The sequence below is a fragment of the Nicotiana tomentosiformis genome, chromosome 2, assembly GCF_000390325.3.
Source record: "Nicotiana tomentosiformis chromosome 2, ASM39032v3, whole genome shotgun sequence".
NCBI classification, from domain to species: Eukaryota; Viridiplantae; Streptophyta; class Magnoliopsida; order Solanales; family Solanaceae; genus Nicotiana; species Nicotiana tomentosiformis.
The window spans coordinates 190,961,329-191,033,417 of NC_090813.1; the positions used below are offsets into that span (position 1 = coordinate 190,961,329).

At 39.1% G+C, this 72,089-nt stretch overlaps 4 protein-coding genes across 4 annotated transcripts; all 4 read left to right on the forward strand.

Moving 5' to 3' along the window:
- Nucleotides 1-22,561: 22,561 nt before the first annotated feature.
- On the forward strand, nucleotides 22,562-23,575 carry LOC138906290 (uncharacterized). The gene has a single exon (XM_070194824.1). The coding sequence runs from the start codon at nucleotides 22,562-22,564 to the stop codon at nucleotides 23,573-23,575; it is 1,014 nt and encodes a 337-aa protein (XP_070050925.1).
- Nucleotides 23,576-36,894: 13,319 nt separating this feature from the next.
- LOC104101791 (protein FANTASTIC FOUR 3) lies at nucleotides 36,895-38,258 on the forward strand. Its single transcript, XM_009609309.4, has 2 exons — nucleotides 36,895-37,519; nucleotides 38,104-38,258. The coding sequence occupies exons 1-2, from the start codon at nucleotides 36,895-36,897 to the stop codon at nucleotides 38,256-38,258; spliced, it is 780 nt and encodes a 259-aa protein (XP_009607604.2).
- A 2,546-nt stretch (nucleotides 38,259-40,804) lies between these two features.
- On the forward strand, nucleotides 40,805-41,572 carry LOC104101796 (uncharacterized). Its single transcript, XM_009609313.1, has one exon. It carries the CDS (start codon nucleotides 40,805-40,807, stop codon nucleotides 41,570-41,572), a length of 768 nt encoding a protein of 255 aa, XP_009607608.1.
- A 25,788-nt stretch (nucleotides 41,573-67,360) lies between these two features.
- Nucleotides 67,361-67,750, forward strand: LOC138906291 (uncharacterized). Its single transcript, XM_070194825.1, has one exon. The coding sequence runs from the start codon at nucleotides 67,361-67,363 to the stop codon at nucleotides 67,748-67,750; it is 390 nt and encodes a 129-aa protein (XP_070050926.1).
- The last annotated feature ends 4,339 nt before the right edge of the window (nucleotides 67,751-72,089 follow it).

Below are 72,089 nucleotides of genomic sequence, written 5' to 3' on the forward strand. Positions count from 1 at the left end.
ATTTTGTTTGATACCCATTTGGACTTGAGAAAGTCAAATTGGACAAAATTACTCTCTGACCGAGAGGTATTGAGTAGGTAACATAGAGTTGAGAGCTATAATACACCCTAATCAACAAAATAAGTGTTAACATTTTCATCCCATTAGGCAAACACCTAGGTTATGTTCACAGCCTTAAGCCTTTAAACTATTTGGAAAAACATCAAAAACATTAATCTCTAGTTTATTTACCTTAGCTTACAATCATTAGAGTTATAGTAGAAGTAGAACTCAAAACTCTGTTATGGAAGTACAATTTAGGTAGTCCATTCACTTGCTTCAAATATATACTCCTGACACCCCTTATAACTCCCAATGGATTCGAACCCGACTCATAGTTGGGTAATTATTATTGCATAAGACCATATCATATCTCTTATTGAGGTGTATTGTGGATGTCACCAATTTTCGACGCCATTGCCGGGGAGTTAAAATGGTGTTAGCTATATATTTGGGTGTATTTTTGGAATATATTCTTTTCCTTCCATGTTACTAACTTGTGTGAGATATCATAGGTACAACCATGCCGAACAATGAGCTTGAAAATTTGCCTTTGGGGGATGTGGACGTCGAGGATGAGCAAGTTGATGAGGTTCCTCTTAAACCTCAAGCCAATAGAAGAGGCTGAGTGCCTCATGACGATGTCCCCGCTCCACCCCCACCTCCACCACGAGCGGCTCCACACTTGATATTACCCAATGAAGGATATGCAAGTGCAATAGTCCCTCCCCGTATTAGGACGAGCAACTTTCAAATCACCAATGTGATGCTCACTTTGATTGAGCAACGGGGTTTCTTCACTGGTGCTCCAATTCAAAATGTGTACAAACATTTGAAGGGGTTTGTGGATACTTGTTGGGGGAGAAAACAAACAAATGTCTCCGAGGATGCATTGAGGCTAAGGCTTTTTCCCTTCTCTCTACGGGGGAAAGCTTTAGATTGGTTGGAATGTTTGCCGAACCATTCTATTCATACTTGGGATGAGTTAGTGGAAAAGTTTATTTCTACGTTCTTCTCTCTGGGGCACATGGCTACACTTAGAGATGAGATTTTGGCATTCAAGCAAGAGCCGAATGAACCACTACACGAGATATGGGAACGTTATACAACAATAGTTAAGGAATGTCCCAATAATGATATGACGGAGAACATGATTCAACAAACTTTCTGTCGTGGGATTAACACAACCAACCAATGTGTAGTGAATTAACTTGCCGGTGGGAACTTCATGACTATGCCTTATGCGGAGGTGTGTAAGATTCTGGATAAGATGGCGGAAACATCATCGTCTTGGAAATTCCGGGCATATGTTCCACATGGTGACCCAAACATGATCCACCTTCACAAATAGTTGCAAGACCATGTGCAAGCCATTGCCGAGTTGACAACCACCATGACACAACTAGCAAAGGCCCAACTAAATCAAGTGCAAAATCCCAAGAAAGTCAATGTCATGGAGGGAGTGAACATGATGGTGAACAAGAGGAGGACCAAGGGTCCACAAGTGATAAATCGAGTGGAGAATTATATGCTAGAAGATAGTGGTTTTGAGCAAGATGATTCCTATAATGAATAAGAGGAGGAAGTGCAATATGTGCACAACTTTCAAGGGCAAAGAAACAACTTCCAAGGCCTAAACCAACAATAATGGTGACCTCAAAACAATCAAGGCAATAGGAATTCTAACAGTCAAGGCAATTGGAGCAGAAACAACAATCAAGGGAATTGGCATAACAACAACAATCAAGGGAATTGGCATAAAAACAACAATCAAGGGAATTGGAGTGGATATAATCAAGGAATTTGGGGGGAGGGGAGGTAACAATCAAGGAAGATGGAACAACAATCAAGGCAGCCGGGGATCGGGTTTTCAAAGGCCCCCGATGTATCAACAACTGAGCAACCCGCCTCCTTATCCTTCCCATGGTTTAAGTTCTTCAAACAACAAGATGGGGCGTATTGAAAATATGTTCACTCAAATGATGGAAAAGAATGCCGATTTGGATGCCCAACTTGCCTCACACAACACATCAATTCGCAAACTAGAAGTTCAATTGGGAAAAATCTCTCAAGCTCTAAATTCTCATCCGAAAGGAGCACTACCAAGTGACACGGTAGTAAACCCAAAGGGCGGAAACAACACAGGGCATGCCATGGCCGTTACTACAAGAAGTGGAAGATGTGGGAATACACCCACCTCAAATCAAAGGCAACTTGTGGATGATGAGCAAGTGGTACAAGAAGAAAAGATCTCGAACAATGTGATGCAACCTAATGATGAAGTTTGGATTGATATTGATGATAGCGTGGAAGAGACTCAACCTGTCTAGGGATCATATTATTGACATACCGGAGCCAATAGTACAAAAGTGTAAGGCACCATTGCCTAAGCCTCCACCTCCATACCCCCAAAGACTTTCCAAGCAAAATGGTGAGAATCAATTCAAGAAGTTTATTCAAATGATGAAGAGTCTCTCAATCAATGTGCCATTAGTTGAAGCTTTGGAACAAATAATCGGTTATGCCACGTTTATGAAGGATCTCGTGACAAAGAAGTAGTTAATGAATTTTGAAACTATCAAAGTCACTCATCAAGTGAGTGCAATTTTGCATTCTATGGCTTCTAAATTAGAGGATCACGGTGTTTTCACGATTCCTTGTACAATTGAAAGTCCCGCGTTTACTAAATCTCTTTGTGATCTTGGGGTAAGTATCAATTTGATGCCCTATTCAATTTTCAAAACTTTGGGGATTGGAAAACCAAGACCCACCTCTATGAGATTGCAAATGGCCGATCGTACTATGAAGAGGCCTTTGGGAGTGATTGAAGATGTCTTGGTTTGTGTTAATAAATTCATTCTTCCGGCGGATTTTGTCATTCTAGATTGTGAGGTTGATTATGAATTGCCGATTATTTTTGGGAGACCTTTACTTGCTACGGGGAAGACTCTTTGTGATGTTGAAGCTGGAGAGCTTACTTTCTGGGTTGGTGATTAAAAAGTGGTATTCCATGTGTGCACCCATGCGGCAACCAAATAGCAATGAGGTGTGTTCGTTTGTGGACTTGGTGACCGATGTTATTATTGATGATACAAGTGCTACAATCAATGTTGGTGATATATTGGAGGCTGTCTTGCTCAACTTTGATGATGACGAGATGGATGGCTTCATGGAATGTGTGAACTTTTTGGAAGGAATGGGGTCGTACAACTATGCACCTCGGAAATTATCTTTGGATCTTGAAAATATGACAACTACTCCTACAAAGCATTCTATTGACGAGCCTCCAACCTTGGAGTTAAAGCCATTGCTTCCACATCTTCGGTATGAATTTCTTGGCCCTTGTTCTATTTTACCGGTTATTCTTTCCTCTTGTTTGACTAACGAACAGGTAGATTCCACATTGGCGGTGATACAAAAGAGGAAGAAGTCTATTCGGGCTACAACCAAATTATTATTGCTCCATAAGATCAAGAGAAAACAACCTTTACATGTCCCTATAGTACTTTTGCCTTTAAGTGGATGTCATTTGATTTGTGCAATACACCGATGACTTTTCAAGGTGTATGATGGCTATATTCACGGACATGGTGGACTACCTTGAAGTTTTCATGGATGACTTCTTGGTGGTTGGGGATTCTTTTGATGATTGTCTTGCAAATTTGGATAAAGTGTTGGCTAGATGTGAAGAAACAAATTTGATGCTTAATTGGGAGAAATGCCAATTCATGATCGAGGAAGGCATTGTCCTTGGCCACAAAATCTCAAAGCATGGAATTGAAGTTGACAAGGCAAAAATTGAGGTGATTTCTAAACTTCCACCTCCAACTTCGGTGAAGGCTGTGCGGAGTTTCTTAGGCCACGCGGGGTTTTATTGGCATTTCATCAAAGATTTCTCTAAGATGGTGAACCCGTTGTGCAAGCTTCTTGAGAAGGATGCTAAGTTCAACTTTAATGATGATTGCATGAGGGCTTTTGAATTGTTGAAGTTCAAGTTGACAACTACTCCCATCATCATCGCTCCAAATTAGAGTGTACCTTTTGAACTCACGTGTGATGCAAGTGGCGTAGCGTTTGGGGTTGTTTTGGAGCAATGCATCAACAAAATTTTTCATCCGGTCGACTATGCTAGTAAGACCATGAATAGTTCTCAAGTCAACTATACCGTTACGGAGAAAGAGCTCCTTGCCGTTGTGTTTGCAATTGAGAAGTTCTGCCCGTACTTGATGGGTGCAAAAGTCATTGTCCACACGGATCATGCAATGCTTCGGTATCTTATGAGCAAGAAGAAGTCTAAAGCTTGGTTGATGAGATGGGTGCTTTTGTTGCAAGAGTTTGATATTGATATCCAAGATAGAAAAGGGAGTGAAAACTAACTAGCGGACCACTTGTCTCGTTTTTAGTAGGAGGGGAGGCATCATGATGGCCTTGAAATCAATGACTCCTTCCTCGATAAGCAACTCTTAGCTATTTCAATGAAAGAGATGCCATGGTTCGCGGATCTAGCAAATTTTCTTGTGTGTGGGATCATTATGGATGATTTCTCTTCAAACCAAAGGAAGAAGCTCAAACGGGATTGTCAAGATTATTATTGGGATGAACCATACCTTTTCCGGATTTGTACGAATGGGGTAATTAGAAGATGTGTAGCGGAAAAAGAGCAAGGTGAAATTATTGGAGCTTGTAATTCTTCACCATATGGTGGTCATCATGGTGGAGTAAGAACGGTGGCCAAAGTGATTAGTTACGGCTTCTATTAGACCACTCTTTACAAGTATGCAGGTGAGCTAGTGAAAAGATGTGATGAATATCAACGGGCCGGTGTAATCTCAAAGAAGAATGAAATGCCTCTCACAACCATTTTGGATATTGATATTTTCGATGTGTGAGATATTGGCTTCATGGGCCCTTTTGTGAGTTCTTGTGGAAACACTTATATCTTGGTCGCGGTTGATTATGTGTCCAAATGGGTTGAAGCCGTTGCTTTATCCAACAATGAGGCGAGAAGCGTGGTGATATTCTTGAAGAAGAATATTTTCACAAGGTTTGGTACTCCACATGATAATATAAGCGATGGGGAGTCACATTTTTGCAACAAGGCTTTCGACACTTTACTTAGCAAGTATGGTGTTACTCACAAAGTCATGACTCCTCATCACCCACAAGCTAGTGGGCAAGTGGAAGTCTCCAATCGGGAGATAAAGAGTATCTTGTCCAAAACAGTGAATGCTAATCGGACGGATTGGTCCAAGAAGCTTGATGATGCATTATGGGCTTATCGGACGGCTTACAAAACACCTATCAAAATGTCGCCATACCGGTTGGTGTTCGGAAAAGCTTGTCATCTTCTGGTAGAACTAGATCATAAGGCCATGTGGGCTCTAAAGAAGTTGAATCTTGATTGGGATGTAACCGCTAACTTGAGAGTTGCACATTTAAATGAATTGGATGAGTTCTGGTACCATGCTTTTGAAGTTCGTCCTTGTACAAAGAAAAGATGAAATATTTTCATGACAAATACATTTGGAACAAAGAGTTCAAGGTGGGCGATCTTGTATTGTTGTTTAACTCAAGGTTGAGGATGTTTCCCGGGAAGCTAAAGTCTAAATAGAGTGGACCTTTTGAAATTGTGGGTGTGACACCTTTTGGTGCATTAGACTTGAAGAATAAAAATAATAAAGTATTCCGAGTCAATGGTCACCGGGTGAAGCACTATTTAGGAAAGGTTGGAGATAGCCACGTCGTGGCAGTCATTCATTTCAATTGATGGTATTCTGAGTGGTGCCGCGATGTTAAATCAGGCGCTTCTTAGGAGGCAACCCATGCTTCTTTTCCCTTTTTTTTCAATTGTGGTTAGGTGTTATTTTCGTTCTAACTTGATTTGAAGTGTGCTACAGGGCTGAGTGTGACTTACAAGAATTGTGGACAAAAATCTGGCTAAGTGTTACAAGAATTGCGGACCGTAGTTGATTTGTGCGGACCGCACATTTTTGGGTGTTATAGCAAAAGAACATTGTGGCCACACAATTAGCTTACGGACCGCACAAATGAGAGGTTGAAATTTGAAAATGTCAACTCTGTGAAGTTTAGTCTGTTAGAGAAAAGATCGATGTGCGAACGCACATAAAATCTGCAGCCGCACACAAAATTGTGCGGACCGCAGGTGAAATGTTGAGAGGTTGTCTTCAGGTAACAGAGTGAAGACCTCACATAAAAATGTGAGGCCGCACTCGCCCTTCTTTCCCTTAGCAAAACAAGTCATATAAATAAGGGATTAGGGCCCCATATATGTTTTGTTTTTCATTATCTGAACAAAAGAATAGTGCCCTTTTGAAATTTCTTGGTGATTTCATCTGTCCACACACACAACATCTTTGATCAGTCACTCATTACACTCATTCATCTGGTATGCTTCAATTTCTTATTAGTCTGTTTCTTTTAATTTGTAGATTTTTAGTTCTTTTTAGGCCATTTGTCATTAGAATTCAATTGTGGATCCATGTGTGGGTAAATCTATAATGGGTAAATTAATACATGCTCTATGGGGAATGGGTCAACATATTTTCATGCCTCTATGATGTTTCCATGTCAAATTGGGCACGAAATTGAAAAACCTAGATAGAAAAAAATTGAACTATTCGTAATTTTTGAATTCTGCGGCTGCACCTGAATTTGTGCGGTCCGCAGAGATTGATTGTAGGGCAGCATTAGTGAAGAAGGGATTTGCAGCCACAAGATAAAATGTGCGGACCGCAGAATTCCCATCGCGGCCGCAGAATAATATTTTTACTGTCATCAGAGAGTCTATAACTTTTGACTCCAATGTGCGGCCGTATGTCTAATTGTGCGGATCGCAAAAATCATGTTGCGGACGCACATAAGCCATTTCTCTATCATCAGAGAGTTGGTATCTTTTGGGTTTCAGAGGTGCAACCGCAAGTGAAATTGTGCGGACCACACTTTACTTTTGCAGTCGCACAACAAAATTATGCGGTCCGGCAGTCCTCATCTGCGGCCGCAAGAAATGTTGTGCGGACCGCTAATCATTTCCCTGCAAGCATGTTCTAACTATGTACCCTCACTATGTCTTCTAGTTTATAACTTACTTGCATATCTCCTGTGTATGTTTGAACAATTGCCTTTGCTTGATACTGACAATGGTTCGATCTAGAGGAGCGATGACACATCTAAAGGAAGAGGTAAACCTTCTCGGGGTCGAGTTAAGAATGCCTTACCCCTTGTCCAACAAAAGACAATTACAAAAAAAAGCTACAGCTGGCAGAGGGAGAGGTGCAGATCTCTCCAAGATGAGCTCATATGTCTCGTCTGGGGAAGCATCAGAGGGAAACTTAGCCTCTGTTCAGGAACAGCCGACCATACAGTCAAGGCTGCAAGGGAGATACCAACTGAGTGACGAGCCGTCCTCATCTCATAGCACTTTTGAGGAATCGGCTACACTAGTCCTCGAGGAACATGATTAACTAGTTCAGAATATCCACGATGATGGCAGATGGGGAGATACCTCAATTGCCGGTCTTGAAAGATTGAAGAAGAAAGAGTTTTGGGAGGACCAATTTGTTAGCTTGGTTGCCTTCACCAGCATTCGTACATGGTGGTCAGCGAGGTCGCTAACCCTTGAGCGGTAATTTCTGTTGAAAGATTTAGAGAGGTACAATCTAGCCGTTTTGAGGCAGTTAAGGGAACACAAGGGGTGGATGTGGTTCACTTAGAGTGTAGTAGGATGCCAAAGAGTACCTTGTCCAGGAATTCTACGCCAATGTGGCGCATATCAAAAAGGGGACAAAGGTGACCAAAGTGTGTAACCTCAAAGTGAGGTTTGATCAGCATACACTTAACACGTACTTGGGCTTTGAAGATGTTGAGCAGAAGGAGTATTTGGAGAAGTGTGCACTGGGAGACGCAGTCCGAGTGGTTAGCGGAGATTCTAGCAGCACTAGGACCGCCACTACCATGGATTGCCGCTAGGATTCCTATCCGCCGGAACACTCTGAGTTTCGAGGCGAAGGGGTGGCAAACCTTTGTCTACAGCAAACTGGACCCGAGCCAAAATGAGACTCACCTTCCGATTCCTCGGGCAATTTTGGTTGCTTCTATTATGGTCGGGTACCCTATCAATGTGGGTGCCGTGATGTCGGCCAACATCTCAGTGATTACTCGGCAAGATGACTCGTCCACTCGTACCCCAACACTATTACAGAATATCTCATGGATGAAAGGGTAGAGCCTAAGGATTATGACATAAAGATGAAGCCGTAGAAGCCTTTTACTTGGTACTCACTGATAGATGCGAACAATCCAAAGAAAAAAGTTCAGCCTCTTACCACTGCAAGCCATTATGATGAGCCATCTATGGTAGATGCTGAGGCAGTTGATGTTCCATCCACTTCAGCCGAGCCTTCCCCTAGTGCCGCAGCTATGCCTCTGCCCTCCTCCACAGCCCCTACTGCAGCTCCTACTACAGCTCCCACCTCGTCTTTGAAGCCAGTGCCTGTGCCTCCTCATCCACTATCTGCACTACGCGTTTCTCACACATTGGAGAGTCTCAACAACTGGATGCAAACAACCACTGTTAAGCTGGCTGACTTGTCCAGTACTGTTACAGCACAATCTATCTCACAGGCATCACATGTTTCCTCTGACATTGATGAGACATTGAAGAAATTTTTTGGAGAATTAGAAGACTATCATGGACACCTTGGTACAATATGGATCAATGATTGAAGAGCTAGGAAAGGAAGAAAATAAGATGAGGAAGTCCCAGGCCAGCAAGAAGTCAGTGGAAAAGATCCGGAGAGTGGTGACTAGGATTGCTACAGCCTGAGATCTCCCCTTTGATATGTTGCTTGACCCACACCATTCTGCCCCAGATCCTTCAGCACCATTTGCACCGGTGGCACCAGCTGGCCAGTCTGAAGAGCCAAACCTTGCTACCGACACTACTGAGGCAGTGCGTTAGATGTTCGCAAACCCAGTCACACCTAGAGTTGAGGATGGTGAGATTCAGTTGGCTGATCCTGAGGGCGATAACATTGCTGGGGACACAGAGATGTCAAAGGAGCCATAAGGAGTTTTCTTCACTCTTCCCTCTTTTAATCTTATTTTGCTACGCATTGGGGACAATGCTTACTTTTATTGGGGGGGGGGGGGGGGGGGGGGTTTGATACATTTGGCCTGTAATAATTTGATGATATTATCTCTTTTCTTTTTATATATATATATATATATATATATATATATATATATATATATATATATATATATCTCTTCCCTCTCTCTTACAATGTGTATTCATTATATCCTTAGTAGTTTTGTTCATTAGCTTCTTTATTTTTGTTTTTGCTTATTAGCTTCTTTTTATATTTTAGTAGTGTATTAGCTCTTGTTTTATTTAGTAGCTTCTTTTTATGTTTTAGTAGATAATAAGCCTTTGGTTTTCTTAATGCCACAGTTCTTTCCAAAGGTAGTTTTAGTGTGAACCGGGTGACTCATCTCAACGATGGATGTTGTGACAACCTTCTTAAAGGAATGAGTCAGTTTTTGTGTTTAGGTAATAATAATAGTAGTAATGAATAAAAAGACCAAATTAAGTCATGCTCGAAGTGTCAACCATGCTTCAATTGGCACCAACACACTTAACTACATTCTTATGGTTAGAGACAAGGTTTCTGAAAAAAATAGCTCTAGTTAGTGACTTTGTGACTCTTGTGTTGACTTTAGCAATCATCGAGTGATTTAATTGGACCATAGTGATCTTTAAACATAAATGTGGTCGTAGTGGGTCCTCGAATCTGTCCTCTTATACAATCTGGTTGCGTGAGGGGTGAGATGAATTGTTATTAGTCCAAGTATCCGTGCGAAGGGTCTAGAACTTGCCCCGAATGTGTTTCAAGGCGAAATCCTAAGTTTTGTTTAGTTTGAGAAGTGATTGTAGGCTCTCCTTGGCCCGTTTGAGTTTTTTATTTCCAACCAATGTATTTATCCCTAGTCAACCCCTTTGAGCCTCCAGCCGTCAACCCCTTTAAGCCTCCAGCCTTTCTCATTTGATAACCATGTTACAAGCCTTTACCCGTTTTGTCGTGACCCTCTCTTGGCACCCAAGCTTTCCTTAATACTCTTGTGAAACAAATGGCTTAAAACGTAAGTTTGGTGAAGAGATGAGGAACTTGAAAAAGGTATCAAGGCACAAAAAGAGAAAAGAAATTATCTCTATAAGAAGAGAAGGCAAGAAAAGAAAAGAACAAAAAGCAAAATGCAAAAAGTGAATAAGTGGAAGGGTTGAATGGATTCAAAAAGATGTAATGATCCCAAACACGGAGAAATCAAAAAAAGGAAAAAAAGAATGAAATGATCAAGAAAGAGTGATGCTAAGTCTCTCTAGCCCCCAATGAAAAAAAAGTTGCCTCTAAGAATTGGCAAAGTGTGAGTCCAGAAATGAAAGATGGAGTGCTTAAGGAAAGGTGTAACCACTTACCCATACGGTATCCTACCCTAACCCAAAATCCTTCATTACATCCCGAAAGAGGTCCTAATTGATTTCAAACCGAGTGAGCTTACATTAGTGGAGATCAACATGAGGGGTAAGCCTATGGTAATTGAAGCCGTACTTGTGACATTCTCTTGAGAGAGATGAGTGAACCTTTCATAAATCTGTGGATTGAGTGCTAAATTTCTCAAGCGAATTTGGAAAATGAAAAGTAGAGGAGGAAGAGTTTGGAGTCCATCATGGCCTAAATGATAGATTAAGGGTCTGTGATGAGTAAAGTCAATTCTTGAAGCTCAATTGTCACATTAGAACTATATGTGCATGAATGTTTAACTTGTCTCCTTGTTGATAATGCATGAGTAGTGTGGGTAATTGTTGGTCTCAACTGATGTGTGGGTGGCTCACCTTTGACTCGGTGAAAAGACTCCTAACTTTTGGAGGTGGGAACTAATTTATTTGTTTGAGGACAAGCAACGACTTAAGTTTGGGGGAGTTCATAAGTGGGGATTCTGATTGCTTATTAGCACCTTTTAGCTTTTGTTTTATTCCGAAAGTATTGAATTATGTTTCTGAAACTAATGAAATTGTGCAAATTGCAGGAATGCGGGAAGTTTGGTCTCCAGAGATGAAATCTGACTCAAAAAGGAGTGTTTCGAAGCACAATGCAATAAAGGGCGCAAAAGCACAAATGAGCGGTTCGCAGAAGGAATTCTGCTGTCGCAGAAGAAATTACGGACCACAAAATTCCATATGCGTCCGCAAACTAAGAAGAAAAACCCAACAGGACTTTCAGCATTATGCGGACCACACATAAATTGTGCGGCCACAAAACTAGGCTTTTACTGACAAAGATGCAAAGTTCAGAGAATATGCAAGAAGAACAAGCCCTGGAGCCTTTGTGAAGCGCGGACTGCACAAAAATTGTGCGGCCGCAGAAGTTTCCTCGCGGTTGCAGTTTAGAAATGTGCGGTCGCATAACTCACCTTCCTGCCAGCTGAAGAAATCTACGGACCGCACATGGAATTTTTGGGCCGTAGAACCTCCCGAGGGCATTTTTGTCCGCGATTTTTGGCCCTGTTTAAATAGACGAGTTTCACAAAATTAGGTCAATTTTGAACATTAAAAGCTGCTATAGCCGTTTCTTTTTACTACTTTAGGAAGTTTTACATTATTTTGGTGTATTAACATTAGATTTCATTATTTTAATCTTTCATTATGTGTTTAATTAGCTTTTATTCTTTATTCTCTTCAATACCCATTATGAGTAGCTAGATTTTCACTAGGGTTGTCCTTATGGGTGATTAATTTAATGCTTGTTTATGATTGGATGTTGATTATTTAGCTTAGATCATGCTTCAATTTTAGAATTAATGGTTGCAAACAATGATTCATACCTATTTGACTTAGTCTCTACTTGAGAAAGTGAGACCTAGTCTAAGATAACTTGGCTAACAAGGAATTGGTTGATTGAGGGATTGATTAGCCTAATTAAAGGGTTCAAACTAGAGATAGTAAGAACCCGACTTGAGCTCATATCAACTATTTTGTTTGATACCCATTTGGACTTGAGAAAGCCAAATTGGGAAAAATCACTCTCTGACCAAGAGGTATTGAGTGGGTAAATAGAGTTGAGATCTATAATACACCCCAATTGTCACGACCCAAAATCCACTATAGGTCATGATGGCGCATAACGCCGCCGTCATGCAAGCCAACGATGGTTTACAAATTTAATTACTCATTTTAGTATTTTGAAATCATAATTTTTCCTTAATTAAATTGTATGAAATATAATTTACACAACTACAATAACGAACAACCCGTAGGAACCCCCAAATCCGGTGTCACAAGTGCATGAGTATTTTCTAAGGAGTACAATAATAATACAACATCTGTCCCGAATGTAATAAAACAGAATTAAAAAAAGGGTACAATGGCGACTCGGTGGACTGCGATGCGTATCCTAGAATGCAACTCACGTGAAGTCTCCTCAACAGGTGCGCCTACGCGCCAAGGTGATCATCAATGAACCTGTCAGATCTTGCACATTTAGTGCAGAAGTGCAACATGAGTACGTAAATCAACACGTACCTAGTAAGTATCTAGCATAATCTCGGAGAAGTAGTGTCGAAAGGGTCGACATCGACACTTCCTAAAGGTCCAGTAAAGAAATATAATAAAACATAAACAAATATGAGGCATACAACAATGATGAGGTAAATCTGTAAGTTACATAATCTTTCAATTTCTTCTTTCATAGCATAAATTTCAAAATCTTGTATTCTACCTTAACAGCTCAGAAAAATGTCAAGTGTCATTATCAGTAAGTAAGGAATACCATGTAAAATGCCGGGCATCAGTGGAAAGTTTATCTCGTGAACATTCAAACTACTAGCAATATAACGCACAATTCCGCCGAGGTCGTTCGACCCGATCCAGAATAATGTGTACACTGCCGAGGGACGTACTACACGATCCATAGATGCATCTATATACTGCTGAGGCGTCCGACCTGCTTCACAAGAAAAAGGAAAGAAGTTACCAAATTACGAGACACGTGTTTACAATACAACACATGAGCATAACATGAATATAATCTTTACCATTTCTCAAATAACTTGCCCAAAATTCAAAGTGTTAAGGCTTGGCCTAGTGTGCATATATTTATTTCTAAATCGATTTTAATTATAACTTCAATTAATTAAGCCAGCAGAGTGAGTGCAAGTAATTCAAACATTACATGATGAGATCGTAAGTCTACCCAGACATAAACATGCTTTAGCTACGTACGGACTGTCGTCACCTCGTCCACACGTAGCAGCTACAATTAGTTACACATAACAATAAATATCACCTAGGGGTAGTTTTCCCCTCACAAGGTTAGACATGAGACTTACCTCACTCCGAAGTTCTATAACCGGCTCCAACGTCGCTCAAACACCTCAACCCGATGTCCGTCACTTCAAGACTAGTCAAATAACGTGCAAGCCAATCAAAATATATTCTAATACTCATAATTAATCAATTTAAACAATTTTCTACTTCACTCGAATAGTCGATAAAGTCAACCCTCGGGCCCATGCACCCGAATTTCGGAAATATTTAAAGATAAACTTTACCCATAACATTACTAACTCGAATATATAATGTATTCCAAATTCCATGTCCAATTTCGTGGTCAAAATCCAAAATTATCAATTTTAGGTTTTCTACCAAAATTCCACAATTTTTCTTCCTTAAATCCACATATAAACCTTACATTTAGCTCACAACAAGTGGGGAATTACTTACCTTATGTTACATGATGAAAACTCCTCAAAATCGCCCAAGAATCGAGCTCCAAAAATCCCAAACAAAATGAGCAAAAAGATCAAGTTCGATACCTTAATAATCTGCCCAGTTTCGCTTCTGCGGGCTAATTGGCACATCTGCGACGCCGCTTCTGTGACACCATCATCGCTCTTGCGACACCATCATTGTTCCTGCAAAGCCCCTTGCCTAGTCGCACTCTCGCACCTGCGAAAATAATTCTGCTTCTGCACCATCGCAGGTGCGAATCTCCTTTGTGCATCTGCGAAGCCAGCCGCTTATGCGCTGGAGATTTCCGCTTTTGCGGACCTTTCTCCGCTTCTGCGCATCTTCATCCCAGGCCCCATTCCGCTTCTGCTCTCCTACGCCCGCATCTGCGCACCTGCAGGTGAGGTAAACTCTTCACACTTGCGTCTCCAGCCAACCTTAAGCCCAACTGCTTCTGCGATACCAGGGCCGCTTCTGCGGTCTCGCACCTGCGACCCTTTCCACGCGGGTGCGATTGCACCAGATCCTAGCTGCCTCGGCATTTCTCCCAAGTCCAAACTCAATCTGTTTTCAATCTGATTCGCACCCGAGGTCCCCGAGACTCCGTCCAAACATACCAACACATCCCACAACATGATACAGACTTAGTCGTAGCCTCAAATGATGCCAAACAACATCGAAACTACGAATCGACGATCAAAACCCTTCTTTAAACTTTTAAACTTTCAAACTTCGACGAACGCATTCGAACCATACCAAAAAATTTCGGAATGACGCCAAATTTTGCGTACAAGTCATAAATCATAATACGAACTTATTCCAATGCTCGGAACCTTAAACAGACATCGATAACACCAAGGTCCACTTAAAGCCAAACTTATGAAATTCTTAAACCTTTGAAAATGTTAACTTTCCAAACTAAACGCCGAAATGCTCTTGGGTGATCCGATGCTCAACCCGAACATATGCCGAAGTCGAAAATCATCATACAAACCTATTGGAACCTTCAAATCCCGATTCTGAGGTTGTTTACTTAAAAGTAAAGTCTTAGCTAATTCTTCCAACTTAAAGCTTTTGGAATTAGAATTGTCTTTCCAAATCAATCCCGAACTTCCCAAAATTCAATTCCGACCACACGTACAAGTCATAATACCTGAAGTGAAGCTACTCAAGGCCTCAAACCACAAAACGACGCGCTAGAGCTCAAAATGACCGGTCGGGTCATTACATTCTCCCCCACTTAAACATACGTTCGTCCTCGAACTTGCTAAGAATTGCTTTGGAGTTGTCCAAAATCATTGTTTAACACTTCGTGCACTTACCCGTGCCACCACAATCCAGTTGAACACATCAGCTCGAGTCAGACTGAAGATCCTCCCTTTTACCTTAGCTAACAAGCTTTAGAACCAAGTTCCAACTTCCGAATTTGTTTACAAGGCCTGATTTTAACACACAAACACCATGCCAATCATCACACACTGTACCAAAAAATTATCATACATCTATGCTGAAATCACACCATGCACCAATACTTCACGAATCTGATGCCCACAATACACCTCATGACACATGTAAGTCCTGTTCCAACTCTCGCAATACTTCCACGACAAAAGAGACGTGTAGAAAATCATAACCACCTACCGAATTCATAATTTAAAGTCTCTCCTCCTGACCAGAACCATTACCTCATTCTGAACTGAATAACGATATCTTCTCTTTAAAGTACCTTATGTGATTGCACTCATTCCATGTCCAATAATCTCATCTCACCTAATACAAACTGCTCGGGCAATAAGCCACCTCAAATACTGCCAAAAATCCCATATGACGCCCACAATGCGCCAACAAGCTACAAACTCGAATGTGATACATAAGTAAAAATAAACTCTGAAAAGGACTACCCAGCCCGCGTAACGAATAAAATGGCCGAATAAATGCTATGAACTTACCTCAGGGATGAAAATAAGACACACAAAATGAGTGTAACAAACTATGCTCAACATCTCATTGTTGCGGCTTGCAACCCCATCCAACATGACACTGTTGCGGCGTGCAACCCGATCAAAATATGACAATGTCCGTGATGGCGTGATACCCGATCCAAACAATATACCCGTGGCAGCATGCCACCCGATCCGCAAATAATAATCAAGAAGAAAACACACATCAAGCCGTAACACTTATACTTACAAAATGTACGAATATCGACCACAAGCGCGCCAAGTACATAATACCAATCCTAGGGAGACAGATAGCGCCATACGCTACGAAACCCAGGCACAACTAAGGTGCAATAAATGACCTGCATCTCGAGAGCCATCCTGCTCACATAACACCACAAGCTACACGGGACCTCAACACGTGTGCGAACAATCAAGTCGCCTCATAACCCACATGGAACAATAAAGATTTATATGGAATAGTTGACAACGGGAATAACATCCAATGCCCGACGACTTCTCCGTAAGTAATGCTATGATGAATGAACACATCTGACCAAACGTAGGTCACACATTCACATTAGGCCCACCAACGGACCTCAAACCGATTCCGATCATACCACACTGGGCCAGTAACCTTCCAAGGATCCACAACGGTCCTATTCATGACACATAAGAACAGTCGTCACATCTAAAATAAACTTACATGGTCCACATCCCATGGAATAGAACGCCTCTCAGGCATAAACTCTTGCACTAACGATAGTACCATAATCTTTATACTTGGTTTCCAATCTTTAACCATCAAGTGACTAATATGTCATACTTATACAATTTTCCCCATGGGATACTCTCCCATGACCTTTCACACCATGTAGTAAAGCATGCACATCCATACCACCAACCGTACTAATTCTGTAAAACAAATCAAGAATCCGCAAATCAATACACAAAGCCTCTTACACAGAACACCATTCTCAAGCGACCCTAAGATAACGCCAGCTTACTCCAAACATCGGAATTCTTCCCTGCTAATCCGATCTCGTGACATTCTTATCAACAACGAACCGCAATCTTGATCCTCAACTTCCAATTCCCATGTCGCTCACTGCACCTATCGCGCCGCTACGCGAGAATACAAGAATTCATCATAACCCCTAAATTACCAGTAGAATAACACTTCATTGGTTAGAAACCTTTCACTTAGCTCATTTCAGAAGAGCCAATGTAACACGCAACTGAATTCCCAAACCGCAGAAAATACAACCTCAAACCGTGATTTAACCGCTATGACTCTTTCGGAATCCATTTACACAACAAGGCTATTTGAATCAAATACCTCCAAAATCAATCAAGTTATGGGGATGTCAAGCCCGCACGCACGTCCACAAACCACATGTATAACTTCACACACCAAAGGAACTGACCATTGACACAATCATGCCGATTCGACCATTACTAACCGACCCATCTTCTTTTAATTTAGTCTTGACCTAACTTAGAAATATAATAGCTTCATTCACAACATAACGAACTCAATCTGCACTCATACCGAGCGACCCGAATCACGAGACCACATCATCTCAATACCCATGAATCATCTCATACCTCCTTACACGCACAATAGCGTCCCCAACTGGTGCACCCATTCTATAAGACCTTCCGTGAATCTGAAGATTTTTCTTCCTTTCCTCCAATACTTCACCGCATACCCGATGACAACTTGGAATATTCCAATTCCCATTCGTAATCCACTGTACAAACTCGATCCTTAACCACACGATGGACCCTAAATTCTTAAGCACTACACTTTAATTCTTGAACCCATTAGGGCCATTTTTGAGAGTCACCCAGTGACCTGATCTCTAACATAACCAAACCCCAACGCTCTGCTAGCGCATGAACACCCTCTCAAAGAAGCAACCAGCTGAATTCTTTCCCTTGTACATTATATCCATAAAACATAAACTCTGAGTCTTCCCAAAAACCTGCACATGAACCGATAAGGTGGAATATAGCACACATTTATCAATTTCTCTGCTCCAATTGCCCCTGATGTTTCCTTTTCTTAGTCACAAATAATCCACCAATGCACTGATAATAGAAGCTGCACAAGCCGACAACCATGCGATCCAGTCATAGATGGTGGGACTCCCCCATTTAGCTTTAAATTACCATCACATAATGTAGAGCCCACAATGATTTCTCCTCCCCATTTACCATGATCCTGTACCGTTAACCCACAAAATTTCTCGAAGTCTTTTGTTAAGCTTCTAATGAACATTCTGAATCATCAGTCACAATCACATATTCGACCTCTTACTGGGTAGCAAGTAGTATTCTTCGCAGAAGCTTCATCAACATCACACAACCGCTAACCTGCTCACAGGAGATAACCCACCTATGGAATTTCTTACCGACCTCTTCCAACGACGCTGCACTGGGTACAACCACCACAAAATCAGTAAACTCTTCTGAGCCCAAGCTCGCCTACCAACTGTATAAGTATGCTCCTTCCCTATTGACATCAACTGAAAGTTCAACAATACCTTCCGAACTTAAGTCATATTGCATCCGAAACGATAATCAAATCTTCACACCCCTCTCCATTTCAAGCAAACTCCTTTCTGCCATATTCAATCTTTTTTCATACAGTGACCAGCATTCCAAATAAAATCTGTAGGCCAAATCACCTTCCATCACGATTCCCAAATCGTTCTACACTTTCTCAAGGCATGCGGCTATCCTACCGCAGAATCCATATGCTAATCTTCCACTCTTACTTTGGTTAAACTATCTCCATTAAGCAACTTCTCAATCTCTGCTTTTCATACTTGACCTGCCAGTACTTCAACCACCGCGAAACACACCCCGCCATGTCCTCCCTCATATTTTGCTGCCCAAACGTTGCATCAAATCAAAATCCATCTCTGTAGCACCTGAACCAATAAATTGTTACCGACTCTAAGCCTCTTCGAAGATCATCTCTCACGAGCCATCAACATTAGAAATACCAATTCGATTCTGAACCGTTGCACACCGCTATCTCTGATAACTGCCCCTCTGGCACTATTTCGAAACACCCTACCTCGAAGGTAAAATCAAAGGAGACCATAACACTGGTGAATCGTAATGCGTTCAAACAAGGACGATGATACCACATCATAATGAAAATTGCACCACGCTCGAAAATACAAAGTCTCGTTACTCCATCGACCAAGGCCTGAACATTTATAGTCCGATTGCCTTTCCTTTGTTGGAATTAAATGCTGAACCCCTAAATCATGCACTGAGAAACCCTCATTTCATGTCATTCACTGGCTTGACACATAAACAAGCACCTTACCATTACACCAACATTGTGCGATAACAACGCATAGACATCATAGCAATTCGTGCATAGTCTCGAAACCATAGGAAATACAGATACTGAGCTGGAACAAAAGAACATCTTTCCACAAGGCGACGATAATACCCTGCCTGAATATGCATGGGAAACATCCTGCACCATGTCTGTAGTACCACTACAACTACTCGATGCCCAACTGATAAAAAGCGCTTCACGTCGCATGAGATTGAGTAGGAAAGGAGTAAAGGCACAAGCTTCAATGGAATCAAATCGCATGATGAGGAATCAAGAAGGAAAGTGCTCCTAATAGTCCTGTAGCCTCTCGAAGATAAGTACAAACATCTCTGTACTGATCTGCAAGACTCTACTAGACTTTTTCATGAATCGTGAGACTTAAGTGAACCTAACACTCTGATAACAAGCTGTCATAACCCAAAATCCACTATAGGTCGTGATGGCACGTAACACCGCTGTCAGGCAAGTCGACAATGATTTACCAATTTAATTACTCATTTTAATATTTTGAAATCATAATTTTCCTTAATTAAATCGTATGAAATAGAATTTACACAACTACAATAACGAACAACCCGTAGGAACCCCCAAAATCTGGTGTCACAAGTGCATGAACATTTTCTAAGGAGTACAATAACAATACAATATCTGTCCCAAATGTAATAAGACAGAATAAAATAAATGGTACAATGGAGACTCGGTGGACTGCGATGCGTAGCCTGGAATGCAGCTCACGTGAAGTCTCCTCAACAGGTGCGCCTACGCGCCAAGGTGATCATCAATAAACCTGTCAGATCCTGCACATTTAGTGCAGAAGTGCAGCATGAGTACGTAAATCAACGCGTACCCAGTAAGTATCTAGCCTAACCCTGGAGAAGTAGTGACGAGGGGTCGACATCGACACTTACTAAAGATCCAATAAAGCAATATAATAAAACATATTAAAATATGAGGCATACAATAATGATGAGGTAAATCTGTATGTTACATAATCTTTCATATTCTTCTTACAAAGCATAAATTTTTAAATCTTGTATTCTACCTTAACAGCTCGAAAAAATGTCAAGTGTCATTATCAATAAGTAAGGAATACCATGTAAAATTCCGGTCATCAGTGGAAAGTTTATCACGTGAACATTCAAACTACTAGCGATATAACGCACGATTCAGCCGAGGTCGTTCGACCCCATCCAGAATAACATGTACACTATCGAGGGATGTGCGGCATGATCCATAGATGCATCTATATACTGCCGAGGCGTTCGGCCTGCTCGATAAGAAAAAGGAAGGAAGTTACCGAATTACAATACATGTGTTTATAATACAACACATAAGCATAACATGAATATACTCTTTACCATTTCTTAATTAACTTGCCCAAAATTCAAAGTGTTAAGGCTTGGCCTAGTGTGCATATATTTATATCTAAATCGATTTCAATTATAACTTTAATTAATTAAGCCAGCAGAGTGAGTGCAAGTAATTCAAATATTACATGATGAGATCCTAAGTCTACCCGGACATAAACATGCTTTAGTTACGTATGGACTCTCATCACTTCGTGCGCACATAGCACCCACAACTAGTTGCACATAATAATAAACATTACCTAAGGTGTAGTTTCCCCCTTACAAGGTTAGACATGAAACTTACCTCGCTTCGAAGTTCCATAACCGGCTCCAACGCCGCTCAAACACGTCAACCCGATGGCCGTCTCTTCAAAACTAGTCAAACAACATGCAAGCCAATCAAAATATATTTTAATACCCATAATTAATCAATTTAAACAATTCCCAACTCCGCTCGAAAGTCGATAAAGTCAGCCCTCGGGTCCACGCGCCCGGATTTCAGAACTTTTTGAAGATAAACTTTACCCTTAACATTACTAACTTGAATATATAATTTATTCAAAATTCTATGTCCAATTTCGTGGTTAAAATCCATAATTATCAATTCTCGATTTTCTACCAAAATCCCACAATTTTCCTAACTTTTTCTTCCTTAAATCCACATATAAACCTTACATTTAACTCATAACAAGTGGGAAATTACTTACTTAGGTTACATGATGAAAACTCCTTAAAATCGCTTAAGAACCAAGCTCTAAAAATCCATAACGAAATGTGGAAAAAGACCAAGATCGATCCCTTAATAATCTGCCTAGTTTCGCTTCGGGCAAATTGGCGCATCTGCGACGTCGCTTCTGCGACACCATCATCACTCTTGTGAAGCCCCTTGCCTAGTCTCACTCTCGCACCTGCGGAAATAATTCCGTTTCTGCGCCATCGCAGGTGCGAGTCTCCTTTGCGCATCTACGAAGCCAACCGCTTTTGCGCTGGAGATTTCCGCTTCTGCGAGTCTGCTTTTGCGGTGGAGATTTACTAACACATCCCACAACACGATACAGACTTAGTCGAAGCCTCAAATTATGCCAAATAATATCGAAACTACTAATCGACAATCAAAACCCTTCTTTAAACTTTCAAACTTCGACGAACGTGTCCGAACCATACCAAAACATTCCGGAATGACGCCAATCTTTGCGTACAAGTCATAAATCACAATACAAACCTATTCCAAGGCTTGAAACCTCAAACGGATATCGATAATATGAAGGTCCACTTCAAGCCAAACTTATGAAATTCTTAAACCTTTGAAAACATTAACTTTCCAAAATAAACGCCGAAATGCTCTCGGGTGATCCGATGCTCAACCCGAACATATGTCCAAGTTAGAAATCATTATACGAACATATTGGAACCTTCAAATCCCGATTTTGAGGTCGTTTACTCCAAAGTCAAGTCTTAGCTAATTCTTCTAACTTAAAACTTTTGAAATTAAAATTTTCTTTCCAAATCAATCTCGAACTTCCCGAAATTCAATTCTGACCACACTTACAAGTCATATACCTGAAGTGAAGCTACTCAAGGCCTTAAACCATCGAATGACGTGTTAGAGCTCAAAACGATCGGTTGGGTCATTACACCAATCAACAAAACAAATGTTAACGTCTTTATCCCATTAGGCAAACACATAGGTTATGGTCACAGCCCTAGGCCTTTAAACTATTTGGAAAAACATCACAAACATTCATCTCTAGTTTATTTACCTTAGCTTACAATCATTAGAGTTATAGTAGAAGTAGAAATCAAAACTCTATTGTGGAAGTGCAATTTAGGTAGTCCATTCACTTGCTTCAAATATATGCTCCTGACACCCCTTATAACTCCCAATGGATTCAACCCCGACTCATAGTTGGGTAATTATTATTGCATACGACCGTATTATATCTCTTATTCAAGTGTGTTATGGACGTCATCAGTATCTGCTATAGATGTTGCACCCTTAGATACTGTCCCACCCACAAGTAATAAACCACAAGTGGAGGAACCTACTATAGAAAAGAACATAGTAACTATGGAGAAATGGGTAGATGCCACTGATGTTATGCCTATGGTTGAGGGGGAAGGTAGTAAAGAACCAGCACAAAAGGAGGTATCTGATGACCCTTCTTTCAGGTGGACTGAGGATGAGGATGATAATAAAAGTGAGGAAGAAAGAGGAGTAGTGGACGATCATGAGGAACATCAGACTCAGGACATGGATAATGAAGAGAAAAAGAGTGAGAATGAGGGAGATTCTGGTGAAGAGAAGGAGAGTGGGACAGAAAATAAGGTAGATGAACAAGTGAATGATTCTGTAGAGGAAGAAAAGTATATTGAAGAAGAAGATGATTATGAGAGTGAATGTGAGGATCAAGAAAAGACAAGTGAGTGTAAGGGAGAGGATAAAGAGAGTGAGGAAAAGAATGAGAATACAAGTGGGGAATCTGAAGGCTCTATGACTATTGGTAACATTGTCATAGCCCCTTCAAAGGAAGCAAGTGGAGAGAAAATGATTGAAGAAACTGGGCCTTTATTAACTCCTTTCATTGGATATGAGGAGGCGAGTAGTGATGAAGATCACTTGCCCCTGTCTGCAATAGGGAAGAAAACCAGGAAGACTCCTGTGAAAATAGATAAATCTGTTATCCCTGCAAGGAAAGGAGTGGCTTTTCCTGCTAGGTCTCCTCTCACAAGGAATAAAAGAAAGGTTGTTGATGAGCAAATCATTAAGGAGTCTAGAGGTGCCAAGATGCCAAGGAATAAAGTTTCAGTTGTGGAACCTGTTATTGAGTTGGATGGAGAAGATGAGTCTGATTCTGCTCTGCTAGAAAATTCATCAACACAAAAGAGAAAGGTTGTCAAATCTACAAAGACTGCTACCCCATCTACAAGGGCCAGTAGAGGAAAGAAGAGAAAGAGTGTGCCTGTTGTGGTTGATAAACTCACTAAGTTCAAGAACAGAAAAGTACTGAATGGGAAGATTCTTGCAAATACTGATGAAAAGAGGATGACTCAACTAGTTGAAAAACTTGAGTTACAGGGATGAAAACACATGTTTCTCAAGGCTTTCGCTCCTGTATATGTACATGTTGTGGTGGAGTTCTATATGAACTTCCAGTTTGATGGAAAAGTGGTAAGAAGAAATGTAAGGGGGTTTGAGATGAAGTTTGATGCTGAGGAGCTGTGGATACTTCTGAATATTCCCTCTTTAGGTTTTGACAATTACCTGAAGAAAAAGTAGCCAGCATAGACAATGATGTGGACACAGGAATTGTGGTCACAAGGAAGTTCTCTCAAAAGTTTGAACTGGATGCTCCACAAGTTATTATTTCACTTTGTCAATTCTTGCATTTTGCAGAGGTCTGAGAGAAGACATGAGGCTACCCTGTTACATATGGCCGTGATGGAAATGCTTGACACTGGTAGACCTATCAATCTCCCTAGCCTGATGATTCAGCACATGGCAAGAACTGCAGACACTTCCAAGCCTAAGCATGCTATGCCTTATGGCTTCATTTTGACTAAGCTATTTGACAAGCTCAACATTGCCTTGCTTGAGCTTAAGTTTGGAAATCACAATGATGTTTTGGATGCTATTACCCTCAAGCAGTGCTATGAGGAGATCAAGGCTAGATGACCAACATGTTCTGCTATTCTACCTGGTAGCAGTAGGGCATCAGAGCTCACTAAGAGGTTGGAGTTGGCTGTTAAGGAGAATGACAAGCTTCAAGAAGACAATGATGAGTTGAGAAAAAAACCCAGACAACTTAGGGAATAGATCAAGAGGGATAGGGAAGCTCATTCCCAACAGATTTCTACCCTTGTGAAAGCATTGCCCCCCTCTACCTCTCACCCATGAACCTGTTCCTTCCTCCAGTGTCCTTAGTTTCTTTTGTTATCCCCATGATGCTTTAGTTTTTTTTCTTATATTCTAGTCTGAGTAGGTTGCAAAATGTTTAGTTTATTTTGTTCTAATGGTTTAAGACAAGGCCCTGGGCTTATTTTGGCACTGCTAAATGACTTCTCTTATAATATTTTAATGCTTCGCACATGGTTAGATCATCAACTTAGTCTGTTTGCTTTTATAATTCTTGAGCTTGTGTTGTAGCCTAAGTGGCCATAAATCTTTCATTACTTGTGCTTAATATGTCTAATATATTTTTTTATTATTTTTTGATGATGCCAAAAGGGGGAAGATATAGTTGGGGGAGTTGTGTTGATATAGATTTGATTTGGTGTGGACCTGTCTGTGTGATGTAATGTGCTTGTTGATCATGATTTGGTGTGATATGGATTTGATTTGGTATGGATCTGTCTGTGTGATGTATTGTGCTTGTTGATCATGATTTAATATGATTACCTGGTTCTGGTATGTACAAAGTTTGTCATCATTAAAAAGGGAGAATTTGTTGAGTATTAACATTTTAATGATTAACAAAATTTGTTTAAGATGAAATATTCTAAGAACTAGGTCCTCAACGTAACTGCTTAATTGCTCTAAGAACTAGCTCATCAGGGTTAAGGATCAGCTCCTCAAGGATGATGATTGTGCGTCTCTACAAGACAGCAACTTTATCTCAAAGTTACCAGATCCGAGTTTGGTGGAAGAAGACTACTAGATATAATAAGGGTTGTTGCACAAGAAGATACACATGCATAAGTGAGAGACACGAGTCCCAAGACTTGTGGAGTCCTTGAAACAGTAGGAGTCCTATCAAACGAGAAGCTGACTACGCATAGAACTCCTAGAAGATCTTAGAGTCCAGGCATTTAAATACTATCCTTCTGGACTGTTGAGATCATCCTTTTGCACATCAACTGAAGAACTAACTATATTTTACACACTCTAGTCGAGTACCAGTATTGTGTTCTTCTTGAGTCAGTCTAGTGGATGTGGTTTAGGAAATCGAGTGGTAATCAAAGTGTCACAAATATTTAGTGAGTTTGAGTGAGTGTTTACTTTACAAGTTAGAGTAACTTTTAAATCAAATAGTTATAGTAGGAGTACTGGAGAGTATTGAGTTACAATATCAATATATTTGGCTCATTGTTCTAGTGATATTGAAGTTTAAAATCCTACGCAGTATGTCGTGGTTTTTTCACCTTTTGAGACGGGTGATTTTCCACGTAAAAATTATTGTTTTTACTTTATTATTTATTTTATTTCACGTTTAAGGAGTAAGGTAAAGAACCAAGTTTTTTTAGTAATTCATAAAGGCACTCAAACTAACACAGGTTTAGGGGTATATGTATGTATTTGGCCTAGTGAATTTCTTACTATATATAAGGTCTGGACAAAAATTAAACTAACTAAGTTCCCGTGAACCCGTAGATTACACTCTAGATTTGTCACTGAACCGACGTACGATATAAAATGATTGTCATGACTTAGCATATGATATACATTATATTAAACCAACGTTCAGGAGAAAGGCATTGGAAGCAAATGTTTATTATTTGATAGTAACATGCATGTCCATAGTTATGACTGGGTTTAAGTGCTTAAGGACAAGAACAGCCCTAAATTATGCTTTAATTCGTTTGTAAAATAGCCAAAAATGACGTTGGATTACTTCCTATGCGTAATTACTTTTCCATTAATTTGCGTTGGTTTGCATGTGCATGTGGATTATGTCAACTTGTGAGTCATTCTCATCGGTCTATTAAGATTTTTTAATTTTTTTTTATACTATCACCGTGTATAATTTCATTTAATTGATTGTTCTTGGCTAATGCTACATATTAATAGCCCAATCAAATATAGTGTTAGTGGGATATCATTCTTTATTGAGCCAACTTTCTAAAAGACATTTCAAACTTTAACGTAATCATGTCATAGTGCATTTACAAGTGTCGATTTTCCGCAATATGTCCGTACATTTCAAAAAAGTTTTAACTTCGACTCGTTAATACAATAAAACTTTTTGTACAATTAGATTAAAGTTACCTGCAACGATAAGTAACTATTTATGATACGCCTAATCTTATAACTTAGAAAATAAAGTAAATAACATGTAATAATAGAAAATTATATAGATAGTATGAATATATTTTTGACTGTAGTTTATATAATTTGAATCCTGAAAATAGGGTGAAATAAAAGCAAGATTCATCAAAATTATGGTTTATCTTTTTTAATAAATTATAAGCGATCCACAACTCTTTTGCATACTGAGCTATATTTTGAGGTTAAATTCGAGCGGTTCTATGATAGAGTAGTATCAGTGTCAATCTTGCCTTGTTCAACATCAGGGTGGTCGAACAGTAAGAAGGGCACTGCCAATTTGATTGGGAAGAGTCTAATGCTAATCTCGCAACGAACATGATAGACAAGTCAACCAAAAACCAATATATACAACGGCAACAACAACGACCCAGTATATTCTCACAAGTGCAGTTTGGGGAGAGTGAGATGTACGAAGCCTTACCCCTACTCTGCGGGCAGAGAAATTATTTCCAATAGACAACTGAAAACCAATGAAGGAAGAAATTTAAACAAATACATTCATATTTTCTAACTTTCCATTATAACTAGGAAAAACGCCTGATCTTGCGAATTACTTCTGAATAGGTTCCAATATCATATGTAAGAATCATAGCATTTCGGGATAGAGATGCTTGAACATGTTATATATGATCTCAAACTCTCATGACCTAATTTTGGGATTAAAATTAAATGGTCCGTAACAACATGATAGTATTTGGAAAAAGATGTCTTGGTTCTTGAATTTTTACTAAAGAAAAGTGGGTTGGGAAGGGGGTAAGTACGTGGAAATTGAAAAGTATGAATGAGATGGGCAAAAACTCAATAATATAATCTGTTGACTCATTCATTCCACACGTTATTTAGTTCATTTTTTCGACAATTAACCAACCAAAATTTAGCTATGAAAACCAGGCAAAATCTATGTCTTTTACCGGTTTAAGCAAAAAGGAAAAGGAAAATACCATTTATAAAAGGCAAAATACCTTACACCACCCCTAAACTTAGCTCAGATTATTAGTTTCCTCCCCGAATTATGCCCGGTCCTAATTACCCCTACGCTTGATTTTATGAATTTAAAAATCCCCTTGATCTGCCACATGGCATAGGAAGTGATATTAAGTGGACTGTGACGCGTGTGAGAGCCCTCAAACAGTAAACATGCCCCAAATAAATATCCCCAACTACTATAACCCCTTTTCTTCCAATTTATAACATCCTCCATTACGGCCAAACTCAAGTTCATACCTTTTCCGGTAATTCTTGATTTTCTTCTTATTAGTTAAATTACTTAGTCCCATTTCAAGATTTCCGTCCGATTTTTCTCCACCATACCTCACATTAAAGATGAATACACTTTTTGATATGGGTATTCAGCATGTTTAAATATTTCTCGGTCAAATACTAATCCCGACAAGAGATTTGTTGGATGCATAAGCTATAAAGTATGAATATAGTGAGATTAGTGCTATTTAGAAGGTTCAATTTTAGTATATTTTTGTTGAAATCGGCAATCAACCTGTAACGGCTCGACCGGTCATTTTGAGAATTAGCATCTCGTTCGGCGGTTTAAGGTCTCGAGCAGCTTCATATTATTTGTTATGACTTGCGTGAGTTCAGTTTTCGGATGATTCAGGGTCAATTTGGAAGAAGAATTCTTGTTTTAGAAGCTTAAGCAGTAAGAATTGATCGAAATTTAAATTTTGTGTAGTCGACTCCGAAATGGTATTTTTGATGATTCCAATAATTTTGTATGGTGATTTTGGACTTAGGCGTGCGCCCGAATTTGGATTTGGAGGTCCGTAGGATAATTTGAAGCATTTTGGTGAAAATTAGAAAGTTGAAGTTTTGGAAGGTTGAGAGGTTTGATCGGGAGTTGACTTTGTTGATATCGGATTTGAATTTCGATTTTGGGAGTTGGATTAGCTCCGTTATGTCATTTGAAACTTGCATGCAAAATTTGACATTATTTCGGGTTGATTTGATATGTTTCGGCACGACTTTTGGAAGTTGAAAGATTTGAAAGTTCATAAGTTTGATTCGAAGTGCGATTCATAGTTTCGACGTTGTTTGATGTAAATTTGAGGCCTCGAGTAGGTCCGCATTTTGTTATGGAACTTGTTGGTATATTCGGACGGGGTCCCAAGTGGCTCGGATGAGTTTCGAACGAGGTTCAGATCGTTTTGGAAATTCTTTATTAAGGTTGTTGGGCAGTGTTCTGGTGTATTCGCATCTGCGGAGGTTTGATCGTAGATATAGAGCCGCTTCTGCAAAGTTTCTGGTTCTTCTGCGATGTTGAGGCCTGGGAGGAAGCTTCGCCTTTGCGGAGTTTTTGTCGCAGATGAGATGGCCGCTTTTGCGGCCCATTGATCGTAAATGCGAAGATATCTGCTTCTGCCGCTGTTTGTGCGCTTTTCGGAGTCGCAGGTGCGACTCATTCTTGCACAGGTGCGGCCACTGGTCTGGCTAGTTGGATTCGCAGAAGCGAACCTTTTCTCGCAAATGCAAGGCCGCAGATGCGACGTTTCTATTCGCAAAAGCGAAAAAACCTAGGCAGAATCACATATATTTGAGGGTTTGACATTTTAGTCCATTTTTGAGTTTGAAGCCTCGATTTTGAGCGATTCTGGAAGGATTCTTCACGAGTTTGATTTTGGTAAGTGTTCTGTATCCTAAAATGATTACACTATACTTACTTATATCATTAAATCAGTGAATTAAAAGAAAGAAAATGTAAAATTTTATAATTCTTGTATGGTTGGACTCGTATCGGAATGGATATTCGAGTTTTGTAAATTTTATCGGATTCTGAGGTGCGGGCCCAAGGGTTGACTTTTTAGTTTTAATTAAAAATCAAAATTTTATTATTCGGAATTATTTACTATGAGTTTTATTTATGATTTAAAATTATTTTGGCTAGATTTGAGCCGTTCGGAGGATGTTTCACTCGAGCAGGTCATTTTAGAGTAACGGTCTAGACTCTTTGAGGTAAGTATCTTACCTAACTTTGTGTGGGGGAACTATCCCTTAGGATTTGAGTCATTTGTGCTAATTGTGTCATGTGAAGGCTGTGCACGCGAGGTGACGACTACGTGCTCAGGCTTATTGTGGAAATTTGATCATTTAGGGATCTTAGGTTCTTATATTCATTAGATATGAAGTTGTTTGTCATGTTAAATCCCCCATTTACTAAATTCACCCTTACGTGTCTTATTTGAAATTAATTGCTTCATGTCCTACCCTTATTGCCGATTAAACTCTTAGGTGCCTTAACTAAAGTTGTTGCCTCTTTATTTGCCATGCTGTCCTTTCCGTAATTGCTTATCCTTAATTGAAGTTACTATTATTTTTTTTCGTAAGTATCTATCCTTAATTGAAGTTATTGTTATCTTTTTCGTAATTGCTTGTCCTTAATTAAATTTGTTGTATCTCTTCCGTAATTGCTCAACCTTAAATGAAGTTTTGTTATCCCTTTTCATTGTTGGCTTATCCTTAGTTGGGATCATTGATTCATGTTATATCTCTTATCGTCGAATTGTACTTTTTGTGGAATTCTTGCTACACCTTATCTCTTCCTTGGTGAGCTATTCTTGTGGAGACCATTATTCCATGTTACTTCTTTCCTTGTGAGCTCGTTCTACTATTTCCTTGTGTTCTGAAGTTCCTGAGTTGATTTACTTGCCGTATCCTCGTGTTGTTGTTGTTGTTGTTGTTGAGCCAAGGGCTATGCGTGGTTGTGATGTTGAAACTGTTTTGAGGAAATGTTGTGACATATGGGCACATATTGTGAAAGTCAATTTGTTGAGTTATATGTTTTGGCACATGTGTTATCACTGAGAGGATTGTTCGGGTGTTTGCACGAGATTTCTGCCGTGCTGTTGTTATTATTGATACGCCTACGATGGTATAAGGCCTGTCTTTTGAAACACATGCGGTGAGATAAGGTGGTCTAGATACGCGTGGCTAGTGGGAGAACTACTAGAAGTCATGCGGTGTGATAAGGTGGGCCAAATCATGGGGTGCTATTTCGGAAAAAATAATTTTCAAAACTAAAGGTAAAGGCTCCCGTGATGATATAAAGAAAGATTGTGATTCATTTTGTGATTTGAGACTACGAGGCGGTACCTCGGTAGTGACTCTTGATGACATTTTTCCATGCTTTTGTACTTGTCTTTGATTGTTATTTTTCCTTAGCATACTATTAATTGTCTTTCTCAGTGTTGCACTAATTTCTTAGTTCTGTGTAGCTAATCTTGTTTTACTATTCGTTGTTTTAATTTCATTATTGTCTTTATTATACTGTACATTTTGTGGTGATCGTTTCTTATGTTACATTCATTGTCTCTACTCTTACTTGTTGACTTGAATTGTGGTAGAACACTTGTACAAGAATACACGTAAATAAATCACCCATATCGGTCTAAGAAGATGAATCCTGATGTTTTGACCATTTATATGTACTCCCGTGTACTTGCCTTATGTGTGAGAGTTATCCTGTTAGCATGTGAGTTGTCCGTGCAGTCATAAGTCATTATTATTGTTGGTACGTGAGTGGTCTGTGTGGATGTTAGATATTGTCACTCCCTTGGCATGTGAGTCGTTCGTGCTGTTATGAATTGTAATGTAGGCACAAGATGCCAAGTGATTAGGGTTCACGAATTGGGACCCGTGATTTGTGATTTTGAGATTTGGTACCTCGTGGAAATTCTTGGATAAACCTTGTGTAGAAGAGGTTGTTCCTATTGAGTTGTCACTTGTTTTCCTTTATTTGGTTTCACCGAATTTGAACTATGTTCAGCTTACTCTACAGTGTTATTACATGTTGTGTCTTGTTGCTAACTATTGCTTTTAGTCCCTATTACAAACATTGTATTATTATTGTCATCATGCCTAGCTTTATATTGATATTGTTCCCTGTTAGCTCTACATTTATACTTATTCAAGTTGTTTAGTCCAGTAGCTGTCTTGACTGTTCCTCGTCACTACTCCACCGAGGTTAGTCTTAATACTTACTGGGTATCGCTGTGTTGTACTCATACTACACTTCTGTATATTTTTATGCAGATCCAGGTGCCTCGGATATTGTTGATTATTCGTTAGCTGGTCGAGCATTGCTGGGGAGATTCAAGGTAAACCTGTAGCCTTGTTCGCATGCCTTGGAGTCACCTTCTAATATTGTAATTATACTGTTTAATTCTATTTCGAACAGTTGTATTTAGGGATTATCTAGCAAATTCAGTAGAGCTTATAACTTGTACTAACTGTCGCACCCCATTTTCTCGTGAAAGCTGGCTCCGACGTGTGACAACTCTTTTAAAATGAGGTATTAATAGAGAAGATTCGCCACCTAATAATTTTTAAGGTGCGTTAGGGCACCTAGTTGCAAATAACTCTGTTTAACTGTCAACGCCACCAAAGATCGGGTAAGGGCTTAAATTACCTCAAAGAGAAGGTGTTAGGCACTCTTCGAGGTCCACAACTGTGGGTCCCGACATAATTTTAGACCATGTGGATTATACAATTAGGCTAGGCGATCAAATAAATAGAAGGGAAGTTCAAAGGTTGTAGAAACATATGAGAATCGGTACAAGTCTTAATAGCTACGCTGAATAAGTATGTAAAGAGAGGGGGGTCCTAAGTTTTTTATCCTAAAGGATCACCCCGTGCAAAATAAATAATACTTCGTAAATCCCTTAAGGTGGGGGGTTGCTCATTTTATTCAGCGGGCACAGACTATCATCTCCTGCTACCCGATTACTATGTTGAAGTTGTTTACTTAAAAACATTCTAATTCAATTCTAAGTCGTACCCTATGCGTGCACTACACGTCCCATGCCTATGGTCCAAAAGGCTTTGGACCTACTATAAGGTGGTTCTATACTTTACTACTTAGGTTGCTCAAAATGATAAAATTAGGCGACATGCAAAATAGATATGAGTGCATATAATTGCAATAAAAGGCTCAAGTAACCTCCACACATAAGCAGGAAAGCACGCGGACAGATCTCTAGTTAGGCAGTTGACGACATTAAGACGTGTTGGAATCGTTAGATCCTATAGGCATAATTTCTATATGATTCTGGATTCCTGTATTATATATGCAGTGTTGTAATTTATGGACTAACGTATAGGCAAATTAGAGCATTGCAAGTCCTATAAACATGATATCTAATCGTTTGCATAATAAGATTGTGAAAACAATCCCATAATTCTTAATTACTAATACTAATTTTATAGATATGCGTCTTAGGCAGGTAATAGTACACTATAGGCATGATCTCTAATAGTCGCATAATTAGGCAGATAAGTCATTTGAAAACACAAGATTAGTAGCGTCAATAAACATCCTATGGGCATGATTTCTAACAATTGACAATTGGACTTGATTTTTTAACACTTTATCCCTATAGGCATGCTATCTAAATGAAGTAGTACAAACGTAGCATGAAGAAATTGATTAATCAGTTAAGACCCTATTGTCATGGTATCTAGATAAGTAAAGGTATTGCATTGTTGTATCCAATAGGTATTTTATCTAATAGTGCATAGAAGTAAACATGCGAACAAGTGAAACACTTAGGTTCTTACAAACATGTTTCTGGTAGTGTGTGAGCATTAGACAGGTTGAATAGGTGAAGTGTTTGAGTTCCTATAAGCATGATATCTAAGTGAAGTTGAGTTTGGATCCTATAGGCATGCTCTCTAGCCATTCAAGTCATAACATTGTGTGCATATAATTCCAGAGAATGAGACGTGATGAGTAAACAAGCTATTAAAATCCTATATGCATGATCTCTACTCATTGATGTAAAAGATAAATTATCCCAGTTACCCCTTTTCACTAATCCCCAATTGTTCGTTACTACAAGTTATTACAAGCCCAAGAATGAAATAATACAGACTTGAAGATGAAAAACACATGCTGAAATAAATACAAGCCCACCAAAGTAATTACAGGCCCAATATAAAAGTAACCAAGGAATATCCTAGGCCTTCAATAGTCTTACTCTCCGGACAAACAGTAGGCCCAAACCACCGGCTCACAAGATAACTAGAGTGTACCTGAATCTAGTGCCCAGGTCCAACAACACCCATGGCCCATCTCCAGGCCCAATGAATAACTTACTTACCATATGGACACTAAATTTAGCTATGCAGGTGACATAATACTCATAGAACAACTTAATCCCTTAGTTCTTAGAGCTCTAGCCATTAACAGCTCTAGCCAAGACATATAAACAGGATCATGCTAAATGGAAAGGCACACAAGACACATATGAGGCAAGCTTATGCTTTGTAATTCCAGAAATTAAGTTTGATAGTGACAAGATTGACCATCATAAGAAAGTAAACTATTTTAGTAAAGCATGATCCAGAAACAACCTAAGGACCTTTAGATGATAGTCTAACAGAATCATGAACAAGAAGCAGGCAGAGTACAATCTTGATATGAAGGTTTTAACATGAAAACCTAATAAGAATATGGTTGCAAACAACATAACAACATGCTAGTGGGCACAATTTGGCAAAACATACTTGGTTGATCATGAAACCTAACCTGATGGACACTAACTATAGCACAAAGATTCTAAAGAACTTATAGTAGGCAAAAGAACATGTCAACTATAGGCTAACAGGACAGGCAGACATTAGGATTCATGTCAGTCGATCACACATGAGAGAGAACTACACATTGGTATTTATCCTAGAAGAAATGCTAAAGAGTGCAGGATTGCCTACTTAGGGAACACTATTATCAGAGTTACAAATCGCAGACAAACATGCTTGGCTAGAGATTAAGATAATTCTATAACATGGGAGAGTCAAGGATTAGTTTGCATGAAATAATAGGTTATACATAAAGGATCTAATAGGAAGAGATTCATTAAAGCAAACTTTGAGCAAGCAGTTTTTACAAAAGGTCCCAGAAATCCAAGGCATGAATATGAACTCATAACAGGCAAAGGACACGACACTGAGGCTAACATGAGCATGACCAATCAGACAAAACCTAAGAAAGCTAGAAACCATTTGAGTCAAATACATAGAGTGAAAGTATACTACACATGTTGAAGCCTTTCAAGTTTGATATTAGAGAACATGGATTTGCAGAACGTCATTGAGACAATAGAACTATAGAAAGCATACAATAATACAACACTGGGAGTTCACAAATAATAAAGAAACTTAGGTCATGCTTGTCTATAAATATTCAAACAGTGTTGGCACGTAGAATACACATACATGAATAAGTAGAGGAGTAATAATTAAGCTTGTAAAGGGTAGAGAATGCTAACCAGTTGCAAAGATAAACGAGCTAAAGAGTAAGTAACTTAGAATCTCAGCGATGCCAACAAAGAAAGATAACAATGAGAATCCCAGATCCTAGTGCATCAGAGTTCACAGGAACTTCAGTGAGTCTCGAGTAGTTCTCGCATTAGGGAAGTTAATAGAGAAGATTCCGGTGGCCTTGGCTTTCAGCCGGCCACAATCAAGAGAGCAAAAATAATATAGAAGGTGAAAAGTGAGACAATAAAGTAGTTCTTAAGAGATTCCAGTCTCTCCAAAAGGAAATTGGTGAGGGGTTTATATAGTAATAAAAATCAACACATAAATAAGGAAATACAGTCAATCGAACATAAGAAAGGAAAGAAGAACATGCAAAAATTAATTTGGAATCAGATTAGGAGAAGAAACCAAGTAAACCCTAGTTTGATTAGAATCAGAAATTGGCTGGAGATCTTGGTGAATCAGACCCTCATAGCCTTGCTATGAACGTATACATATGAAATATCGTTCAAATCTTGGAGAGTAAAGCCGATCTCCTTTGATTCAGAGACTGGTACTTGCCAAAAATGGGCAAGTACTAAGTAACACTATATTTACACAAGTAATAGCGGTATAATCCGGAAAAGGTAAGTAAATCATGGTAAGAATCCATGGATAATTTGGATTCAGAGAAGATTTTGGGTAGCGACTAGGGTTTCTTAGAGAAGAGGAGAGTAGAGGATTTAGGGGCGGCTAGAGTATGAGAATGGGATTAGGGTTTAGGGTGAGGGGATATAAGGAAAGGGTAGGGATTATTATAGGTCGTTGATCATTTGAGATCAACGGCAGTGATTAAAGGGAAGCGGGGCGGGTCGAGTAAACGGGTCCCGATCGGGTTGGAACAAACGGGGTCATTTGGTTTAGGCCATGGCAGATTGGGGTTGGGCTCATTTGTTTGGACCTTAATTGGTCCGAAAATAAGGCATAATTTGGGCAAGCTTTTGAAGTAGGAGATTAAGGGGAAATTATTTTACTAAAATAGTTAAATAAAATATTAAAAAAATGCTATTTATGCAACTTAATACTTTAAAATAATAGTTTAATATTATAAAAAATGTTTAAAAAAATTATTTTGACCTTAAATAAAATGACAAATGTAATTTATTGTAAATTATAGGCTATTATTGCAAAATTACGTATTTGGCATAAAAAGTGCAAATGTAATTATATAAAATGAAATAAAATATTATAAAATGGATATGTGGATGCAAATAATAGAGTTGGATGATTAAATCATCACAAAATAATTTAAAAGGGTAATTAATACATATTCAAGTAATTTAACTACAAGAAAATCAGTTTTAAAGCTTTAAAAATTATGACAAATTATAAAAATACTTGTATAAGTATTGTAAATTGAGTAATGATGCAAAATGATATTTTGAAAGTATATATACTATTTAAAAAAATATATGAGCAAAATTGGGTATCAACACTACCGGTTTTGAGGTATTGTATTTGCACTTAGGATGGTTATAATCCGAGCCATATTTAAGGGTGGTTTAAGGTACTTTGCCTTTAAATAAAACAAGACCAGAGAGGTTCTTCCAATTTCAAGTTATTCTAGCCTCTCACTTTCTCCAGCTTTTTCTTGTTCTTTTCCTCATTGTAATATGTGGCAGAGTGAAAAGCTGAATATTTCTAGTGGCATCAAAAGTTTTGCACCTCCTCCTCGCAAAATATAGAACCCCAACTCCCCCTCCCCCGGGCCGGAAAAAAAAAAAAAAAAAAACTCAAGTGGTAGCTTTTTACCTCTATAAATTCAAGCTTGCACCTTTCACTTCTAGTTCATGTACTATCCTTCTATCCTTTATCAACCGCATTGCTCTTTCTATCCTTTATCAACCGCATTGCTTTTGTCGCGCTACTTTCATTAGCAACCGTATTGAGTAGAGATTCTAATAAGAATTCTATTTTATGTTGTATTTACAACCGGACATAGCTCTCAATTAAAATTTCCTCACACTTCAAATAAAAAACCAGAAGAATTCCTCTGTTCTTCCCCTGTATTTGCTCTGTTTTCAATTGCAATTTTGTTCCAAAACAATAGCAAAATGTCTCCTCCACAAGAACTAGTAGAAGAAAATGAAGATGTGAGTAACTGGAGCTTCATGCAAATGCTCAACAACTCTTCTTCCTACCAAAAAAATCGATCTGATACAAAGGAGGAAGTCTACATTCACCTTTCGACGAAGCTATCTTCTTCTTCTATTATGAACACAGGAAGCTTGGAGATGTGCACAGAGATATTAGGAAGCGAGACGGGTAGCATTTATATCAGTGAAAGCAATATGGATGAGTTCATTTCTGACATTTCTCGTGGTGTTCAACGATCAAAATGTCGAGAATTCAAGAAAAGAATCAAAAGGACAGTGACTTTTCCACCTCCTCTAACTTCAATCAGTGGAATGGACAGGGTTCAAGTAAGATCTTATCGTGAAGGCGAGCGCTTAGTTTTAAGGGCTGCAAGGATAAGTACTTGCAGCTCTTATTTTCAAGCTGAGCGTGCTAACGGCACGCTCAAACTTTCTTGGTTAAAAGATGGTAATAATAATGAAATGGAAGTTGAACAAGATGCTGAAGTTCAAAATGGTGAAGAAGCTGAAGCCAAATTCATTGACCATGAAAATGGTGATGATTATTGGCCAAAGAACGGTAGAAGAAGATTAGCCAAGAGATGTAAGGAAAGTGGAAGTACAAGCAAAGGGATACTAAACTGGGGGCAATTATGGGTGGTCATTTCCTAAAGAATCTACCTATGAAACACCAATTTACAAGTATCAGTGTAATTTAATTTTTAATCTACTGTTGTAGGTAAGCTGCTTTATTATCTATGTTACTAATTTCACTTTTTATGGCGATTATATGTAATTATCATTTATGTGACTTGATAGTGAAAAATTATTTTAACCTATCAGTGTATAGGTTAAAATAATATATTTTGAAAATATTATTTTAACATAAAAAGCTAAATGCTTTCTTTTGGAAATTTGGCAGTTGGATCTGTACCTCTCTCTTAACTTATTTTGCTACTATACAACAACAACAATCTCATAAATTGGGTTTGAGAGAAATAATGTCTACACAGCCTTATAACCCTATCTTGTGAGAGAGTCTTTGTCTCATTGACCCTCGACTGTTCCCATTATCTACTATATATTTATCAATTCTGTTGTTCTCCGATTTTTGGTACGTTGGTAGTTATTATGGTTATCACAGTATGATTCAACTCTGCTAATATTCTTTTTTTTTTTTTTTTCTAGTTGTTTATTATGCTTTATTCTTCACTGGAATGTATGGAGAACCTTTCACCTTTTCATGGGAGAGGAATTACAACTATTGGTACAACTTGATGTATGACTCATCAGTCATCACCAATCCAATAATTTGCTTGTCTCCTCGCATGCATGAGCAATGAGCCATTCACAATATTATAAGCACTGAGTTTAATTTTTGTACATCACAGTGAAATAAATTTTTATATTATCCGTTTAAAAAATAATTAACAAAGTATAAGTAAATACCGTCTATAAAAGTGAGACTAGTAACAAGAATAATAAGGTCAATTATATTCTATAACAAGTTAAAATATATTGATTGCGTAAATAATTATTATACTATCAGTATAAGTTAAATCTTTGCTAAGACAATAAATAGAAATGAGCAAAATGTGCTCATGGCTCATGCAAGTGGGCTGCAGTACCAGGTGTACGTATGACTAGTAATTGTCATTGCCTAGACCACTTGACGACTAACATCAAAAGATAATGGGAAAATATCACATGGGGCGAAGCCAATATTATGACCAAGATATAAATAAGTAAACAAACTTATAAATCAAGGATTCAACATTTAAGGTAGGACAATAGAGAACAAGTGAAAGTCAAGCTGTGTTGTCATTTGTTCATTACAATGTTTTTTCACAAAAGAATGATATACATACCACACATAAAAATGGCACTTTGATGTAGATAGTGCCCACTTAAAACAACCAAAGACTTAGCATGTATTATCAACAATACTGCTTGTTAAGGAGTTTAGGAAGGCTATTAGGCAGATTCAGAATTTTTAGTAAGTGTAGTGTCTATATATATATATATATATATATATATATATATATATATATATATATATATATATATACATTATACTGGCAAACAAATTTTCATTAAATTTGATTTTTCATATAACGGAAGTCTAAAGCAAACAAGATATGACTTGAACTAAAAGCGAATAAGGTAATTTGTCTAAAAAATAATAGTACTTGTGAAAACTAAAGTGGCGATAAAGTTAAGGTTATTGTGATAAAAAGAGTTGTGATGTAAAGGATAGAGTTTTTGTGGCGACAAAAGTCTACTGAAAGTCGAACATGTCGTCACTAAAAGTCAAATAGGGTCATCCCCATACAAATAGCGACCTAGCAAGCTTTAGTGGCGACCTACTCAACTTTTAGTCGCGAACTTACTTGCCACAAAAGCTTTTATCCTTCAGTCGCATCTCTCTTGGCCACAATAGCCTAAACTTTATTGGCGACTTTAGTCGCATAAGTGTTGACTTTTTATAACAACTATAGTCGCTACTAAAAGTCAAATGGTCGTTAGTAAAATTATTATTCATTGACGACCTACCTAAAATCTATTTCTTTTTTCTGAATTTATTTGGTCGCATAATCTTTTACATTTTGTAGCAACTTTAGTCGATGCTATATGTTGACTGTATCGCCACTAAAAGTCTAATAGTTTGCTAGTAAAGTCATTATTCATTAGGGATCTACCTAAAATATATATTCACATGATGGTCATAATACATAGAAACATCATAATATAATTTGAGTCAATCAATAGTCATATAGTTCATAACTATGTTTTGACAAATGACTCTTTCTCTATCTCTCTTCGATCTACACTCTTTACCATCGAGCCACTACACCCACCGGTGAGAACGCTGGCGCCGGCGACCACAAGAAGGTAGGTAGGTCGTCCCTCTCTCCCCTCCTCTCTCCCCTTCTTTCTTCTCACTGCCTCCCCCAACCCGTTTTACTCCTTTCTTCCCCTATGTTTTTCTTAGCTTTCCCCCCTTCTTCAGCCCCCACCAGCGTTTCTCCGGCCGGCGACCCTCCCACGTCTCCCCTCTTTCTTTTCTTTTCTCTTTCTGTTCCCTTCCCCTCCCCCTCTCCCCCACATTTTCTATCCACCTTACCCTAGAAACCCTAACAGGGCAGCCTCTATCGACGACAGCTCTGGCCGGCGACCCCTAGTTGTACCTATATTCTTTCTTCTGTCTGAGTCACCCCCACTCCCTTTTCCCCTTCCTTGTGTTCGGCCCTTCGTCTCTTCGATAATCCATGCTACATTCGTAGGCTATTTGCCCGTCGTTTAGTGGGCATTCCGGGCTCTCATAAAATTAAACACCGATGCAGCGGATACAGGTTGACAGCCCCTCCCCTGTTGGTTTCTTGCTTGGTATGTTGTGAATTTTCAAGTTATTAGCCGGGGAAGTTGGCGACGAGCGTGAGGCGTACGAGCGAGCATCGCGGAGCAACCCTAGTTGGTATTTGCAAAGGCCGGTTGGAGTTGGAAGGAAGTACATCAGTATCCGCAACCTCGGATGTGCACCAAGTCGAATTTCCAGGTTCTACTCTCGGGAGTTGGTACCTCCCGCTCTCCTCTTTCTCTTCTTTGTATTTTTTAACTTGTTGCCATTTTAGTTCACATTAGTTTAGTCATATTATTAGCGTGCTTGTAGTTATAACTTGTTTTCTTCTAGTTGGCCCGTCACCTATTTTGTGTTAGTGATTTTCCTTAGTCTGTCATAGGTATAGTGGTTGTGATCTGGGATGGTAGAGTAAGGTCTTATTCTCGGGGAGGGTGGGGGGTGGGGCAGGGGTCAGACGGGAGGCAAGGGAGTAAGGGGATCAAGGGAGTTTATAGGTTGAGAATTGGATCATGGAACATAGGAACATTGATGGGTAAGTCTATAGAGTTGGCGAATATTCTCCAGAAGAGGAAGGTCAATATAGAGTGTGTCCAGGAGACTAGGTGGGTAGAAATGAAGACGAGGGACGCGGACGGGTATAGATTGTGGTACTCTGGAGTCAGGAAAGGTAAGAATAGAGTGGGAATTTTGGTGGATAGGGATCTTAGAGAGTCTGTGGTGGAGGTTAGGCTGGTGAGTGATAGATTAATGACTATTAAGTTAGTGGTTGGAGAGTGCACCATAAATATCGTTAGTGCTTACGCGCCGCAATTGGGCTTGGATGAAGAGGTTAAAAGACGATTTTGGGAGGAGTTGGATGAGATTGTACGTGGTATTCCACCTGCTGAGAGGCTATTTATAGGAAGGGATTTCAATGGTCATATTGGGTCGACTGCTGATGGCTATGGAGAGGTGCATGGCGGATTTGGCTATGGGGATAAGAACGGAGGAGGTACTTCGCAGTTGGATTTCGCTAAGGCTTTTGAGCTGGTGATTGCGAACTCTAGTTTTTCAAAGAGGGAGGAGCATTTGGTTACTTTCCAAAGTGCGATGGCGAAGACTCAGATTGACTATCTCCTCCCCAGGAGGTGTGATAGAGGGTTGTACAAGGATTGCAAGGTTATTCCGTGTGAGACCCTCACGACGCAGCATAAGCTCTTGGTGATGGACGTCGGTATCAAGATAAAGAGGAAGAAGAAGTTTGTACGAGGACGACCGAGGATCAGGTGGGGAGCCTTGACTAAGGATAAAGACTAGGAGTTGGAGGGGAGGTTATCAGATATGGGAGTCTGGAGGAGTAGTGGGGACGAGAGCGCTATGTGGACAACGAGGGAGAATTGTATTAGGGAGGCAGCAAGAGAGGTGCTAGGGGTCTCGAAGGGTTATTCTGGCGGGCACAAAGGTAATGGTGGTGGAATGAAGTAGTCCAAGGTAAAGTGGAAGCGAAGAAGGCGGCGGACTTGAAGTTAGTATAGAGCACAGGCGAGGAGGAGAGGAGAGCGAACATAGAAGGGTATAAGGTAGCTAGGAAGGAGGCAAAGTTTGCGATCATGGAGGCTAAGACTGAGGCGTTTGGTCATCTGTACGAGGAACTGGGGATAAAGGCGGGGAGAAGAAGTTAGTTCGACTAGCCAAGGCTAGAAAGAGATGAAGTCTCAGGATCTGGACCAAGTGAGGTGCATCAAAGACGAGGACGGTATAGTATTGATGGGAGATGCTCAGATTAAGTGAAGATGACAGACTTACTTTCATAAACTTCTAAACGAAGAGGGGGATCAGGACATTGTGCTAGGTGAATTTGGGCATTCCGAGAGTCAACGAGACTTTAGGTACTATAGGCGCATTAAGGTTGAGGAGATCATGGGAGTTATGCGTAAGATGACTAGGGGTAGAGCAACCTAGCAAGACAAAATTTTGGTAAAATTTTGGAGGTGTGTCAGTAGAGTAGGCTTGGAGTGGCTGACTGGGCTGTTTAATGTTATTTTCAAGATGAAGAGGATGCTGGATGAGTAGAGGTGGAGCACGGTGGTACCGTTGTACAAGAACAAATGTGATACCCAGAGTTGTAACAACTCTATGGGTATCAAGTTACTAACTCATACCATGAAAGTTTGGGAGAGGGTGGTAGAAGTGAGGGTGAGGAGGACGATGTCTATATTCGACAACCAGTTCGGGTTCATGTCGGGTCGACCGGCTACGGAATCTATCCACCTTATTAGGAGGTAGATGGAACAGTACATGGATAGGAAGAAGGACCTGCACATGGTGTTTATTAACCTGGAGAAAGTGTATGACAAAGTCCCTAGAGAGGTCCTTTGGAAATGCATGTAGGCTAAAGGTGTACCGGTTGCCTACATAAGGGCGATTAAGGACATGTGTGATGGAGCTAAGACTCAGGTTAGGACAGTGGGGGCGACTCGGAGCCTTTCCCGATTGTTATGGGGTTACACCAAGGATCTACGCTCAGCCCGTTCTTATTTGCCTTGGTGATGGACACACTGACACGCGATATTCAAGGAGAGGTGCCTTAGTGTATATTATTCGCTAATGACATTGTGCTGATAGATAAGACACGAGGCGACGGTAACGAGAGGCTGGAGGTTTGGAGACAGGCCCTTGAGTTTAAGGGTTTCAAGTTTAAGGATAAAGAATTTTTGTTGTAACAGAAGTCTCAATTGAAAGCTGAATAAGTCGTCACAATAAGTCGATTAGGGTCGCCACCATAAATAGTGACCTAGTCGGCTTTCGTGGCGGCCTACTCAACTTTTATGGCGATCTTAGTCGCCAGAAAACCCTTTATCTTTTTAGTGGGCCACAATAGCTTTAACTTTATGGCGACTTTAGTCTATTAACTTTTTATAGCAACTATAGTTGCCACTAAAAGTCAAATAGTTGCCAGTAAAGTCATTATCAATGACGGCCTACCTAAGATGTGTTATTTTTTTCCCGAATATTTTGGTCGCATAAGTTTTTACATTTTGTAGTAACTTTAATCTCCGCTAAATATTGACTATATTGGCACTAAAAGTCGAATATGTTGCCAATAAAGTCATTATTTGTTGGCGATCTACCTAAATATATTTTTAGGTGATGAACATAATACATAAAAACATCATAAATATCATTTGAGCAATCAATTCACGTAGTTCATATATAACTATGTTCTGACAATCTCTATCCACAAGCTTAAGCACACAAAATATCATTTAGCGAAATTATTTATGCACTTTAAAACATTCAAAATGTGTGATCGAATGCATATGTCCAAAACGTTCTAATTGTACTTAATCTATACAATAGATAGCATAACTATGTCATGAACTTCTTAACTTGATCAATTCGGCGATTATGATTTTGACTTTGGTCTTAGACCTACCCACATCGAAGCTTTCGAATTTCGGCGAAATATAGACATCTAGTATATATATATATATATATATATATATATATATATATATATATATATATACTAGATGTCATTAATACTGTATATATCCACCCATGGTTAGGTCAAAATATTACCTAATTAGTTGATCGTGTGATTGAGACTAATTAGGACGCAACATTCATTGAGCTCAATTAAATTTATTATTTTCGAAGCGAAGGATGGATATATATATATATATATATATATATATATATATATATATATATATATATATATATAAATTCCTAAAATATCAATAAATACTAACATTTGAACCAATAATTTCAAAAGAATATCTAGACATTTGATATGGCGTAAACTATGTTTTGAATGAAGAATATAAAGAAGCCATCGTCAAACACATTACAAACAAAAGATTTCAATTTCGAAAGGGAGTATTGGCGCAATGGTAATAAAGTAGTCACGGCGTGATGAGGTCACATAGTTTAAAATGTGAAAATAATTTCTCGCAAAAATACGAGGTAAAGCTGCATACATAAGATTCATATGAACTGGTCCTTTGCCAGATCTCTTGTATAGCAGGAATTTAATGCACTACACTGCCTTTTTGTATTTCAATTAAAATGATCTAGAGCTACCTATTATTATTTGTTTGGTTCTAATTAGTCTCAATCACATGATCAGCTAAAAGAAGCTGTCCATGGAACAAACACCCTAACAACAGACAGGGAAACATATATGGAAAACAAAAAATAAACGGATAAGTTCCATATGTGACTCACATTCCAATCTTTAATTATGTGCTAGGAAAAAAAAAATTACAAAGAAGAAATCTAAAAAAAGAAAAATTCATATTTCCCGTGGCTAGAATGGTTCATTAAAAAAAAAAAAGGAATAGGGAAAGTTCGAATAATTTTTAGTGTCATACATCAATTTCTCAAAAGTTGAATGAATCCATTCAATCTATATTATTATATTCTCTATACTTGGCCATCGCGTCAAAAGACAACGTTTCAGTGTCATTGTCACAATTTGGATAAGGCATACTGCTGATTTAAATTGCAGGGCGTCTTGTTGAGCCGAGATATTATCGCAAATAGCATATCTACTTTTATAAGGTAAGAATAAGATCTGCATACATATTATCTTTTCGAGATCACACTTGTAAAATTACATTAAGTGCACCCACATACCCATGCATGTATGACGAATCTGGTATTTATACTAGAGCATATTAATTTATTATGGTTAAGTAATTTAATGAGATGAGAAAGTCGTATATAATTCACTATAGTTAAGTGTTTGAAGTGCATATGCAAAACACACGTCATGCATGATGCATCTATTAATTTTGTATAAATATCCCATACGAATAACTTTTTGCCCGAGATGCCATGTTATTTATGCTTATACTCTCTTAGCATCTTAATATTTTTAACTTTTATTTCGATATATTTTGTAGTGGTGTCATGGCGTCATTTAGAGTACTCTAGCGATATCTGTTACCTCGCACTAGTGACAAAGCACAGAAATATAACAACGAAATTCAAAAAAATGTAAAACTAGCACACCTAAGATTCAAACCAGTAACCTTAAGCAATTTTTGCTAACTTGTCACTCAACTAGAAGTTCCCCTTATGTTATAAGGAAATTGTCTTATTTGTACGATATAAGTTTTTGATGAAGGTTCAATTGAACCCCTTTTAATTTGTTGGATGTAGCTCCGCTCCCGAGTACAAGTAAGCAATATCGTCATTTCCAATTAATACTTTGGATATGCCCCTCCTCTTCATTCCATATTATATTGGAAAACTATCCTCTATAGCCCCTCAAAATTTTAATAACCCATTTTTTTTTTTACTTACACGAAATGGCCTTTCGGTCCAAACATATTACATCTAATAGCCCGAAATATCTATTTTGTATATTTTTTTGTATAGTGGCAGTCTATTTTATATATTTTTTGTATAGTGACAGTTTATTTTGTATAATGACAGTCTTTTTAGTATATATTTAGTATAGTGACAGTCTAGCGTATATAAATTGTATAGTGACAGTCTATTTAGTATATTTTTGTATAGTGACAGTCTATTTTGTATATATTTTGTATAGTGACAGTCTATTGTATATAAATTGTATAGTGATAGTCTATTTTAATATTTTTTTTTGTATAGTGACAGTCTATTTAGTATATACATTGCATAAAATTTGTATATAGAGTGTATCGTGCATCTTGCAATGTATCCATAATATATTATTAATGTATCCCGAGCGCTTTTGTGTATCCAAAGTGTATAGACCGTTCTACAATATATAGATTTTTTATATATAAAGTGTATCGTGCATTTTACTACGTAGTGTTGTAGTAAAATGTATATATGAAAGATTTTCTAGAATATAATATTGTGTTAAAAATTACAATAATGATAGTTATTGACAATTTATATCTATTATATAGCATTTATTTGAATGTACATTTATGTTCTTTGTACGTAAAGGGGTATTTGATTTAAAGAGTGAAGAACATATTATTGTGTATTAAATAAATAAATAAATAAATAAACCATGAAATGAAAATCATAACAATAAGGATATATTACTTTGAAGATGATCGACTGCTTTCATCATAGACAATTAAGAGTCAACAACAACAAGGATATATTTTTTTGGGTTTTATTATACACTACTCTATTTTTTATAATTGAAAGATTTTTTGATTTGGTTAGAAAATTAAAATAGTTCTGTATTTCACGTTGTTTGGGGATTAAAGATATATTTTTCATTTCTAAAAATGAGATTCTTAGAAGAAAAAAAAACATTTGAAATATCTGGCGTCGAGTTTGGGATGCGGCTGATGGGGCTTTTTGTTTCATCAACTGGCTATTGTAATTAATTAATTTCTGGCTAGTGGCTGTGAAAAGTTTGGTCCGAGCGGCCAACAATGATAAAAGCTCTATTATATTCTAGTCTGTTGCCCACATACTCCCCGGCCCACTTTAATTGAACTTTTGGCTTTTTTTGTGGTCCACAATATTTAATTTTTTCAGATATCAAAAAATAATTAACTTTTTTTTCAAAAGTTGCCCTTGGAGTAAAGAGTCTAGAAGTATTTGTTATATTTCCAATAAACAAATTAAGGTTAATATGGTCAATTTTATTATTAATTAATGCTAAAAGCGAATTTCAATGTTCCAAAGGGGGGAATAATGTTACACCCCATATTTTCGTACGTGAGAGTACGTCGTAAGTCAATTGATGTAAGCTCATAAATGAGATTATATTAGGAAGCATATAAAGTAAGTTAATCGTATTACCTTGGAGGTTACAAATATTTAAGATCATGATTAACATGTAACAACCTGACCGGTCGTTTTGAGCTCTAGCATGCTGTTCGGCGGTTTGAGGCCTTGTGTAGTTTCACTTCATATATTATGACTTGTACGCGTAGTCGGAATTGAATTTCGGGAAGGTTAAGAGTTGATTCGGATGGAAAATTCTCATTTCGGAAGCTTTAAGTTGGAAGAGTTGACTAAGGTTTGACTTTTGAGTAAAAGATCTCGGAATCGGGATTTGAAGGTTCCAATAGCTTCGTATGATAATTCTGGACTTGGCCGTATGTTCGGATTGAATATCGGGTGGTTTAGGAGCATTTCAACGCTTATTATGGAAAGTTGGCATTTTGAAAGTTTAAGAATTTCTAAAGTTTGATTTGAAGTGAATTTTGGTAGTATCGATGTCCGTTTGGGGTTTCTAGCCTTGGAATAGGTTCGTATCATGATTTGTGACTTATACATAAGGTTTGGCGTCATTCCGGAATATTTTGATATGATTCGGATGCGTTCGCCGAAGTTTGAATGTTTGAAAGTTTAAAGAAAAACTTTGATCGTCGATTCATGATTTTGATATTATTTGTGGCATTTTCTAGCCTTTGGATAAGTTTGTATAAGGTATTGGGATTTGTTGGTGTGATTGAATGGGGTCTCGGGGGCCTCGGATGTGATTCGAGGTGGTTTCAGACCAAGTTTGGATGTTTTGATGCTGCTGGTGTGCTTCGCAATCGCGAAGGTAGTCCCGCGATCGCGAAGGAGGCTGATGAAGGGCCCCTGTTTTTCTCTTCGCGAACGCGAGGAGGCATACACAAACGCGGAGAAGGACCTGGTCCTACTTCGCGAACGCGAAGGAGGCTGGGAGTGGGATGGCTGTGAGGCAGAAGGCCTTCGCGAACGCGGGGGTGGAGCGCAAACGCGAAAGGTAGGGTCAGATGGGCATCGCGAACGCAATCAGGCAGTCGCGAAAGCGTAAAGTAGCTGGGCAGCTGGGAGGAGTTGGACTTCACGATCGCGATGCTATTTTCGCGATCGCGAAGAAGAGTGGGCAAGGGCAGATTTGATTTAATATGGGATTTGGCTCTTTTTCTCTCATTTTTCACTTGGTTGGGCAACGTTTGGAGCTTTTGAGGAGGATATTTCACCATCTATTTTGAGGTAAGTTACTACCACTTGTTGTAAGATAAATACATGAGTTATATATGGATTTAAACATGAAATGTTGTAGAAATTGTGGGATTTAGGAGAAAACTTAGAATTTGATATTTTTGGACTTTTACCACGAAATTGGACGTGGAATTAAGAATAAATTATATATTTGAGTTCGTAGTGTTATGGGTAAAGTTTATTTTCAAATATTTTCGAAATTCGGGCACGTGGGCCCGAGGATTGACTTTATTGGTTTTTCGAGCGGAGTTGAGAATAAATTGTTAAATTGTAAGTATTGGAGTATACTTTGATTGATTTGCACGTTGTTTGACTAGTTTCAGAGCGTTTGGCTTTGAGTTGAGGTGTTAGAGAGGCGTTGCAGCCGGTTATGGAACTTCGGAGCGAGGTAAGTCTCTTGTCTGACCTTGTGAGGGGGAAACTACCCCCTATGTGATGCAATTGTTATGTGCTAATAGTTGTGGGTACTACGTCCGTACGTAGCTAAAGCATGTTTATGTCCGGGTAGACTTAGGACTTTATCATGTAATATTTGAATTATTTAAACCCATTCTGCTAGCTTAATTAATGGAAATTTTAATTGAACTTGATTTTTATATATATATATATATATATATATATATATATATATATATATATATATATATATATATATATATGTATATATATATATATGGGGCCAAGCCTTATCATCCTTGAGTTGTTGGAAGTTATTTGAGAAACAGTAAAGGTTATATTCACTTTGTGCTCATGTAGTGTATTGTAAGCACGTGTCTCGTAATTCCATAATTTCCTTTCTTTCTTGTGGAGCGGGCCGAACGCCTCTGTAGTATAATAGATGCATCTATGGTTCATGCCGCTCGACCCTCGGCAGTGTACACATTATTCGGGATCGCGTCGTACGACCTCGGCATAATCGTGCGTTATATCGCTAGCAGTCTGTACATTCACGAGATTATACTTCCACTGATGCCTGGCATTTTATATGGTATTCCTTATCCCTTTGGTATTGGCACTTGATATTTTCCAAGTTGTTGAGATAGGATACGCGATTGAGAAGTTTATATCGTTAAGAGAATTTTTAAAGAATATGCTGGTTACCGTTTTATCCCATTATTATGTGGTGCTTCATATCTGCTTACGATTTATCACATTGCTTTATTGGACCTCTAGTAAGTGTCGATGTCGACCCCTAATCACTACTTCTTCGGGGTTAGGCTAGATACTTACTGGGTACGCGTTTATTTATGTACTCATGCTGCACTTCTGAACTAAATATGCAGGATCTGACATGTTCATATGATGATCATCTAGGTGCGTAGGCGCAGCTGTTGAGGAGACTTTATGGTGAGCTACATTCCAGGCTACGTATCGCAGCCCACAGAGTCTCCGTCGTACTATTTACTTTGTCCTGTCTTATTTACATTTCAGACAGATGTTGTATTATTATTGTACTCCTTAGTAAATGCTCATACACTTGTGCACTGGGTTTTGGGGATATTCTAGTTGATGCTTACGGATTCGCATATTATTATCACCTTTTGTTTTTATGCAATACTAATTATGTGTGTACTAGTGATTTTAAGGGCGTAAATTTCCTTACTTAATAAAAATTTATGATTTCGAAAGTAATAAAATGAACAATTAACGTGATAGCTCCATGTTGGCTTGCCTAACGACGACGTTAGGTACCATCATGGCCTATAGTGAGTTTTGCGTCGTGACATAACAAGTACCAAAAGGGTTGGACGGTTTAGAAGCTAAACGAATTGAAGAAAAAAAGTTTCGTTGGAAGTCGATAAGTTGGGAATGTTATAACATGTACTTTTGGGGTGAGACTAGGGTGCTTAACATGATAAGTGTTGACGACCAATTTTGACCTTCCCTTTTAAAATTAATTAATTTATACTTAATAATTTACAATAAGTATTTTGGAAGTATTTTCTAGTAATAAATACCTATTTTTACAAATTAATTAAGTATTAGTTTTGAAATTAATCACGTAGGATTAGTATTATATAATTACAAATATACTTACTAATTTAATATTATTAAAATAACTTTTATATATACATCACATAGGACTTATAATTAATTTGACAAAATTACTCCTTATTTTCGAGTAAATTAGGTTACTATATTAATATTTTGAAATTAGTGCTATAATTCGAAAAATAAAGTATTTATAAGTAATTAATTAAATTAATTAGTAGTATATTTAATAATTATAATTTTACCATATTTTATTGAAAATTATTAAGATTATTTAATTTAATTATAAAAGGGATCAAAAGAAGTTAAAGGCTATAATTGTAATTCTCAACTAAATACAAAGTGGCTATTCTTTAAATTAATTTAAGCCAAATTACCAAGCCCAAAACTAAATCTGACCCAGATCCAACTCCTTTCTCTCCACCTTGACAATCTCTAGTCACCTCTTCTGGACCAATGGGATCACGTCACGTCACCCGCATCCCATACTCACAAAACAAACGCGAATCATCTGGGCCGTCCGTTTCTTAAATCAACTGTCTGATCAGAGAGATCCAACGACCACCGATTTTTTCCCCTTAAATCATTTTTAATTTTTTAATTATCAAAATGATCGCAGCCGTTGTTCAACAGATCCAACGACTCCCGCTCCATCTCCTAACTTAAACTCAGAGACGCCCCTAAACCTACCCAAACCCTAATCATTTCTCACCTCACCCTACCGCCTCTCTTTCCTTTTCCTCTCTCCTTTCTCTCATTCCTTCAAACCCCATCAATCATGAAACCTTGCACAAATTAGTGAAAGGTCACAAAACCTTCACCAAATTATCCTTCCCTACTTCTCTATCCCCGAATCCCGCTGTTTTTCCTTTTTTGCTCTTCAAATCTGAGACACCAGACGCGGCTAGTAAAGTTGAAGCCCCATTTCACCTTCGTTCTTTCATATCCAACTTGCAGATTCATCTGCTTTGTCCCTAGGTTATGAGGCCAGTGATTTCAGTTTCCATTTTTGTTGATCAAATTTAAAACCCCTAATCTGAAACCCTAGACTCAAAGATGCAACTTCAAATCTCCAAATTTCCTCCGTGTTCTATTAAATCGGAGCATGCATGAGCACATTTCAGAGCCTCATCATGATTATTCAAAGCTCAGAGGTCAAATGCAATGACCTCTGGACATTAGAGCTTTGACCGATGGGTTTTTCCTTCAATGGCCAGCCTTCCTCACTCACGAAAAATCTTCTCATGATTTTCTCCCCTGATGTCTTCAATTTTCACTCGTTTTGCTTGCATCATCTAAGCTTCATCACTTTCCACTATCATTTTGAATCCTTTGAAACCCTGGAGCCTTAAATGATACTATAAATAGGGCCTTTAATGTTCTCACCTAACAACCAACCACTGAAGAAAATACACCAAGAACGCCTAATAAAAGCATGAAATCAATATAGTAGTGTTTTAGAATTTCTTCGACTAAGGCTAAGTTCTTACTCGATTTCTGATTTGGCTCTGAGGTACTCATCATTTGAAGTTTCTGAGTTCTTGGATCCTAAATGGCTAAACAAATTCTTATTTGGTCTGCTGCCCTAGAGAAGGTTTGTACACCTTCACCCCCTTCTCTTTGATTGTCTTACTTGAATACTATTAACGTGATGTTGCCTTCTATTAACTGTATTAGTTTATAATATTTGCCATTAGTTTCAGTTTGTGATAAGGTGTTATTCACTTGTGATCACTTGTTATGCTCCTAAGTATCTTTAATTAGTGTTGATTGAACCATATGTGACCTTTATGACTTTCATTTCTGATCTCAAATAGCTAACATGATTAAATCTCCTTAATATGCTTTAAATGACCTCTCATGCTTGCCTAGGATTCAGATCTTCTATTAGTGATTATGTTTTGATCTCTATCTCCATACTCTGTTTCCTGCATTCTGTTGGTCGAAATTGGTTTTTGATAATTCTAACTGGGATAGACCTGAAAGTTCATAGCTTAATTCCTCACCATTTAACTGAAGCATGAAAAGTCTAAGTGTTTAAGTGGTCTCATTCTCTATATCTGTATCTGTTAACCCTGAAAGAAACTTCTGAGTTGTCACCATGACATTACTATGTTCATATCTAACTGTTGGTTGCATCTATATGAAAACAATATTGTTGAGGTGAACTCTCATGAACATTAGTAACCCATCTACATATATTCTGTTATTATCAAATTGTCTTTTACAAAAATAGGTCACAGTTGTGTTTGTTATAACTGAATGGTAATTGTTGTTAGTTCAAACATAATTGCCTCATGTTTAGATGTAATTATCAGTTGCATAACTGAGTTAAACCTGTTTGGTGCAACACTTTTCTTGTCTTTAATCTCTTTTATGACATTGCTGTCTTTATGAAGTTTACCCTGTCTTCTGTAAGATTATAACCTCATGTAAAGTATCTATGATTAGTTGATTAATGTTGCATGTATCTCTGTTTGTCTGCATGATCTCATGTTCTTATATTCTATTTTGAAATTGCACATGGTCCTCTCTTTCCCTACTGATGAATTGAACTTAGTCTATAAACCTTAGGGGAATTCTCTATTGCTGTTGTATGGGCTTGATAGTCTAGATGTTTCAATATAGGATTAGTGTTCTTATATAGATGTGATTCTACATTCAATCCCAAATGAAGTATGGTTGGTAACATGTGATTCTGTTAGGCATCTTTAGGAACTCCATATTTGAATCTACAACCCATAGTCATACTATGAATCCTGATCATGTTCTGATATTTAACATATATATATAGAAGTTGTTTGATGTGACTATTTGTTTGAATCCTTGTTGATACTGTAAGAATTCCAAACAGTGTGGTCAGTCTATGCATGTGCTAGTGGCAAGACCTAAGCTAATCAACCCATAATTAGTCTGCCAAGGCAGAAGTATCTATTTCTGGGTTGCTGCATATCTGAGTTGTGTGTTCTTTACCTATCCTTTAAAGGTGATCATAAGTGTGTAGATCTCTAACAGTAATGCTATAATGTCTCTGCCTCTCCCCTTCCCCATATGTGTTTGAAATCTGACTTTTAGACTTGCTGAATATGTGCATCACTCCTTTTGTTATATTTTGTTCCAATCATTTGTTTATGTGTTTTATACATAATTGAACATGTATCATTTGTATCTAATGACCTTCTTTTTTTATCATGTACATCTGTTTGGGACCGCTGAGTTCCTAAGGAACTCAAGCCCAAGCCCAACATTGCTGTATTTTTTTGGAAGTCTGAAGTCAGCTGTGGCCATCCCTTTATTGTTGGGCCTGCCTCTTTGAGGCCCAAATATCAGAGTCCAATCCATTCCCTCTAAAATCCTTTACTATCATTGTTTACTGCTTCGTTGATTAAGTCTACTGTTTTGTGACATTTGTTACATCTTTTGTTGTTATATTTATCTCACATGTATACAACACTCATATATTGGATTGCATGCTTTATTTTATACCTTAAGTCATATAAAACTTAGGCAAGCCCTAAATGACATAGGATTAAAGAAATTAGTTAGTAACTAATCTCCCACTCGCTAATTATGATTTGTTTATATTATTAATATATTTTCACTCACCTTCCCTCTTAAAAGACTTTGAAGTCCAAGGCTTAGTAAGGGACGACAACCCCACTTTCAAAAGAAAAAAACCAATTTAAATCTCAAGCTTTATCTTCAAAAGTGAATCAAGATATTTCAAAAAAATGGAGTGTTGTCGCCCAAAAGGATTTTCAACAAATGGTTTTTCTTCAAGTCTTCAAATCAAGGAATATCTTAGGCTTGCCCCATCTTATTAGAGTAATATACACCTCCATACTTTAAGAACAAACACTCAAATTTAGTCCTCCTTTTCACATGCTTTTTCTTAAATACAAACATCATATGTCCCTTTCTTCATAAAACTCTTTTCAAGTATGCATGCACTAATATTATAAACTCATACCCCTTTTAAACTACACCTTTCCTTTGTAAAAATTATGTCCTAATGTACGGTAAGCCATATCCTTAGAATGTTAATTAAGGCATAGTATAAATAATTAATTCTAAATTTAGTTTAAGTCCTATGAAGCTACCTCAGGTAGATTTTAAGGGGTGCCTAACACCTTTCCCTTAGAAGAACAAGAACACTTACCCATAATCTCACGGTTAGCGGACCAATAAAGAATATGACTTAGTAATTAAATAGGTACTATAGTATACCTTTAAATATTAGGTGGTGACTCTCTTTTTATCAACAATAGAGAAACCACAAGTTGAATCTTGTTTTGACTAGTGCTAAATAGGGTGCAACAACATGGTGTCTCTGCTGGGGATTCACACTTAGGTTTTGACCTTAGAAGACTTAGACTAATTGGGCATCTAGATTTATTTGTACATTGCTTTAATTATAGATAATATTGCAATTACGTGCTTACATGCCTTATTTGCTCTTCATGCTTATTATCATGCTTATTGTTGCTACACCCTTATCTGTTACCGCTTTACATATACTGTCATCACATTTATTCCTATCGAGTCTTGGCCATATACTATCACACACAATGGCATGCGAGGGTTGCCTTTTACACCCCCCGAACCTTCTTTTCAAAACTCTCTAGTTTCAGAGAATGGCTTTGCCAGGTCAACTGACATAACTTCTCGCAGCCTTCAATCCAACTCAAAAGTAGGAAACACTCTACTCTAGCAAAATATGTTATACTGCATAAACCTTAGGTGAGTCGGTCCTTGGCATCGACACACAATTAGGAAAGCTACCCTAATGTCAATGGGTCATGCACCCAATGACATAACTTCTATGGAAAGACAAACAAACCTGACAAGACACTTAAAGATCCGAAGCAAAGACTTACCAAACACCTTTCTTTTACCTACCTTAGAAAATGAAAATCAACCGAGACATCCCTGAGATTAACATGGTAACGGGAGTGCCATATAAGTTGAAGCAGTGGTGGAAGAGTATTCGCCGGGAACACGAAGATGAGGTTCAGACGCACCTGGGGGCACTAACCGCTTTGCTGAACATCCAAGAAGACAAGATGATCACTCGCTTGTTGATAGAATTTTGGTATCCGGCTAAGGTGGTGTTCAAATTTGCCAACTATGAGTTAGTACCGACACTGGAGGAAATCACGAGTTTCACGGAATTGCCGTTCAACGGAAGAAAGCCGATATTGCCAGTTACTATGCCCGATTATCAGTTCTTGGATTCTTTAGGCCTAGCTAACAGTAGGGGTCTCAGAAGTATCGAGAACGGATGGGGTGAGCCTCGACTAGCTGTTCGACAGATTTGGACACTATGAAATCTATGAGTGGTATTCAGGAGAGTTTCAATGTGACCAAGCTACGTGGGAGAATCTCAGGCCTATCACTTTCTCAATGGCACTATTGGGACGATTTTACCGCAGAGAAGGGGTCGGATCAACATCAACCTATTACCTGTGATTTTGGCGACCTTCCGTGGCAACCTTCAAGCTACTTTGGTGCCGATGGTGCTAGCTGAGATGCTGAGGGATGTTTCCGCATGTGTACGAGGGTATGATTTCATTAAAGGTTGTAACTTGCTACTTCAGATCTAGGCTACTGAACATTTCTTCCAGCGAGAGGCCACCAAGATTACTTTATGGGGGTCAGCAATATGATCCGCAACCACAATGAGAGAATGAGACATTGGGTCTCCCCACATGGGCAAGAAGAGTGAAGGGAAATGCTGATGAACCTGAGTGAGGAATGGATCAACCGAAAGCTAATGGTTAGGTGGGAGAGCAATCTTAAGGACTACTCAGAAATACTTCATTGAGCTGATCGAACTCGAACGTATTCAACTGTACTCACCCTTGCGGGTCTTCAGACAGTTTAGGATTATCCAAGATATGCCTCTGTGGACAAGGACATCATTATACGAGGATGAGTACAATAGACAGATTCCACTTCACAGGATAAGAAGGCTCCAGGAAGAGTGGAATGACCTGTCACAATGTCGATGGGTCAAAACTTGTGGTGCACTCCTGAGTATTATGTCTGGATCAACGAGGAAGATGAGCTGGCCCGGCTAAGCAGAGAGTGTATAGACCGGTTAGAGGACGCAGTGGCTGCTTTGCAGATTTACCATGAGATCCTGCCACATTACCTTGTGACTACTTCGATGCACCATCAAGTGGTTCCATGATCCGTCAATCATATGTTGCCACCTGTTAAAAATGATGACCAGGTAGTAGAGTGCATCCAAATAGAGTCTAGCACATAGACAGAAGAAGATCCAGAAGAGGAGTTAGAGTTCAACGATGACGAGAAAGAGTTTGAAGATGACCCGGAGGAGGATCCGGAAGAAGAGCTAGAAGAAGAAGAGGAGATATGAAACGACTCAGGGGATGGTTATTAGTGTTGGTTGATTTCCCTTTATTTCCCATTTTGTACCCTTATCCCAAGTTTTCTCTTTTACTTTCCAAAAGGGGCAAATTGTCCAAGCCCAATGCAGTTCTGTGAAACAGTGATGTAATCTTTGTTCCTGCTTATATCAGTCCAAATTATCAATGAAAACAAAATTGCTTCGGATCTAAATGTATCAAGTCTAATTGTTTGTCAAATATCTGTGATTTAGGCCTACCTCCAGCAAGGAGAGCCCCCCCACGAATTCTAGGAAACATGCTAGCCTTAATGCGTGAATTAATTGCTTTGTGTGATTTCTTGCTTGTATAAATGAAGAAACTGACTCTTGATCCTTTCTTTCTTCTTATTTTTCTTTTGTTTTATTATTACCTCCAAAAAGAAAGAAAGTTGGTTTGTGTCGATCGAAACTGGCAGAACCACGGTCCAATCTAAGGTCAAAGGGAAAGATGTCAGCTACAGAAAACCCGACTGAACATGCTCTAGTCATAGCCGACATCCCGAGATAATCGGGGGAGAAGGATGACACCAAGAATGATGAACACGTGGCCAGGATGGCCCAACAAATAGAGTCTGTAAGGGAGGAAGTATAACATATTAGGGAACTAGCGCATCTGGGCGTGACAATGCTTCCTCAACCACCTCGATTCCCTTCTTTGGATTCAATCCCTGACCACATTCCTTCCACGTCACGCCAAAACAACAACACCCCAACTTCAGTTACTACCACTCAAGCATTACCCCTAGTAACCCCTGCAAACCCACCAAATCCCCCATATCAACACTCCCTACGTACCACAGTACATTCAGACACCCCAAAACCCACCTTTCACCACCAATGCAACTCACACCCCTCCTCGTGACAGAGTCACTTTTGCCACTAACCAACACATACCTGTGGTACATACCGCCGTCCATGAGCAGTATGTTCCCCATGTATATGCCATTTCTAAACCTACCTTTACAGTGCCTATCACGGTGAGGGTGCCTTATGAGATTGACTAATACGTCGAAATAGAGAGCGAAACCAGGCCTAAGGAAGAAGAGTCAGTATCTGGGCAGTTGCAAATCTTGAGAAAGCAAATGAAGAGCCTCCAAGTTGCCCAAGGAAGTGAAAGTTTGGACTATGAGAATCTGTGTATTCATCCGGATGTGGATATACCAGCAGGGTATAAACCCCCAAAGTTCGATATCTTTGATGGGACGGGTGATCCCCACACACATTTGAGGGCGGATTATGACAAGCTGATCGGAGTAGGGAGGAATGAGAAGCTAAGGATGAAGTTATTTATAAGAAGCTTGATGGGAGAGGCACTCACTGGTATACTCGACAAGATCTGCAAAATTGGAGAACATGGCAAGATATGGTGGAGGACATGAATCGCTTTTTCAACACAGAGATCACTCCCAATCGGTTCGCATTGGTGAACCTACAGAAAAAACCATCAGAGTCATTCCAAGAATATGCAGGTCGGTGGATATCAGAGGCCGCCAGGGCGCAACCTCCACTGTGCGACAATGAATTAACCAAGTATTTCATCAGAGCCTAGGAAGGGATATACTTTGAAAATATTATGGGAATGATGGGACAGAAATTCCCCGAGTTGGTAAAGATGGGAGATTTCTTGGCAGAGGGTATAAAATCTGGTAAAGTACAATCCATGGCAGCACCGCAAGCGGCCAGCAAGGCCATCCAATCTGGGTCAATCGGTAGCGGAAAGAAGAAGAAAGAGGAGGTCTCAACAGTCGTCCCTTACTATCAACCCAACCCACATCAAGGAAGCACTTCCTGTTCCCCAAACAATCATGCACCACCACCCACTTACACTCCAGTCTATAACACCTAGCCATATTATCACCCTCAACCACAATATAATTCTCATCTAGCCAATAACAACCCGAACCCACAACGACCATATGCTCCTGTCCAAATCACTACTCACTAAAATCGACCCGCTTATGTACCATACCCTCGTCCCAAATTTGAAGAGAGGGGTCCTAGAAATTATACCCCGATTGTTGAGTCTCTGGCCCAATTGTTCGAGAGATTGAGAAGAGTAGGATTGATACATCCAGTTGAAGGAAGGGTTCCTGAGTACCCCTCCAAGTATTTTGATGCAACAAAAAGGTGTGTGTACTATTCCAATGTACCTGGTCATGATACTAAAGATTATTTTAAGCTGAAAAATGAGATCGAAATACTGATTAAGAGCAGAGACATCCAATGCACTCCGACGCCGCCCAATATGAATCATAATCTCCTGCCAAATTACCGAAACCAGGGAGTTAACATAATCATATTGGATGAATAGTATGATCTAAAAGGAACAATCGTCACTATAAGAAATACAGAAGCCGCTAGGATACCTCCTCAAAGGGCTCTAATGATAACAATACAAGTGAGGCATATAGTGACTATTTAGACTTATTAGCGATAACCTGTTGTTGCTACGGGAAACGAGGAAAGTCAGGAATACAAAACCGTCCCATGGACGTACCAGCAAAAGGGAAAAGCCAAAATGACAGACTCTACCGCTGCCCATGGTATGACTAGGTCCGAGAGATGCTACGCTCCTGAAGATGTCAATCGAGGGAACTTGGGAAGAGAGCAAATTCAAAGAAGGAACACAACAGACCTAGAGGCCGCCGAATTTTGGAAGAGAATGTCGACCAAAGAATATTCTGTAGAGGAGCAGCTGAAGAAGACTCCAGCATATATATCAATCATGGATCTATTAATTAGCTCACAGTCATAAGGACGCCCTATTGAAGGTACTAAGTGGGGTAAATGTACCAGGTAACACCACCAGTGAGGCACTGGCCGCAACAATTGGGAAAATGATCGAAGAAAATATGATCACTTTCAGAAGAGTCAAACTTCCTGTCGAAGGCGCAAGTCACAACAAAGCTCTCCATATCACTATCAAATATGATGACAAAGTGGTGTCCCGAGTGTTGGTCGATGGAGGGTCAGGAGTCAACATTTGTCCACTCTCCACCCTATGGGAGTTAGGAATTCATTTGAGGGAAGTCAAGGAAAGCCACGCGAGGGTGAGGGCCTTTGATGGCTCGCAAAAGGATGTTATAGGAGAAATTTATTTGGCCTTGCAGATCGGGCCGGTAGAATTCTCCATATTGTTTCAAGTAATGGACATCTTTTCTTCCTATAATTTACTGCTGGGAAGGCCCTAGATACACATGGCAGGGGAAATCCCATCCACTTTACACCAATGCATGAAATTTGAGTGGGGATGTCAGGAGATCGTGGTCCACGGCGAGTGGGGTCACTCCATTTATTTGGAACATGATGTTCCATTTATCGAAGGGCTAGACAAAGTTGCTTTCCATATAGTGGAAATCATGCAAACTACCAAAATTGAAGAGCCTGAACAAAACTTGGGAATGCAATCACCATATAGATCCAAGATGGATATGAGGGAGATGATGAAATATGGATACGGTCCAGGGATAGGGTTGGGAGTAAGGTCGGACGGAATCACAGAGCCAATTGAACCTAACGGGAAAAAAGGAAGGGCCGACATAGGATATAAGCCTCCGGATAGGAAAGCTCGTACCGTTAGCTTCGGGAAAAATGTTTTTGTGCCAGAGTATGTTTCAAGTCCGGGTCAGAGTTTAGTACCAGAAGATGATATCATCGACAGGATGGGAAAGATGTTCGTGAATATGATTGAAGAATGTTATGAAGGGACTGACATCAAGACACCGACTATCAGGGATGCCGAACGAGGGGAAGAGCTGGGGAACTGGACTGCCAGTCCATCTTTTGTTCCCCAGGAGTCTTGGTAGTATGGAGCTGTAAAAGTTTTCTTTTGAAAAGGCGCACGGTCAATTAAGGCATGGACCGTGTTTGTACCTTTTTGTCATTTGTCTTTTTTGAGTGCTTAAGACGTTCCTCTTTTGATGAAATAAAAAGAATCATTTTCTCAAATATTTCTACCTTATTTACCGCTTTATTTATACCTAGATTTTCGTTTCAGTAGTCAAAATGCTAAAAACCCGCATTCCATGATTATGACATGTAACGAAACCGTCGAGCGCAACGACCCAGATTTTGAGGAGTATGACGAGAGTATGATGCCAGACAATCTCCAGCAGGAGATCGAATAGTTGGAGGGCCAGAAAAAGCCCAACCTCGAAGAAACAGAAGTGGTCAATCTTGGAACTGAAGAAGATGTGAAGGAAACCAGAATCAGCATTAATCTAGAAGCCGAGCAGAAAAAAGAACTGGTGGATATCCTCCGACAATACATCAATGTGTTCGCATGGTCATATGATAACATGCCGGTATTAAGTACTGACATTGTCTCACATCGACTGCCCACCGATCCTGCCAGACTGCCGACCAAGCAGAAACCTAAGAAATTCAAACCTGATATGAGTCTGAGGATAAAGGAAGAAGTGACCAAGTAGATAAAGGCGAATGTGGTAAGGGTCACCAATTATCTTAGCTAGTTGGCAAATATCTTCCCAGTACCCAAGAAAGACGGAAAGATCAGAATATGCATGGATTACCGAGATCTCAACAAAGCTAGTCCAAAGGACGATTTTCCTCTGCCAAATATCCACATCCTCATCGACAACTACGCGAAGCATAAACTACAGTCATTTATGGATTGTTTCGCTGGGTATCACCAAATATTAATGCACGAGGAAGATGCAGAGAAGACGGCCTTCCCCACACCTCGGGGAATCTACTGCTATAGAGTCATGCCGTTCGGTCTCAAGAATGCCGACGCCACCTACATGAGGGCCATGAAGACCCTATTTCACGACATGATTCATAAAGAGATTGAAGTGTATGTGGATGATTTCATCATAAAATATCTAAAGAGTTCAGATCACTAGACGATTTGAGGAAATTTTTCGAGCACTTGCGAAGGTACAGTTTGAAGTTGAACCCAGCAAAATGCGTGTTCGAAGTCCCTACTGAAAAACTGTTAGGCTTCATCGTAAGCAGGAAGGGAATAGAACTGGACCCATCAAAAATCAAGATCATTCAGGAATTGTCACCACCAAAGAGAAAAAAAGATGTAATGCGTTTCCTGGGTAGATTGAACTACATCAGTCGCTTCATAGCCCAGTCCATGGTAATCTGTGAGCCCATTTTCAAGTTGCTGAAAAAGGATGCTGCCACAAAATAGACAAAAGAGTGCCAGAAAGCCTTTGATAGAATCAAAGAATATTTGTCAAATCCACCAGTGCTGGTTCCCCCGAACCAGGGAAGCCATTGTTACTATATTTGTCAGTATTGGATAACACCTTCGGCTGTGTGTTGGGACAATATGACGAAACTGGGAGAAAGGAGCAGGCCATCTAGTACTTAAGTAAGAAGTTCATGCCATGCAAGGCCAAAGTTTACTCTGATAGAATGCACTTGTTGTGCTCTAACTTGGATTGCCCAGAAACTAAGGCATTATACGACAGCATACGCTACGCATCTGATATCACGGCTCGACCCGCTCAAGTACATCTTCCAGAAGTCGATGCCTACCAGAAAGCTGGCTAAATGGAAAATTCTCCTCAGTGAATTTGACATTGTGTACATAACTCAAAAGGCTATCAAAAGACAAGCTCAGCCGACCACCTTGTAGAAAATCTGGTGGACTGGGATTACGAGCCACTTACTACGTATTTTCCTGATGAAGAAGTGTTGTTTGCTAGAGAAGATATTGCAGAATCGTACCCTGGATGGAGAATGTTTTTCGATGGAGCATCAAATTTCAAAGGAGTCAGAATTGGGGTAGTCCTGATTTTGGAATCTGGACAGCACTATCCAACATCGGAAAAGATAAGATTCCCTTGTACCAATAATATGGATGAATACGAAGCGTGAATCCTTGGGATCAGAAAGGCAATCAACATGAATGTCAAAGAACTTTTGGTCATAGAGGATTTCGATTTATTGATACACCAAGTCCAAGGAGAATGGTCCACCAAGAATGTCAAGATACTTCCATACCTGCACTGTGTGAATGTCACGACCCATAATCCACTAGTTGTGATGGTACCTAACCCGACCCGTTAGGTCAGCCAATTAACAGTTGACATAATTCTAATAAAATAAATGTGACCAACAAATGATATGACTGGATTCCATACAACATCCCAAGGACTGGTAGTACAAGACATGAACTACTAAGACTAGATTGTTGCACAAACAGATATGAAATAAATACAACTTCTGTTTGAAATGTACTTAAACAGAATTAAACTCTAGACCTACCCAGGGACAAGTGGTATCCATATCCGGAAGGCACGAACATCTTTAGAGTTAGCCCCCGTCATCACCCGCAGCTCCGCTCCAAAATTTGCATGCAAGGTGCAGAAGTGTAGTATGAGTACAATCGACCCCATGTACTCAGTAAGTATCTTGACTAACCTCGGGAAAGTAGTGACGAGGCTTTTTACTTAAAAGATACTCACTGATATAACCTATACAGAAGACTAGCAATAGAACAATACTAGAACATAACAGAATAGAGTACCAGGAAACAAATATGCAAAGCAGTAAATGATTTCTAGAAGAACCCCGATTAATATTCCTCAATATCATGACCAATCCTTTCCTTAGAGCGATAACTAGTAAATCACAGTAATAAATCCATAACTTTCATAGTGTGAGAAGTACATTAAAGACATCAAATCAAATAGAACGACAACACCATTCGTGCATTTGTCTCATCCTCACCAAATATACGTATAACAGTACCAATCAGGTGAAAGAAATGCCGATAACAGTAATGACAAGGTAGGAAATACACAAGTAGCAATGATGAACAAGGCAGTACATATGGACAACAGTAATAGACTAGGTAGGAGGCATAGGAGTGATGACATCAATAAGGAAAGAAGAACATAATTTCACCTAACTAGCATGGTAGAAGGCATAGATGTTGATATAACAAATAAGAGGGGAAAACATGATCTTTATAATCTAAACAAGTAGAGGCATGAATGGTTAACATGGTAGAAGGCTTATACTAAAGTGCAACAAAATAGATACGACACAGATGTAGATATAACAGCAGGAAGGAAGGTATGATCTTTGGAAGTTAAACATATAGAAGGCATGGACAACACAACAACAATCGAGATAGAGGACAAAGACAGAACAATAGCGACAAGTCACGTATATAATATTGGTGCAACAGTAATAATTCTAGGTAACGACATGAATGTATACACAAGGAAAAGATATCACAACGTAATGCATGTACCTCATCCCCGCCTGCACAGAAACACCCTTCGTGCCATGAACTCGTGATAACATAAAAGCATGGTAATATAAATGAAATAGCACGACATCACCCTTTGTGCTTTATACTCTCCCTCACATGATAATATAAATGAGACCAGGATAATATAAATGAAATGGCACGGCATCACCCTTCATGTTTTTACTCTCAAATGAAATGGCACGGTATCACCCTTCGTGCTTTACACTTTTATTCACATGATAAAATATATGAAATGGCACGACATCACCCTTTGTGCTTTACACTCTCCCTCACATGATAATATATATGCAATGGCACGGCATCGCCCTTCGTGCTTTACACTCTTCCTCACCAAGCATATGTATATCAATTACAAACAAGGTAGGAAGCATAAATAATGTCAAGGAGAGTGGTTAAATGAATATTTCATATGAACCCCAATCACAACTTTCAAGCCAACAATAGTTCAATAAACCCTCAAGAACCTTATTGTTCAAGTATTTCAAAAAATCTCAAGAATGATCTACAAAACGAGTATAGAATCTAATATCTCAAGAATAATGGTCGTAGCAATGTATTAGTGATTAAGCATAATGATGACCAAACTAGACAAGTCAAGGTTTCTCAAAATTCTGTCAAATTGTAATCAAGTTATAATAAACTAAATCTTGGTTTCTAACATTTATTCCATTTTCTTACTGATCTAGAAGTCAAGTAAGACATGAAGCAAGAAGGTCACGTAATTCTACAAGGCGCAATTTATAGTATAATTTATCCCCGAGCATGATTAACCCTGACACATGCATATATGCTCATCACCTCATATATGTATCACCCCCGCCTATAGCAAATAATGTCAATTAGTAGGAAAAATACTCTCAACAAAGTTAGGCAAGACACTTACTTCAAACGAGCCAAATCGATACCGTAGAAGCGCCATCCCGCTCAAATCATCCTCCGAACGATTCGAAACTAGCCAAAAGCAACTCAAAGGCATCAATGAATTCCTTAGGAAATAATTCCAAAATGATAAAGGTCGAATCTCTGATCAAAATCCCAAAGTCAACTAAAATAGTCAAACTTGGGCCCGCACCTCGAAACCCGACGAAGCTCACAAAATTCGATAACTCATTCAATTACGAGTCCAACCATACTAATTTCACTCAAATCCGACTCCGAATAGATGTTCAAAACTCAAATATTCACTTTAGGAAAGTTTAGACAAAACCCCCTAGTTTCTCTTTTGAAACCCTCGATCAAATGCCAAAAATGAAGATAGATTCATGATATAAAATCAAAAATGAGTAGAGAACACTTAACCCAATCCACATGGTGAAAATTGCTTCAAGAATCACCTCAATCCGAGCTCCATAGCTCCAAATATGTATAAATGGTCGAAACCCCCAAAATAGAGTAATTTATAATCACTAGACGAATCAATGAATCACGATCGCGGAAATACCCATGCGATCACGAAGAAGAAAATGCACTGTCCCTGACAATATATTATGCGATCGCGAACAAACTTCAGCGATCGCGATAGATAACCAACACTGCCTTCACATATACCCTACACGATCGCGTAACTACCCATGTGAACGCGAAGAAGAACAACCTCTGCCCAGCTTAGTCCAAACCACTACGCGAACGCATGCACCCTTACGCGAACGCGATGAAGACCAGCCCCCTCCCTATGCGAACGCATGCATACTCTTGCGAACAGAGAGAGAAAATTTTCATAGCTGACCAAACAAGCTTTCGCGATCGCGAAGAACGCCAGAAGCAACAGGTAACAGAAGAAACCAGCAAATGAAAAACCATTCGAAATGATCCGAACTACGTCCGAAACTCACCCAGGCCACCCGGGACCCCATTCGAATATACCAACAAGTACCATAACATAATACAGACCTAATCGAGGCCTCAAATCACACATAACAACATCGAAACGATGAATCGTACCTCCAATCAAAATTAATGAACTTTGAACTTTGAACTTCCAAAACTCGCGCCGAAACATATCAAATCAACTAGGAATATCCTCAAATTTTGCGCACAAGTTCTAGATGACATGACAAAGCTACTCCAACTCCCAGAACTAAAATCCGAATTTGATATCCTCAAAGTCAACTTCTGGTCAAACTTATGAACTTTCCAGACCTTCAAATTTTCAACTTTCGCCAATTAGTGCCGAATCCTTCTAGAAATATCCAAATGCAAATCCGAGTATACGACCGAGTCCAAAATTACCATCTGTACCTAAAGGAACCATCAAAACTCCAATCTGAGGTCAAATGCTAAAATGTTAAACTTGGTCAACTCTTCCAACTTAAAGCTTCAATCATGAAGTTTATTCTTTCAAATCGATTCTGAATAACCTGAAAACCAAAATCGACGATTCATACAAGTCATAATACATCATGCAGAGATACTCGTGGCCTTAAACTATCGAGCGAAGTGCAATTACTCAAAACGATCGGTCGGGTTATTCTAGTGAAGGAGCTATGCAAGAAGTTCACGAAGATTAAGTTCAAGCACGTACCCAGAATTCAAAACGAGTTCGCCGACGCCCTTGCAACCATATCATCTATCATTCAGCATCCAGACAAGAACTACATCGACCCTATCGAGGTAGAAATCAGGTATCAATATGCCTATTTCTTCCATGTAGATGAAGAACTAGATGGTAAACCATGGTATCACGACATCAAGAGATTCCTTGCGACCAAAGAGTATCCGAAGAATGCTACTAATGGTCAAAATCGAGCCCTCGGGAGGCTGGAAAACCACATTTTCATCAACAGGGAAGTCTTGTATAGGAGGACCCCAGATTTAGGTTTGTTGAGATATGTAGATGCTGCCGAGGCAACCAGACTATTGGAAGAAATATATGCAGGAACGTGCGGACCCCACATGAATGGGTTCACATTAGCCAAGAAAATCTTAAGAGCTAGATATGTTTGGATGACTATGGAAAGCGACAGTATCCGCTACGTAAAGAAGTGTCACTAGTGCCAGATTCATGGGGATTTCATCCGGGTTCCGCCAAATGAGTTAACATAATGGGTTCACCCTGGTCGTTTGCCGCATGGGTAATGGACGTGATTGGACCCATAGATCCGGCCGCATCAATTGGACATCGTTTCATCTTGGGAGCTATCGACTATTTCACTAAATGGGTCAAAGCGTCTACTTACAAGGCCGTCACAAAGAAGGTGGTGGCAGATTTCGTCCTGAATAACATCGTCTGCAGATTTGGAATACCAGAGTCTATCATCACAGACAATGCCGCTAACCTCAATAGTGACCTTATGAGATAAATCTGCGAGAAGTTTCGAATCGTCTACCATAATTCCACCACCTACAGGCCACAAATGAATTGGGAAGTCAAGGCGGCCAACAAGAATATCAAGAGAATTTTACGGAAGATAGTGGAAAATCATAGACAATGGCATAAGAAACTATCTTTCGCCTTATTGGGTTACCGTACCACCATGAGAACATACACTGGGGAACGCTGTACATGTTGGTATACGACACTGAAGGTATGATACCTGCAGAGGTCAATATACCGTCTTTAAGGGTCATTCAAGAGGCAAAATTGGATGACGCAGAGTGGATACAGGTCAGAAAGGAGCAAGTCATGATCATCGACAAGAAAAGAATGGATGCAGTATACCATGGTCAGCTATATCAGAACAAGATGGCCAGTGCATTTAACAAGAGAGTGAAGCCTTGCCAGTTTGCACAGGGGCAATTGGTATTGAAGAAAATCTTTCCCCACCAAGAAGAAGCCAAAGGAAAGTTTGCACCAAACTGGCAAGGTCCTTATGTGGTTCACCGAGTAGTATCAGGTGAAGCTCTAATCTTGGCAGAAATGGATGGAAGAATCAACACGAAGCCCATCAACTAAGACGGAATTAAGAGATACTATGTTTGAGGACAAGTAGAGTTAGGTTTTCCTGTAATAGAACTATGTTCAACCTGACTTCCCCCGGAGGGATACATAGGCAACCAATGTAGGGTTCGGTTTCTCCCCCCCTTTCTCTTGTAATAGAAAACCAAATATCACTTTTGTATGTTGCTTAGGCACTACGCCGACTTGATTTTCTTAAAAAGGAATATGGAGGCAATCCTCATCGGATTTAGTTATCTTTTGTAATTGAACTATGTTCTAGCTTGATTCTAGTTGGATACGTAGGCATTGAGTCAAACTCGGCCATTCTCATTATTAATCTCATCATTTTGCATCTGTTGTAATTGAACTTATTTGACCTGATTCCATTTGGATACGTAGGCTTCCTGAGTCAGGCTCGGTCATCTTCATTATATTTTATCATAATCCACAAACTACGTTCAGACCTGATTCCATTTTGGATATGTAGGCAACCTAAAACGGTTCGGTCATAACCTTAGGAAAACCTTTGTAATGCATTAGTTCGAATTAGGATGCAGTCGCAACAACGAGCAGCCGCGTTGTCAGAAGCATCACGAAAGATTAACATCAACAGGATAAAGTTTTCAAGAGGATACACTCGTGTGGGGAAAAACTTTCGTAACATGTCATAATCCGGAATGACGACATTTGCTTTAAAATCAAAGTATTTTCAAAATGTTTTCTAAAAAAATATATTTAGTAATTTGTTCCATCTACCGAACTTCGTGGCACAATCATGTCAAAGGCCAGGGCTAACCAACACTGTGGTCAACATAGACCAACTTTCCCTGCCCCCACTAAGAATATTTCTTTGAGCGCATGGTGAACATGGAGCAAGGAAGCACTAAGACCACACTGGGGAAAATGACGGATCCGCCACTAGCCTACGATTATCTCTCTTTCTCTTTTACTTGAATTTTCTCGTACAACTAAAGTTAATCTTTGAATCCTTTGCAGGTACCTTGGAGTTAGACCGCTGATATCGGAAAACCTGTACATAGCAAACCACCTGCTCAAACAATCGGAGCACCTTGTACAAATGAGCTGTCAACTTCACCAATTGAAGTCCTGTATATAGCAAACCGCCTACTCAACTAATTAGAGCACCCTGTACAAACGAGCTGTCAGCTTCACCAATTAAAGTCCTGCATATAGTAAACCGTCGACTCAATCAATCGGAGCGCCCTGTACAAATCGAATGTCGGCTTCGCCAATCGGAGCCTTGTATATAGCAAACTGCAAACTTCGCCAACAAGGCATGCATCGCCACTCCATCGCAGCAGATGCCAGAATAGACAGTCAGAAACCTCGTCACAGACGTTCTGCCAATCGATGGCTGCAACTTAGCTTCGCAGTCAAGAGTATCTCTTGGGCATGCTTTATTTTATTTTGCTATTACTTTGAATGTTTTAACGTTTTGCTCATGCAGCTTCAGGCATGATTACGGTCTTAATTAATCACTCCCAAGAAGAGATTACTTTACATTTCTCAGTGCAAAGCTTTCCCAACAAGTAGAGACCTACTTTACATATCAAGCTCTCCCAACAAGCGGAGACATTTCTCAGTGCAAAGCTCTCCCAACAAGAGGAGACGCACTCCATAAATCACGCTCTCCCAACAAGCGGAGACATTTCTCAGTGCAAAGCTCTCCTAACAAGCGGAGACGCACTCTACAAATCAAGCTCTCCCAACAAGCGGAGACAATTTTCAAATGCTCTGACAGCTTTAGAACGGTACACAGTTTGGCAAACAAATCGATCAAGATCAAGTATCCCATCATCCCGATCCAAAATAACGGCTCGTCGGCAGCCAGACATCATCATTCCTGCATCATTTACATCATATTTTAATATATTCCGCATTACAATATATTGATATGCGTGTATTTTATTTGTTTTGCAGGAACAAACACCACATTGTGGAACTTTTATAAGCAGCAGACCAAACTACAACACTATGAGGGACAACAAACCCATCAGCGAGCCAAGTATCCAAGTTCAAGCACAAAACGACCAGTGAAACTCAAAATTTTCCAATCCTTCAAATCAAGCCGCAAAATTCAAGCTATCACGAGCGCCCAATCCTCCGTCTCACCATATTGTCATTATACGATACTGGGGCAATTTCTGCGAGTATCGCGTCCTTAAAATCTTCACTCCAGAACTACATGAGGCCTGATCCTCGTTAAGCCCGAGGTATGTAAGCAATTCAAAGCCAGAATTCGACCCCAATCTCTCGAAAATTCTTCCTAGAATCCTCTTTAACTCAATCCTGCAACTCATAATCTTCATGCCATTCTTGCAATGCATGCCTAAAGTTGGAACAAAATTGGCTTTGATTCAATTTCTTTGCCCGAAAACTCTTTTATCGTCTCCGGTCAAAGAGAGGCAGCTGTTGACGGCCAATTTTGACCCTCCCTTTTCAAATTAATTTATTTATACTTAATAATTTATAATAAGTATTTTAGAAGTGTTTTCTAGTAATAAGTACCTATTTTTACAAATTAATGAAGTATTAGTTTTTAAATTAATCACGTAGTATTAGTATTATATAATTACAAATATACTTACTATTTTAAGATTATCATCCCTTCAAACCCTATCAGTCATGAAACCTTGCACAAATCAGTGAAAGGTCACAAAACCTTCTCCAAATCGTCCTTCCATGCTTCTCCATTCCCGAATTCCACCGATTTTCCCTTTTTTCAATTCAAATCTGATACACCAGACGCGGCCAGTAAAGTTGAAGCCCCATTTCACCTTCGTTCTTTCAAATCCAACTTGGAAATTCGTCTGCTTTGTCCCTAGGTTATGAGGCCAGTGATTTCAGTATCCATTTTCGTTGATTAAATTCAAAACCCCTGATCTGAAACCCTAGACTAAAAGATGCAACTTCAAATCTCCAAATTTCCTTCGTGTTCTATTAATCGGAGCATGTATGAGCACATTTCATAGCCTCATCATGATTATTCGAAGTCCAGTGGTCAAATGCAATGACCTCTAGATATTGGAGCTTTGACTGATGGGTTTTGCCTTCAATGGCCAGCCTTCCTCACTCACGTAAAATCTTCTCATGATTTTCTCCCCCTGATGTCTTCACTTTTCACTCATTTTGCTTGCATTATCTGAGCTTCGTCACTTTCCACTATCATTTTGAATCCTTTGAAACCCTAGAGCCTTAAATGGCACTATAAATAAGGTCTTTAATGTTCTCACCTAACAACCAACCACTGAAGAAAATACACGAAGAACACCTAACAAAAGCAGAAAATCAATATAGTAGTGTTTTAGAATTTCATCGACTTAGGCTAAGTTCTTATTCGATTTCTGATTTGGCTAGAAGGTACTCATCATTTGAAGTTTTTGAGTTCTTAGATCCTAAATGGCTAAACAAATTCTTATTTGGTCTGCTGCCCTAGAGAAGGTCAGTACACCTTCATCCCCCTTCTCTTTGATTGTCTTACTTGAATACTATGAATGTGTTGTTGCCTTCTATTAACTGTATTAGCTTATAATATTTGTCATTAGTGTCAAAATGTTATTTTTAGTTCGTGATAAGGTGTTATTCACTTGTGATCACTTGTTATGCTCCTAAGTATCCTTAATTAGTGTTGATTGAACTGTATGTGATCTTAATGACTTTCATTTCTGATCTCAAATAGATAACATGATTCAATCTCCTTAATATGTTTTAAATGACCTCTCATGCTTGCCTAGGTTTCAGATCTTCTATTAATGATTCTGTTGTGATCTCTATCTCTATACACCATTTCATGCATTCTGTTGGTTGAGATTGTTGTTTGATAATTCTAACTGGGATAGACCTAAAAGTTCATAGCTTAATTCCTCACCATTTAACTTAGCATGAAAAGTCTAAGTGTTTAAATGCTCTCATTCTCTATATCTGTATCTATTAACCTTGAAAGCAAATTCTGAGTTGCCACCATGACATTATTATGTTCATATCTAACTGTTGGTTGCATCTATATGAAAACAGTCTTGTTGAGATGAACTCTCATGAACGTTAGTAACCCATCATGTTATGATCAAATTGTCTTTTACAAAATAGGTTACAGTTGTGTTTGTTATCAATGAATGGTAACTATTATTAGGTCAAACATAATTGCCTCTGTATCCCTACTGATGAATTGAACTTAGTCTGTAAACCCAAAGGGAACTCTCTATTGCTGTTGTTTTGGCTTGATAGTCTACATGTTTTAATATAGGTTTACTGTTCTTATAAAGATGTGATTCTGCACTCAATCCCAAATGAAGTATGGTTGATAACCTGTGATTCTGTTAGGCATCTTTAGGAA

Excerpts from the sequence above, each read along its gene's own strand:
- LOC138906290 (XM_070194824.1), top strand. The coding sequence starts at position 22,562 with ATGGAGAAATGGGTAGATGCCACTGATGTTATGCCTATGGTTGAGGGG.
- LOC104101791 (XM_009609309.4), top strand. The coding sequence starts at position 36,895 with ATGTCTCCTCCACAAGAACTAGTAGAAGAAAATGAAGATGTGAGTAAC. Across the intron at positions 37,520-38,103 it reads AAGAAGATTAGCCAAGAGAT|TTGTTTATTATGCTTTATTC; the intron begins GTAAGGAAAGTG and ends TTTTTTTTCTAG.
- LOC104101796 (XM_009609313.1), top strand. The coding sequence starts at position 40,805 with ATGGGTAAGTCTATAGAGTTGGCGAATATTCTCCAGAAGAGGAAGGTC.
- LOC138906291 (XM_070194825.1), top strand. The coding sequence starts at position 67,361 with ATGTTGGTATACGACACTGAAGGTATGATACCTGCAGAGGTCAATATA.